Below are 67863 nucleotides of genomic sequence, written 5' to 3'. Positions count from 1 at the left end.
CATTCAACATAATTCATTGTTAAGGAAATGCACATCAAATCCATAATAACATAACATTTCACATTCACTAAAATTATTATAATAAAAAATAGGCCATAACAAGTGCTGAAGAGGATACTGAAAATTTGAAGACCTCAATATGTTGCTGGTGGAAATGTACACGCTACAGTCACTGGAAAATAGTTTGGCAGTTCCTCAAAAAGTTATACAGAGTTACTACATGATTCATTAATCCCACTCATAGTAAACTGAAAATTCCACCCAAGCAAAATGAAAACATACATCCACTTAAAAACCAGTAAATGAATATTTCATAGCAGCATGAGTCTCAATAGCCAAAAGGCAGAAACAACCTAAAGATCTATTAACTGATGAATGGACATACACAACATGGAATAGCCATAAAATGGAGTATAAATTGATCAGGAAAAGGACTGAGAATCTGATATACTGCTACAACATGGTTGAACTTCAATGTTTCACTTGCACTTATGCTCAGTGAAAGAAGCCAGTCATAACAGACCACATACTATACAATTCAATTTTTAGGTAAAGTCCATAATAGGCAAATGCATAGAGACAGAAAGTAAGACTTGAGGGAATGTGACTGCTAATGGCCACAGTATTTCAATACAGGATGATGAAAATATTACAAAATTAGATCGTGGGGATAATTATGTAGCTCTGTGAATATACTAAAAAGTTTGAATTTTATACTACTTGGATGAACTCTGTGGAATGTGAATTGTTTCTCAATAAAAATTATATATATATATACTTATGTGTATAAATGAACAATACATTTATGTTGCACACATACACATTGATATGTAGATATATAAATGGATGCACATTTATATCCATAAATCCTAGTGAAACCAAAATCACATTCAAGAAACATAGTATCACAAACTTCTTAAGAATCAGCCTCTGTGCCACACTTGACACCCTCCGCAATATCCCCAGGGATCAGTTTCTGCTTAAACCTCAGCAAGGGAACTTCCCCAAGCATCTTGGGGATGTAAATGATCCAGACTTACTTGTTCACTTGGAAGCCATACTGAAATCCAAGGAGCAATATATTCCTCTAGATGATAATACTTCTTTTATTTCTTCCTTACTATTAGTCATTATCTCACATAATGGACAGGATCTTAGTGCATCAAGTGGAGCATATTCAATTCAGTTAATCTAACAAATATTTATAGATCACCTATCAGGTTCCTAGATTAGATTAGGAACAGTCATCATCCATTCAGTCCACAAACACTCCCTGAGCACAGATACATAGACTTTGCCCTCAGGGATCTTATAGGCTAATGAGGAAGACACAAAAATAAACAGACAATGGTACTACTGTGTAATAAGATCTTTGGGTGATACAAGTAGAGCGTAGAAGAACAGAAGGAAGCACACAGAGGAAGAAGCATCGGGAATTACAGTCTTGCAAAGACTTTACCTTCTACTCTGGAGGAAAACCACACATGTACACCAGTGAGAGAATGGAACAATGTGCCTCTCAAGAAGAAACTGGATGGCCCATGTAACATAAGGCTGATACCTGGAGTAGAGTTTCCAGATTTAGCAAATAGAAATACAGGATTCCAAGATTAATGTGAATTTTGTAAAGACTACAAATATTTATAGTGTATGTATACCCCATAGTGTTGGAACAGTTAAGAAATACATTTCAGACCAATACAGATTGAAAGGATGATGGTGATAATGGTAATGGTGCTGATTCATTCATCCGTGTGCGTAATAATTATTCAGCAAATATTTATTTGGCAAGCATTTACTATGTAAAAAGCATTGTGCTATGCCCTACAGGTACAGAGGTAATACACGAAAACAAACATGCAGCACAAGCTTTTGGCTGAGTGGACAGATATTAATAGAAAGGCTACAGAGAGAGCCAGCAACAACCTGCATTGGTGTCTAACAGGAGAGATCCAGAGAGCAGTGGAAGAGCTCTAGGGCTGGGGCACAAAGTGGGAAAAAGCCAGTGAGACCAGAAAGAGCTTTTCTGAGGAAGCAAATATGGGACTGAGATCTAAAGGCTAAGCAGAAGGAAAGGAATGCAAAGAACATGCTAGAACAGGGAATAAGGAATGCAAAGGGACAGCAGGTGGGTCTAGAGGGACTGCAGCATGTTCATGGGACTGAAAGCTGTGGCATGAGAGCTGGAGGAAGGAGCCAGTGTGTGCATGGCTGTAAGAAGCCAGGTCTGTGTCCTCGGGAGGCTGGCACTTAACTTAAGTAGAGGCATGAAGTGTTCCAACTCTGGGCGCCCTGGGAGGGAAGCTAGAGCAGAATCAGGGAGACGGGTGGAAACAATGTGTCATAACCCAAGAAGCAGAGCCCTGACCCGTGCTGTGATAGGAACCGCCAAACACAATCAACACTTTCCTATTTGATCTCAAGAACAAATAATAATTAAAAAATAATAAAACAATTAAAATAAAATGTAAGAGCCAATTGCAGGATGGAACTGACACAAAAGAGAGGAAAGAAACAAAGGCTCTTACAATAAATAAATAAACCTTAAAGCCCTGTCTATCTGCTGACCTCACACTTACGTGAGCCAATAAATTCCCTGTGGTGGGAGCTAAAAAAAAAAAAAAAGTAAAAGTCACAGTTAGGGGACTGAGTGCCCCAGGGCAAGGTCTTCCAGGTCGGACACATCTGTGCCATGCTAAGCCTCTCCTTCCAATCAACTGTCGTCGTACAAGTCACTTACTCTCTCTAAGCCTTGGTTAGTTTCATTATATATAGAAAGGTAAATACTACCTGCTTCATAGGTTGCTATAAAAGTTAATAAAAGGTATATGAAGAGTCAAGTCATGCATAGGCCCTCAGTAAAGGCAATTGTTTTATTGGCATCATTATACTATCATCATTATACTTAAAAATTATAACTATTGTTATTGCACTATGATTCAGCTAATGGAAAATAATAATTTCCTTAACATTGGCAATGAGCCAGACTTATTTGGAGTATGAAATCAAAGAAGCTGATCATGTGCCATTAGGTGTTATTGAAAGAGTAACAGACTAGGGCATCACACAAAGGTCTCAGGTCTCAATCATACTCTCCAGGTAACCTCTCTGAATCTTCAGTCCTTCATCTCTCCTTTCTCTTAGTTCTAGTTCTTGCTTACTTTCCAAAGAATGTTATAAAAATAAAATGTGTGATAAATATTCCAACATTCCTTAAATTGATATAAATCATTGTAGACATGGTAGTTGCACCCCTATGCTTATATGGCATTTTTAGTCCCCAACCTGGGACTGACAGAACAGAGGTCGCTGTTCCAGATTAAATGATGAGATCACTGAGTTGCTCTGAGCAGTGGTCCCGGCAGTGGTCTGGACAAAGTGGTGTACTCCCCAGAATGTGTGAAACCATGGGGCCACACTGCCTGGGGGAACACTGATCAGTATTGGGGTGCTGGAAAAGCAGGTATGTGGTGTGTGTGTGTGTGTGTGTGTGTGTGTGTGTGTGTGAGAGAGAGAGAGAGAGAGAGAGAGAGAGAGAGAGAGAGAATATCAAGAGCAAGGAGCCAGAGGCACTGAAAGAAGAAACTTAATTATTTTCCAAGGTGTAATTTAGAATCTGAAGTTCCCATAGAGGAGATTTGCAGGGATAAAGTTTCAGGGGACAAGGCATTTGTGTGGAATATAGGAATGGGCCCTCTGAAAAAAAGTGTATTTTAGCATCTCGAACTCCAAGACTAAAGAAAAACTGAAGGGAGGGAAAGTTCAGAGGAAGGTGGTCAGTGTTTACTTGGGTCCTCCCATATTTACTCCTCTGGAGAAAGGCTCAGGTCAGCAGCAGCTCCCAGAACCATGGTAGCAGCCAGAAGCCTCATACAGCTGACATTTGCAACAGTAGGGACTCTGGTGACACCAGAACCAGGGAAGAATATCATTCTGTGGTGACTCAGGCAGGAGCCACCAACCCCAGAGGTATAGCAGCCACAGCAGCCCAGAGCCTTGGCCACAGCAGGAAATTATACAAGCAAATGGAGCTGGGCACGGGAGAAGGCACTTTTTAGGGCACTTGGGGGACATTTAGGAGTGGGACATTTTTCCAGCACTTGGACAGGGGCTGGCCCTGCTAGTGGTGCTGCTGGTAGTACATGAAGGCAAAGCTTCATCAACTGAGAGAAATAGAAGAAGTAAGTACACAACATCAAGGATTGCTTTTCATTATTTTATTGCTCCTGGATTTCACAGAAACTATCTCCTGTAACTAGCTGGTTCATAGACCAACTTCTACAAAGGGATTTGGAAACAGGTCTGTAGGAAAATAAATCTTAATAATTTCTCTCTTTCTGTCCACTTTGTTTACACAATTATTGTAACCATTTCCCTACATGGACTTGCAACTCAGCTCTACATAAGCCTTCTTGTCCCCCAAAGAAACAGGTAATTCACTCATTTTTTGATCCCTAATTTCAATGATGTCTGATGAGGATATGACACTATTCAAGAATATCCATTTTCTTCTCATTTTACTTTTTTTGGTGTGGTGCTAGAAATTGAGCCCAGGCCCTCGAGCATGCTAAGCAAGTGCTCTACCACTGAGCTACATTCCCAGCCCAAGAACATACATTTTCTAACGAGTAAATTAGAAAGCAGTGGTACTGAAAACTAAAACTCCTACAGGTTGCAGCTTTCCTCCTGTCCCCCTGGCCCCAATGACTTCTTCCTTTTTCTCTGACTTCTTCTGTCAGTTTTCCCACACAGCTCTATTCCCCTGAAGCCTTCTTTACCAAGCATTCACTTGACTCACTGAAGGAAGCAAGAGCCACCACTGACCAGTGACAAGGGATGGGAATTGAAGAGCCCAGTATTGGAGCCTTGTATCCTAAGCCTGCTCTTTCCTGGAGTGAGGCACAGCCTGTGTATGCAGAACAATCACTTTCACATCCTGGGAGGAGAGTGACTCTTACAACCCTGGGGCTCCGGGATTTCCCTGGGCAGGGGCCAAGGGGAATCCCAGAAGCCAGAAATTGCCCAGATATCTGCTCTACAGGCTTCCTGTGGTCAGCCATTCCACTTGAGTGCATTCACTCATTCATTAATTCAATAAATATGTATTATCTGTTTTGATCCTGTGCTTTACAGAAGGCTTTTGCCATAAAGATGAACCAAGTTGCCTTGACGACATATTTGTAAACAATGCACAGTCAAAATTCTACTATGTGTAATAAGAAGGCGCCATGATGCAAGTATGTACTCCTAACAAGTTCTTACATCAGGACAATGTCATGCCTATTTGTGTGCCTTTCTGCTCCTCTGGATAGAGAATCTGGTGAGGGCAGAAATCATTCATCTCCATATGCCTGGGAATACCATCAACACAATGGGTAGCCTTGAAAAGTAAATGAATTAATCGACTAAATGAATAAAAGAATGAACAATTGGGTGCTCTTTAGACCCAGGGACAGAGGCTTGGAATATTATTCTTTGAGCTTCAGAAGCTCCTAAAGCTAGGTTAAGTGTGACATGACCCATGGATGTCATCATCTATCAATGCCTCCATAATATTAGATGAAATGAGAGCACAAACCTGAGGGACTAATGCTCAGGTGGAGAGTGTGGGTGTGTAAGCAGGCCATGAAAAGGGGTGATGCTCAGGTCACCAACAATGGGAAGAGGATTGAAGGAGGGACCAGGAGACAGCCTGAGGAATTATAGGACTGTGTTGGAGACAGTGTTTATGAGCAGTAGTGGGAATTGAAAGGGGCAGGAGACAGTTATAAAGGTGACTTGGTCATGAGAGACTCTGTTGGACTTTGCTTTAAGGTAGGGTTCAAGTGTACAGAATGGTGAGATAAGGTTAAAATCCATATTCTTGTCTTATTGGTAAATTTGAAATCAGAGACAAAGAAGACTTAATTAAGTAAAGAGTTAATTTATGTTCTATCTCTATTAAGTACTCAAAATTTAAGGGTAATCTCTTTCTGAAGAATTCATGGGGTGGGGTGGAAGACAGTTGAGTACACATGTGGTTTCTCTATTAGAGAAGCCTTAGATGCTAATGGAGCTGTGAAGGGCACATAACTCGGAAGGGAGAGCAACACAGGGACATAGCTCATGCCATGAACAAGAAGACGGCCATTGTGGACATCAGGATCAAAGATAACTGGGATTCCAAGTTTTCATATATGAACAGCAGATGATGGGAAAAGGAATGGGCACTGCATAGAAGGGTCAGCATTAGCCTAAGAGGAGAAAAAGATAAGGACGAAGAAAATTTGAATTATTCAAAGGAAGAGATAATTCTAGAAGATGATCACCTTTGTCAAATGTTCCAATAAGCCCATTCCACTTGACTATTTTGACATTGATTGTGACTTCAGAGAGATTGATTTCAGGGGAGAATGAAGAGCAGGAGCCATTATATAATTTCTTCATTAATGAACAGGATTAATGAAGTGGTAAATAATCCAGAGGTGAAAGACAACTTCACGAAGGATTAGAAAGGACAATACCATAAGGTCACCATTTCTTGAGAGTTAAAAAAAACAGAAACTTTAATAGAATATAAAGCAGTATTCAATGGAGTATTAAAAATATGGAATTTACTGAAAGAATTTCAAATATTTACAAAGGAAGTGAATAACGAGGGCTGGGTTAGTTAAAAAGATTGGCTCATATGATTAAGGTCACTGTTGGGAGTGGCCACAATCACAGCGATGATGCTTTTGTTAATGATAATGATGATGTGACTAGGATGGTGATGTCAAAGGAACCATACCCTGTGGAATAAATGCATTTCTGAGGACTTTGAATTATAATGATAGCAAAAACTTACTGTGCTATTGTGTTGTCACACACACAAACACAAATATTGTACTTGGTGTTTATCCCTGGTTTCTGGCACAAAGCTCCAAAAATCCTCAGATTTCCTCAGTAGTGGGAATATCTTTTGTTATTCAAAGGAAATCCTTTTAGAGCATACCTGAGTTTATGCCAATGAGGTGCCTCAGGATGGGGCTGTTGATAGTTCCAAGATTGGGGCTCGTCAACATGGTTAGAGGGATTGAAATCGCAGAGATATGATTTAATCAATTATGCCTACATAAGTAAACCTCTGTAAACTCCCCTAAAGGGTAGGGTTCAGTCAGCTTCTGGGTTGAACATATTAAATTCCTGGGAGAGTGAACTGAAGGAAGAGGGCTTAGAAGCTCCGTACCCCTGCCCTCCACACACGTATGCCCTCATGTATCTGCTATGGTTGGGTAACTGTCTTTCATGGGCCCATGTGTTAAAGGCTCCCCCAATCTAAGGTACTCTTGGGAGGTGGTGGAAACTTTAGAAGGTGGGTCCTAGTCAGGGAATGTTAGGTTATTAGAGGCATGGCCTTGAAGGGAATATTGGAGCCCCAGACTTTCCTTTTCCTCTCTTTTCTTTTACTTTTGGTCATAAGATGAAGATTTCTGACATGTGTTCCTACCATGATGTGCTATCTTGCTGCAGACCCAAATTCAGTAGACCAACTGAGCATGAATTGAAAGCTTCAAAACTGTGAGCCGAAATAAACCTTTTCTCCTTTTAAGTTGATTATCTTGGGTATTTTGTCACAGTCATGGAAAGATGACTAACACAGTGTCTCTTCCATTTGACTGCTATTGAGTTGTATCTTTTATAATAAACCTGTAATCATAAATAAAACATTTTCCTGAGTTCTGTGAGTCATTATAGTGAATTATTGATCTAAGGAGGGGTTCATGGTAACTCCTGGACTTGTAGTAATCTGGGCAGATGTATGGGTAGCCTAGAAACCCCATTTTCAGCCAACAGCTAAAGTAAGAGACACTCTTGAAGAATTGAGCCCTTAACTGTGGGATTTGGTCTCACTCTGGTAGTTAGTGTCAGAATGGTATTGAATTGTTGGACTCTTAGTGAGTGCTGGAGAATTGATGAATTGGTGTAGAAAACCAACATGTCTATGGTGTCAAAATATACTTCTCAGCTGCCCAAAATCATTCACACACATTTACTCATTTAATCTTCACAATAGCCTATGATTTAGGCAACTACACCTAACTCTCCCCGATCCCCTTAAAATAAGTATATTTGAGTACAGGAAAGTTAATAACTTACTTCAAGTTCACATAACCAGAATTTTATTGACTTAATATGTATCTCTAATTCATGTGTATCAACAATGAAAAACCATTTTCATTGATATAATAAAAGGCTCATTTCCTATGTAAATGGAAATAATCATTATTTTGTATAACAGCATTCTGTTAGACAGTGGTCTGAGTATCATTTGGCTTAGTAAAGGTGAAGCCTCTTCTTGGCCAAAACAACCCACAGAGACAGAGGTCTACAGAGAGAGAAGCCCTGAGCTGGGCTGTATGGTGCACACCTGCAATTCCAGCAGCTTGAGATGCTGAGGCAGGAGGATCACAAGTTGGAGGCCAGCGTCAGCAACACAACTTATCCAGACACTGTCTCAAAATACAAACAAACAAACAAAGGTCGGGGGTATAGCTAGGTGGTACAGTGCCCTGGGTTAAATCCACACTACCACAAAAATGAAGCCCTGAGTCCAGGCAGACCTGAGGGGGACTGTATGGGTTCAGATAGAATCATAGCTGTTGTCCTCATTATTTTTTATTATTTTGTATCTCTCTTGCAATGCCAATACAATTATTTTCTTCTGGAAATAATCTGGGGTTATTTTTCTCTTTTTGAAATTCTTACACTGCCTCACCCCATGGGGGAGAAGAGCCTTTTCACCAAGAGTCAAAGAGGTTGTGTTTGCTCAGAATTGCAGTCTGCTGCCTGATGAGAGGCTAGTCACACACAATGTGTATCTCTGGAGATTGTCCCTTCGTTTATTCTCTTGGTGATGTCCAGTGGGGTCCCTAAATCTCTAAGAAAGAACCAACAACACAACAGAGGTAGTGACCAAATTGTGGTCAGCAGGGAGTCCAGTGCTTCCCTAAGACTTTCTTGAGACATGGTGGACTGGATGGACACTGAGCCCTGAATGCTGCACATCAGAAGCAGCAATGTGTTATATGCAAAGAACACCTAGACCTCCTAACCCTTGAACCATGAAAGATTTAAAGCCTGGAGATTGATGGGTTTGAATTGACCTTTTGGAAAGATTATGAGTTGTGGTACAGAGAACAGATTGGAGCAGTGTAAGACCACAGTCAGGAGACCCTCATGGTGCTGTGAGAATAATCTAAGAAAGACATACCATGGACTCCTGTAGCAACAATGGAGATGGAGAGAAGTGAAAAATTTGAGATGCAAGATATGGAATCAGTAGGATTTAGTGTTTGGTGGTTTCAAATGCTGAGAGAGTGGATTACAAGAGACAAAACAATTCAGAATGTGTCTGGTTTCTGGACTAGACCAACAATGATATTATTCATTAAGCTGTAAATCAACACGGGGGAGTCTTGTTGAATGGAGACCAGGTGTTGAGGTTCCTTTTGTAGTTAGAGACTGAAATTCAAATGAAACTCTTGACTGCTGAAGTCTAACAGGCAGCCAGATGTATCAAGCAGGAGCTCAGGAAATGAATTCAGACTTGTCTGTTGACTTGGAAGCTATTCAGTTGAAAATAGCTTTTGCAATCCCAGATAAGCCTGCTCTAGGTGCTAGAAAGACTGCAGTAGGCAGAAGAGCAAGGCCCCTACTCACATGAAATTTACATTAGAGTTGAGAGAGATGGGCAAAAGAAAAACAAATAGATAAGAAAGCATTTATCTGTGATACAGAAATTTAAAAAAAGCAAAACAGAACCAAGGGAGTAGGAGTGACACAGGTGCTAATATTTTAGCCTCTAGGGCCCTGAGGTCTCTCTGAGCCAGGGCCTCTGCTGCCATCAGCATGGTGATGTTCACTGATACCAAGGAATAGGAGAGAATGCTCAGGAAAGAGGAGAATGAGAGTAAGAGGGAGCAGACAGTAAAGGGAAGATACTGACAGGCACTGGGTCTTGCTCTTCCTATGTGAACCTGGACAAATTATTTAATTTATGAATCTCAATTTCCTCATATGTAAAATTAATAGGGGATCAAAATCATATATTTTAAAAGTTGTGAAAATTAGTTGAGAACTTTATATAAGTGAATGCATAGAACACTTTCTGAAAAAAACAGGGCCCTGGATGTGTAGAATTGGAGAAATCAGAATTCTTGGCCCATGACACAGTTGTCACTGTTTCATGCATGGTCCTCTTAATTTTTTAGTTAGTTGATCCTCCCATCTTCTCATTCATTCTTTCATTTGAAAAGAATGGGAACCCACTAAACAAAAGCTAGGATCTTGAGAATAACTTACATGGCACAGCCCACTACCCATCCTCTGCTCCTTCCCACCCAAAGGACTTATTATTCTAAAACAAATTTTCATCCATATTTTCTTTTCCTTTTCATATAGTTTATTTGTATCATATATATATACCAACAAAAAAAGAATATTTTTTTGTTTTAAATGCATCTATCTATATATGTATCTATGTGGCTATCATGCTTTACATATTCTTTTGAAAATAACTTTTTTTGTTTACTCATATATTGTTTTGTGTTGATTCAGTTCATTCATTTTGAATGTTGACTCAATCTATTGAATATATATCTAATAATGAATCATTTATCTTCCATTTATGGGCATTTGGTCTTCCCCCATATATTAATATTGTGTGGAGTGCTAGCAGTTTCTATGTTTTCATTCATATTGGCTGTTAGAAATAATATTGTTGTTATTATAATATAACAATATAATATTGTTGTTATTATAATATAACAATATAATATTGTTGTTATTATAAGAAAAGTAAAGTAGATCAATAGGCCTAAAATCAGAGAAAATTCCGGTACCCAGAAGAGGACGAAATCCTGAATGGGCAACTAGACTGGCCTCTCTGCAGGAATGGTCAACCACAGACTTAACTATGCATGTCTTGTGCAGGGTACCTGATCATCTGACCCACACTCCCAAACCAGGCTTCTGTCCTGACCAGGCTAGGGCAGAGCCCTGGTGGCTAACACTGACCTGTGGGGATGATGCTGGTGAAAATAAGCAAGAGACTGGTGAGGCTCAGTAGGGAAGATTTTATTACTTTGTAACACAAAAGTAGTGGGGAGGGGCTCCGGCCATCTGCAGGGAAATTCAGAAGCTTTTGCAGGAAGATTTCAGCATCTCAGAGCCCAGGACATGGAGAACAGGAAAAGGAGGGAGGAAGAGCTATAGGTTGAGACAGGTCTTCTGCACTTTGGTTCCTCCAGCTCTGCTTGTCTGAGGTCCTCATGGCTCAGGTTAGCAGCAACCCCCAGACTGCTGGCCACTGCTGCCTCCACTGCTGCCACAGCAGCCACTGCTGCCTCCACTGCCGCCACAGCAGCCACTGCTGCCTCCACTGCTGCCTCCACTGCCCCCACAGCAGCCACTGCTGCCTCCACTGCTGCAGCAGCCAGAGCTCTGGTGTCGGCGTCGAAGAGATCTGCGGGGCCTGTGGTGGCTCAGGCAGCAGCCTCCACCCCCAGAGCTGCAGCAGCCCCCAGAGCTGGAGCCACAACAGCCCCCAGAGCTAGAGCTGCAGCAGGAAGAGACTTGAGGGCACTTGGGGGGACATTTGGGGGGGCATTTTGGGGCAGAGCACTTTTGAGGGCACTTGGGGGTGCATTTGGGAGGGGGCTGGCACTGCTGCTGGCTCTGCTGGCAGGACATTTTTGACGGGAAGTCAGTTAACCTAAAGAGAAATTTGAAAAGCCATCAGCACAATATCAAGAAAATATATCCTGTACTCTGGATGTCAATGGATTCTCCAAAATAAGCTTCTTTGTGAACAAGATCTATAGCTAAAATTTGGAAACTGAGATAAAGCATAATAAAAACTGTCTCTCTCTCTTGCATTTCTTCCACCTGTGAAAGATGCTGACCATCTTCCTACATGGGCTCAATATCAGACTCATGTTAGGTTTCCTGAGTTCTGGGGACATAGCCGGCCTTGTGCTCAGAAACCTTCCTTTGGTGACTGGATCATTCTTAGGCATATCAGGTGGGTCCTCACTGAGAACTCACTGGAAGAGGATTAGAGGGAAAGCTACCAAAGGCTCAGCTGTTATCAGTTTACCTCACATGACTCCTGTTGGTCTCTTTCTTACCCCACTGTTCATGAAGCAGTTCTACTCACTCTCCCACCCTAAGCTGGGACATTCACAGTCCCAGGGCCTGCTTCTCACCAGATCCTTACCAGACCAAGAGAAGTCAGGAGAGGATGTCACGATCAAGACTGAACAAGGACAAGCCTGGGTCCTTGTCAACTACAGGTTGAAGAATTCCTCACACTGGCTGCACACACCCCAGGGGACTCCCTCCTCTGCCCCTAACTTCTTCTGCCCTCCCTCCACGCAGTCCCATCTGCCTTCCTTCTAGTTCAAGAACTCACCTAGTCAGTGAAGGAAGAAGAGCTGCCACTGGTAAGGTTGAGGACTGAAGAGCCCAGCACTGGAGCCCTTTTATCTAGGTCCTGCTGACTTTCCGGGAGTGAGGCACAGCCTGTGTATGAAGAACAGTCACTTTCACACCCCTGGATGAGGGTGACTCTTCTCATACTCCCAACCCTGAGGCTCCAGAATCTCCTTGGGCAGGTGCCAAGAGGAATTTCAGAAGCCAGAGATTGCCCAGATATCTGCTCCACAGACCTGCTGCAGTCTCACCATTCCATCTTCATGCATTCACTCATTCATTAATTCAATAAGTATGCATTGTCTGTCTTGGGCCCATAATTTTGCAAGATATCAATGACACAAAGATGACATGTGTTGCTCTGAGGAACTTGTAGTCTTAAGCGTGAATATGTAAGTAATGATTTGTAAGTTTATGTATCATGTGATCTTAATCTTTTTTTAGTTCCCTGTAGTTCTTCCCTTGGGTGGTTTCAGGATCTAAATTATGAACCATTTGAGAGTAGGGTATGTTTTAATTGCCTCTGGATTCCAAGTACTTGGTATACCATCTGACATAATAACTTAAGAAGATTAAACATCAGGAAAGAAGAAGGCAGATGTTTATGAATCACTGAGGCAGAGACTCAGGCTGTAGTGCGGAAGCCTTTTGACTTTCTGAATCCCTTATAGCAAGACAATATTCCCAAAGAGATGGAGTGTTATTTCCACTAACACTGGATATTAACTCCTGAGGGATAAATAATCTGACAGCATAGCCATATATGAATGAGATCAGATGGGCATGAATGTAGGTTGGCTGAGTGAAGACCCAAAGGAATCTAAGGGATGTAGTAGCTAAGACCTTGGGGAGCCAGATGGCCCCTGGAAGGCAGTGGGCAGCACATGAAGGAGTGGTGCTGCCATCACAAGGAGAGGGGACTTGAGATATGGAGGAGTTAGGAACTGACAAATATTATTTTGAAATTAGAAGTTCTAAGAAGGTTTTGCTTCAGGAGTGAAGATGCTTGAGAATTAGAACAACTTCAGCATTGAACTATTATACCTCTTTAGGTAGATGTTCATAGAGAAGTGAAATAAGATATAAGTGGGGTTTTAAAGATGACATTGATTCAACACCTATCAAACAGGGTCACATTTCTGTGAATAAGGAATCATCACTAAGTTTAATGAGCTCATAATAAATTCAGGGTGTTTTTTAAGAGAACAGAACAATTTTCTGAGAGAAGTTTACCAGGGTACAATACGTATATAGGAGGACATCACCTAAAAATATTGAATTTCCTTCTTGATAATTAAATAGTGAACTGAAGAGTTGCAGATGGTTGAGGTCACTAAAGGAGAGCATGCATGCTAAGAGACAAATTGAGAGCTGGAACTTTTAATGGCCAGGTAAATGAGATGTATTAGTCTGCCTTTTGTTACAATAACCTTTGCTGAAATACCTGAGGCAGGTATTTTTTGTTACCATAACAAAATATCTACTCTGTAAGAAGCAGATTTATTTTGGCTCATAATTCTGAAGGTGCAAGGTTTAGGGGCCACATCTGGTGAAGTTCTTTTTGTTGGCAGAGTACCAAGGTAATGCAGGGCATTGCGTAGTAAAATAAGGAAAGCACACATGTGTAGGTGTGATTTCTCTCCATCTTCTCACAGAGTCACCAGGATTTAATCATTGGGTTCTACCCCAATTACATTTTTTTTTTTTTTTGAATTGGGGATTGAACCCAGAGGTGCTTAACCACTGAGTCATTCCCCAGACCTTTTTTAAATATTTTATTTGAAGACAGGGTCTCACTGAGTTGCTAAGTGACTCACTTTTGCTGAGACTGCCTTTGAACTTGTGATCCTTCTGCCTCAGCCTCCCAAGTTCCTGGGACCACAGGTGTGCACCCCTGCACCCAGATACCACAATGACTTTAATCCAAATCACTTTCCAAATGCCTTACCTCTAAACTTCATAGTTGATTAAGTTTCCACCCTCTTAATACCTCACAACATGGATTAATTTTTAACCCATGAAACTTTGCGGGACTCTCAAACTATAAACAAAACATAGGAGGAGATGTAAAACTGAAGGAGTCTAAAAAAGAAAGTTGAGATACTTATCTGAAAAAAATCAGAAGAAAATTATGGCATTGTGGGGAAAAATGGAAAAAGAAATTTCAAGGATAAAAAAGAAAACTCACATTGTCCAATGCTACCGAGACAATTCACTGGGGGACATTGGAAATATTAGCTTAGTGGTGAGGACTGAAACTACTTTATAATAATTTTAGAAAGTAGTAGTATATGCAAAGCAGAGATCATTATTTCAGGAATATATAGAAGAATGGTGAGTGTTTCTTAAAAAATAAAGGAACCACAATTTTTTTTACTATACAACTTTTTGTATTCTAATTTTTATATTATGCAAGATTATGGTGGCAAATTGTCCATTAGATTGTAGTATTGTATAGTAATTAAGAAAGCTTAATTTTTGAGAGAAATATTTTTTAACCTTGATCTTTAAGAGTACAAGGATTTTTAGAAATATTTATTCAAAAGCCAGTGTTAAGTGATGAAAGTGAAGATGATAGCTACCCTGATTATATCTGCAGCCAAAAGAAACTAGAGTTGACATCAGGAAAACTGAAGATTGAAAGAGAGCTGACTGAAACAAATGGGAGATATTTCAGAGTATTACTTAAAAAGGAAAGTTGGAACGCCTGTTTCTCTGAGGGCAAGTTGTACAAAACTAAGCAGGTTACATTTATTTCCTAAGGTACAGGTTTTTTTGTGTACAGAACAGTGATCATAGCTCTCCTTATTGATGGGAATAAAATAGAAGATTACCTACAAAGCACTGAGCACAGTACCACACATGTAGCTGGAACTCTAAATCAGTAGCTACTTCTGCAACTGAGATTACTACTACTCTGCTGATTATTATTTCTTTACATGCTTTGGTATTTAAATGGGCATCATTCTGCCTAACAAGATTTCTTGCCTCAGAGGACAGATGCTACCTGAAGTAATTAGAAGTCTTAATTTTGTCCTGGTTTCCTTGTTGGACTCAACTGAGGCCATAAGTAGATATTTATGAAGATAAAGAAGGCAAAAGAGAGTAGATATTTATGAAGATAAAGAAGGCAAAAGAGAGTTGGGTGTGTCATTATCTATTGACTGTTCTACATGCAAAGCATTATTCTGGATAATCTGGAGGATTTGGAGAGATTTGGACACCACCCTCACTTTCAAAGATAGCTTTATAAGTAAAGTTTAGCATTTAGAAGGCCAAACAAACAGGTACTCCACTTTTACATTAGGCAGACAGTGCCTATTGTAGACAAGGTTATTTTCTGTGAAACCAAGTGGTGACGCCAGAGATAGAGCCCACATAATGAAAATGAACAGAGCTGGATGCAGAGGTGTAGAGATACATACTGATAGTTATGGTGCGCAAGAATGAGACAGAGGGAGGAGTAGATAAAGCATCTTGGGGAAAGATTTTATATAATTATAGCATTAGTTATATGAAAACAATGAAGAGATCTTGATATAAAGTAATATGGGGAAGAGATGCAAAAAACTAAAGTGGCACACTTCACTCTAATTGAATTAATAATTCTGTGTGTTGTACTAATTTAGTGAAGAAAATTATTCTTATGGGCAAGAAAAATTGACTTGTTTTAATGGCTATTATAACTAATAAAAATTACAGTGGAACTGATACTAGGTGGTTACATGTTCTTGAGTCAAGAGACTCCACCATGGACAAGGACCATATCAAATGAATTTATGTTAACCTTACTATTTTCATTATTTCTTGTAATAAGAAGGATTGGCTCCTCTCTAGATTATATATTTGCCAAACTCACAAATTAAAATTAGAATAGTTCTTTAAGAAGGGTGATTTAAAAATACAATTGAGATGAAAACTCTTATTTATTATCAGTGAATTTGGTTTCCCTTGACACAATGAGGCCTAACTTATTCTTCTTAAGATTTTGAGTGTGTTTAAAAGAAGAGTTGAAAATTCCTCTCCTCACTCACTCTGAACCATGAATTCCTCACTCTCTTAAGACACCTGTAGGAAGATGGTCATGGAAGATGTGTTTTCCTTCTACCTTTTCAGATGGAAATGGCTGTTCTCACTGAAGAGATATGCTCAGCTATGTCCTGCCAAAAATAAAGAATACAGAATAATAAAAAATAAAGAATAAAGAATAATGATTCCTTTCCCATAGGCCTCTGCACTCATGAGCAGACACTTCTCAGGAAATAAAAAACACTCTACAATCTGCTAGTGACTTATTAAAGGGGAGAATACAGCTCTATTGACACCAGCTTTGCAGAAGGCCTGGGCCTGAGAGGGAGGTGGATGGAAATAGGATCCATGAGTTACAGGGCAGAGTGTATTCAGTTATTTCTGGGCTTCCCTTCTAATTCTAAATTCACATCTGGATCACTAGAAGGACTTAATTCTGTCTTCTGTGGATCAGGCAACAGTAATTAAACAGAACTCTTTAATCATTTTATATGCTGTCTCATCTAATCCTTACAGCAACCTATATATAATACTAACAATAGTAGTTGTTGTTACTAATATTATTAGTGTTATTATTCAAGTTTTACAGATGTCAACTGAGGCAAAAAGAGGTTAAATAACTTGTCCAAAGTTCCAAAATTAGTGGTGGGCTTGAGATTTAAACCCATGCATTTTAACTTCAGAGCCATTAAGGAGCATTACCACCCCAACTCTTTCTTGCAGTTTCTCTTCCTTTCAAATCTGGCTGTAGGAAAGAAGCCTGGTTTGCTAGACACAACTGTTTCTCCTTTTAAAAAAAATTTTATTTGTTCTTTTTAGATATACATGATAGAATGTATTTTGACATATTATACATACATTGCATATAACTTCCCATTCTTGTGGTTGTCCATGATGTGGAATTACACTGGTTGGATGCTCATCTATGAACATAGGAAGGTTATGTCAGAATCATTCCACTGTCCTTCCTATTCCCATCCTCATTCCCTTCCCCACATTCCCCTTTATCTAATTCAAAGAACTGCTATTCTTCACTCCCCAATTCCTTATTGTGAATCAGCATCCACATATCAGAGAGAACATTTGGCCTTTTTTTTTTTTGGTATTGGCTTATTTTGTTTAGCATGATATTCTCTGGTTCTACCTATTTACTAGAAAATGCCAGAATCTCATTCTTCTTTATGGCTGAGTGATACTTCATTGCATATATATATATATATATATATATATATATATATATATATCACATTTTCTTTATCCATTCATCTGTTGAAGGGCACCTAGGTTGGTTCCATAGATTATCTGTTATGGATCGAACTGCTATAAATATTGATGTGGCTGCGTCACTGCAGTATGCTGATTTTAAGTCCTTTGGGTATATACCTAGGAGTGAGATAGTGAGTCAAATGGTGGCTCCATTCAACGTTTTCTGAAGAATCTCCATATTGTTTTCCAGAGTGGTCGCACCAATTTGCAGTCCTACCAGCAATTTTTGAGTGTACCTTTCCCCAGTATCCTCGTCAACATTTATTGTTCCTTGTATTCTTGATAGTGCCATTCTGAATAGAGTGAGATGGAATCTCAGTGTAGTTTTTACTTGTATTTCTCTAGTTGCTGGAGATGTTCAACACTTTTTTTTTTCATGTCGTGTTTCTTCTTCTGTGAAGTGCCTATTCAGTTCCATTGTCCATTGGGTTGTTTGTTTGTCACAACTGTTTTTCATAAATGCATAGGCCTTTTCATTCTGAAGGAAAATGCAATAATCAAAGAGCTATATAATGCACACAGAAAGGATGAGAATGATGATCCAAGGTATGTCTATGGGAAGAGTCCCTGTTCACCATGAAAGTTACTCCTCCAGCCCCATCCTCAATGCCCATCCCCAGATCCCTTGCACTCTCCCCTTTCTCCTGACCCCACCCACACCTGCTCCATAACCTGTTTTCCTGAATTCAGATTGTAGAGTTAAGCATGCCCACACATACCCTACATACCAAGAGCAGCACCACCCTGGAGGCTCCACCTACAGAGCAGGCATCCTGACCTGAGATGGCCAGGGGATGGCAGGAATGGCATGAATATGAGACCAGAGGTGATGATCCTCACCCCACAGAGCAGTGAGTGGAACCACCCAGCCACTACTCACTTCCAGGGGACTCCTCTCTATTGATCCTGGCGCTCCAAGGAGCTGGGTAACATGAGAACCCTGACAAATCTGCCCAGTCTGCATTTTGGAAAATTCCATACTTCTCTTTAGATTGATGACTCACTTTCAATTTTTAGCAAGGTTAATTGGTGACATTCTCCAACAACACTGAGAGTTTAACAATACAATGCACAAGTTTTGCACATTGTGAAATTCACAACATTTCTGGAACCTTCAGAGATTGCCAAGGAGAATTATCTTTCTTGGCCTTTACTGAGTCACAAATGGAGCTCAGATTGATGTTTGTTCTCGTAGCTCTCTTAAACATTTGATTTCTTAGCTCCTTCTTGTAAATTCCCATACTATTTTTCTCTGTTCTTTTTAGTGGAGGTAAAAATAATGTAGGTCTGGAAATTATATGGTATAGAGTTGAGTTTGATCTAAAATCTGTAGCTAACGTGATTTTGCCTTAGACAGCTAAGCTTTCTCTAAAATGAGGAGTGTAACAGATAGTAAAGACTTCTTCAAAACTAAAATTTTAACCCTTGAATTTCATTTCTTTCAAATGAATTCCTCTTTGCATCTTCCTCAATGCTCAGCCCTCCCTGAAGCCACATCCCCAGAAACCACAGTCCCAGAAGCATGCTCATGTGGTCCGGAGCGTAGGTCCCATCACAAGTTCCCCAGCATGGGACAGCCCTGCAATGGTAGTTCTAATCCCAGAACACATTAGAAGCTCAAAATGGGCCTACACTCTTTTGTTAATCTTCCATGTCAAAATGAGAACAGACGGGATGAATTAAAAATAACACAGTTTTAAAGATAGAGTGACTGTGGAAAGGGAGGGGTTTGAATAATAATATAGAGGAACTGGATGCTCCTATATGATTTTTCTCAGTTTAAAACTTACTTCTCTTAGCCTGGTGATAGAGGCTTCTCTCCATATTTTTGCTTAATCTTCTAATGTGTAGCAGAAGTCATGTTTTTCCCCACACTTAGAAATGTTCTATACATATCCTGGAATTCTATGTGCTGAATAGGCAGAATAGGCAGAAAAAAGGCTTCTGCAGTCTTCCAAACTCTAATTTGCCTGTTAGACTATCTCATCTACAAATGATTGACACCAAGAATAACCATTTACTTAGAGGGAGGATCCACCTGTCACTCACAGGGCCATGGGCAGCTCTTGGCTCTTCCAAGACAGCCACATCAGATATCAGACTACAGTCTCAGTCTGCTCATTTCCTCACACAACAACAAGAACAAGAAGAACAACAACAACTCAGAGCAATAGCCTGTGACCTCATACTTAGCATGGACACCAGTGCTGGTCCTAAAAATCTTTCTTGTACAGATTCCAGGATATATGCTTTCTGCATAGGAAATTGAATAGGAAAGAGTAAGAAGAGATGTGATGAAGGGAAACAAATGACCATCAGAGATGGGAAAGAGAAGAAAACACAGAGGTTCAGTGTCCACAATAGCTTATAAAGTTCACATGTATCATTTTATTTAACACTTACAATAAGACCACAAGGCTGCTAATTATATTTCTATTTTAGAAATGAAGAAATTAAGACTCAAAGAAGCAGACCCATCTTGCCCAAGTTCACTGAACTTGTTGTAGGCGGTAGAAGTAGTTATAATCTTGAGGCATTTGATTTCAAAGTTCATGTTTTTTCCACTGTGCAGAGTGAGCTGCTTTTTCCTAAAGATAAAATCAACAAGTCTTTTATTTTAGGGACCTTTCTTGAAAGTTAGAGTCCAGTCTCTGGACAGGATGGGAAATCTGATAGAAAACCACCCTAAAGTTAGCTGGGCTTATTCTCCAGGTAGGCTGAAACAGAAGAAACCCCTGGCCAGGACTGCTGCTGTGCTCTAGGCACCCCTGCCCATGAGCTCTGCTGAAGGTGGTCCTAGAATGGGAGACCCTCTGGTCTTCAGCAGCAGCCAATACAAATCATCTCCAGAGGGAGACATTTTCATCCAAGGCTTTCAGTGGTTTCCACAAGTACATTTTCAAGTGAGAGGCCCTACTATGCTCTCCCCAACTCTGACTTAAATTTCATAACAGGCTTTTCATGGCCTGACCCAGTCTAAGTTGAGCATCTTCCCGCTAAGTGCCCATAATGCCACATTTATTGTAACTATCATTTTATTTTATTTTTTGTTTGACAAAGGAGAACATGCCTCCTTCATCTTGGAGTTCCCCCACCCAGCATGGAGTACAGAGCATGTGCTCAATGCATGTTCATTCAGTGAATGAATACCATTCCTGAGGGTGTGAGAACTGAGGAGGAGTTTCCAGGCGTGGATCAGGTAAGTAACTCCTAAGATGCGACGTCAAACTCTACCTCTACCTGGGCTTTCTGGAGTCTCCTTGGTGTATGCGCAGGCTAAAGGCCCCTAATTATAGGGGAGATGAAAATCATGCTTTTAGGAGGTCTGTCTTGGAAGGAACAGGCTTATTCTGAAAAACTTTTGTAGTATGAACAGAGGAACATGAGAACCAAAGTAGACAAGAAGCAGAAGGATGAGGTAAAGAAAAAGACAAAGTAGAGGGAACCAAGGAGCAACAGTTGTCCTGAAAAGGAGAATTAGAATGTGACTTATGTGTATGATTCCTGTTCTGGGTCCTGCCCCACCATGTGGATCTGGGTCAGTTCACTTTGCTTCTCTGAATTTCTGTCTTCTCATTGGCAGCTTTGAAGCAATAATGATATTGATATTTCCCTTGCTATTGCATATAGCTGTTTTCTAAACGAGATAATAGATTTAAAATTATTTTGTAATTCAAAAAGGCCATGTAAACTAAATTTAACCTTGCTTCTCCCTGAACTTCAAGGTGCTTCCATCAGCAAAGGAAAAACAAAAAACAAATGAACATGTAACAAAGTACTAGATAGTAAACAGTCCAGGAAGAGCAGCATGTAAGGAAGGGTAAGGAGCAGAGACAGAGCACGCTCTGAGTCAGGGTGATGAGGTGGGCTACGTGGAGTGCTTGGCCCCGTGATGGGTTCATGACAGTAGAGCGGATCTAGCTTGACATTTTCCAGTCTGAGAAAGCCTTAGAAGCTAAACCCATGAGTGTTATCTGGTGTCCCCTGAGTAATCAGAATGGATTCACACAATACAGGGAATCTTCCACAGGATAGACACATAAATGGGGGAAGATTCAGTCCTTTACTTATCAAGAATATATTAAGTGCCACCTCGTGCTTGGTTCTGGAGACAACATAGCAAATAAGACCTAGTTCCCAACGCACAGTGTGCCCAGGCTGGTAGGTTAAGATGAACAGGTCTCCCAACTGCCCTCCATGTGAGCCAAACATAAGACTGGCCATGGGGATGAGAATATTACTCACTGCCTGCCTTCCTCAGCCCTGGTACTGTGCATACTATTCCACTCCCTCTCTTTCTCCCTATGGCCCAGCCCACCCCAACACCCATCTGTCTCACATGGCAGATGTGCTAATCGGGTCATCAGCAGCCTTCAGTGGGTGGAGCTGCTTACAGGAATGATATCTGATTAGGATATTTTCCCCACCAACTTCTGTCTCAGGACCTTGCCACTTCTTGCCAAACATGGACTCCAAGAGAAGGGCTGTTATCTATGTCCCCATAGATGGGGAAGATTACCTGAACTCAGGATACCTGCCCTATCTTTAGTATCTTAGGAAGGTACATCTGAACTTTGGGGAAGAATCAAGGAATTGAAGTGGAGGCTCTAAGAACTGAAAAAGGTCCTGTTGATTGTGTTCCCCAACTCACCCATTTTATAAAGGAAGAAATAGAGGCCTAAAGAGGAAGTGGCTTATTCAATGTGATAAAAGGAATTTGTGGTAGAGCTGGGATAAGAACAGAGGAGGAAAAGTTGGGAGACAATCTGATATGATTGTCTCCTTCTTATTAGGTTGCCTTTCATATTTATTGGCATAACCCTTCCAAATAAGGACAGGAAAAATGTATCACAGCTAAGATGTGCTGGGCAATATTTTAGGTGGTTTTATGAGACACAATTGGCCTGTGTGGAGAGATCATGTTACTTGACTGGAGTCATAGGGTCAGTAAATACATCTGTCTGACTCGAAAGTCCAACTCTTACCACAATGCCAACTGTTTCTTACACTGAACTTGCCAGTTAGTTCAGATCAATTACCGTATTGCTCAGTTAAGAGAATATCATGTAAAATGTCCAGCACACAGCAGGCCCTCAACAACTAAAGGACAATTCTCCCTGTCCTTTTCTTTAGGTTTCAAGAATAGATTCGAGTCACTTTTCTTTAACAGGTATTTCATAACATTGGCTATGTATTTATATACAATCTATTTATAATATGTGTAAAATACAAAAAGTAGATTATATAAATATGCTTTTCTTGATTGATTTGGGGGAAATATGATGTCTATCTGCATGTATTGGCCTTACTTATCAGAAATTTTTGCAGAAGCATCTTCCTGGAAGAGAAAACGTCATAAAAAACCATCCTATCCAGGGAAGGGTCTTAGAATTCTACTCAGCATATTTCTTCTACTTCAGAAAAATTGTGGGGAAGCAGACTCATTCTGAATCCCACATAGCAGTCCCTCAACCTATCCCTGGAAAGTTCTCTCAGTTCCCCAGGGATTTGGTTTCATATTCTGGACTTGCCACTCTTTCTAAATCACTGGCAGTTAAGCCTCAGGTACCTAGTATAGAGGGACCCAGAATTAGGAAGTCTGGATTATTTAATGTAAGAAATGGTCCATCAAGATTTTTTTGAATTATAAAAAAACAGACTTCCCAGGCGCAATGGCACACACTTGTAATCCCAGCAGCTCAGGAAGCTGAGGCAGGAGGATCCTGAGTTCAAAGTCAGCCTCAGCAAAAGTGAGGCCCTAAGCAACTCAGTGAGATCCTGTCTCTAAATAAAATTTAAAAGGGGGGAAATTAAGTTGTGTGATTGATTGGGTTCATTAATGAGTCAGGGTTCACTCCCTGCTTTTTCTCCCACTCATAGTCCTAAACAACGACAACAAAATCATGATTTTGTCTTTAGGCTTTATAATTCCTTCCCTTCCTCCCATACAAAATCAATAGAATTGGCTAGAAAGAGAGAGAATTAGAGCAGCTGGAGGAAAGAGGAGGGGTTTTTGTTCCTGGGTCAATTTCTTAAAACAGAGATGCCAAGATTGGATAAAGAAGAGATAAAATTAAGAGTAAGCTGGAAAGACTCAAACTATCTGCATGACCAGTACCAGACCCTTGGGCAGCAGAGGACAGGAAAGAGGCCAGAAAATAAAGAGATGAAAGAAGTCACATTGCCTGGGATATTAGAGAACACTTACTTGGGGAGTTTAATGAGAAATTATTGAGTAACTGTGGATGTTGAAGAATGAAAAGAATGGATTTTTGAAAGTATGTTACGAGTTACGAAGTGGATTCCCTACAATATTTTGTGATATATCATGCCGGGCTGGGTTTTTTGGATGCCATTCTCTGCAGACTAGACAACAGAGGGCTTCGGGAATTAGCTCATGAGTGTTATGTATAAGCAATACTTAGACAAATGTCTGGACAGATAAAATCCAAACTGAGTAAGTTTATCCCTGGAACAGGAATGGAATTAGAAGTTTTAATTTTGATCTATAACCTTCTGTATTAATAACATTTTAACATAGCTCTTGCTACTTATGTAATTTTAAGTGGTAAGTATAAAAGAGCATCACATGCTCATGTAAGTTGCAGAATAAGCAGTATCCCATCTTCCCACACTGCAGGCACCACTGGGTGGTTCAAGAGGAACACAAGGTCCCCAACAGGGCCATCCTTGACTCTGATGGGGCATCCAGTGACTGGGCTGCAGATTTAAGGTGTTTGGATGGACAGTGGAGCATGATTTGAGCTGCTACATGTTTTTAGATATTCAAAAGCAGCAAACTACTCAAGATGACTTTCTGCTAGTGTCCCAACATACATCAGAGACTGCTTCAGAAACACACTCTTCCTTGCTCTCACTCTTTTATGCATTCACCAAACATGTTTTTTTCCTATGCATCCATTCTTGTGTCATCATCTTAAATAGCAGTGATCCCTCTGCCCAATTTTTAGAATCTCTCGTTATAAAAGTCCACCCAACAAAACCCTCCATAAAAAGACGAAGGAGAAAGAAGTGCTAATGATGATGGGCAACTGGCCCAAGGGCTTGGATGCTCTTCCCACAATGTCCTCCTTCCTCTTGGAGATCTCACACGGACTGCCAGAGTCAACCTGGGCAGTATCTACCCACTTCAGGGGAGTTGTAGACTCTTTATTAGGCCTGGACCCTATGGTCTATAAGATAAGAAAATGCCATCTATTTAAGTCCCCTGTGGGTTCAAGTTACAGCCTCAGCAGAGGGCAACGCTTCAGAGAAGATTTGGTTTCATGATCCCTTCAACATCCAGAAAGATAAACTCAAGAGGTTACATAGCCTGGTCATAGCCAAACCTTCTCCTAAGACTAATCAGAGGTCAGGAAAGAGGCAGTCCTACACCCAAAAATCTTCAGCTTCAGATCCTGCTAACTTGTATGGAGGAATTATTCCCAGACTTCTAGAAGGTATGAATATCCCAGGCTGGCAGTTCACTAGGTTGGTCTGCTTGTTCATGTTCATGAAGATCTTTCTTCTAATTGAAAAACAAGAATAAGAAGAGAGATACCCAGAAAGTTTCTGACAAAAAAGCACAAATGTGAATGAAAGAAATAGACGGGAAATCACTGGTCATTGCATTCACGGTTTTATTCTTGCCAAAGTTTGGGCTTTACACTAACTTTGGCAGGCTGCCTTGATAAAGAAGCAAAGTATGGAGGTGAAGTGATGAGGTTCCACATCACTGAGATATCCAGGGAAGGGACCAGAGGCTGGCTAGTGTTTCAGAAGTCATAGTGGGGCTGTAAATTCTGGAACAGGTCCATCTTTTTGTATTTAACAGCAGCAGTCATCCTCATGGTCACAACATGCAGGGCCTCGGGACCTCATGGGGATGATTCCCAAACAGCAGCACCCAGAGCCACAGCACCCAGAACTGGAACATCCGGAGCTGCAGCACCCAGAATCTCCACAGCAGCCAGAAGATCCTGTGTTGCAGCCCTGAGGATGCTGGATCCAGCGTCTCAGGGGACTTACCCCGAAGGTCCGGGGAGCCAGACAGCAGTAGCTGGTAGAACAGGGAGCAGAGCATGGGTCAGGGGCACAGCCCTGGGAGGACGAGCCACTTGCAGGGCCTTGAGTATAATAGGTCTGGGAAGGAGAAGACTGGACATAATATGTCTGGGTTTGGCAGGGAGCTGGACATTTCACATAAGTCGTCTGACATGGAGCTGGGCACTTCACATATGTCTGGCAGGGGGTTGGACATTTCACATAGGTGGTCTGGCTTGGAGCTGGGCACTTCACATATGTCTGGCAAGGTACTGCATATTTCACGTAGGTGGTCTGGCATGGAACTGGGCACTTCACATACGTCTGGCAGGGAGCTGGGACGTTCACATAGGTTTTCATCTGACTGGGAGCTGGTCCCATCACATAGGTTTGAGCTGGACTTGGAGCTGAGTATTTCACAAAGGCCTGAGCCTGAGAGGAAGCAGGGCCTGTCATAGCGGCACCATTGCCACCTTGCGCAGCCCCCAATCCTGAACCTTTGACACAAGATGGAGCAAACTGTGGCTGCTTCTGCTGGTCACACATCTTGTTGTGGCTTGGTGAAATCTGAAAAGAGAGGTCTCATCAAAACTGTGAAACTTAGAACACTTCCAGAGAAATATGCAGCTTCCCCTTTAGATAGAGTGATGGGTAAGCAGTGACCTTTTTGGAAGATCATGGATACCCAAATGCTGTACAGTACCTGACAGTAGAGAAGATTAAGAGCCAGGGATTCTAGATTCACCTCTTCTCCCTTGATCTGGCTATGTGACTTTGAACAAGTTGACATTCAACACTGGGCTTTGACTTCATTTTATACAGTAGGAAATGAATGTATGGCTTGAAAGAATATCTTCTTTTCTACCCAACTCTCTATACTTCCTTTCTTCTTATTCCAGTATCCACATTGTAACTATCCTTGTGAAATTGCCATTCCCCAACTTATTTTACCCTGCTGTCAATTATCTTCAGGGTATCTTTTCTTCTTCCTTCTGCCCAGCCAGGGTGTACCCAGAGAAGAAAAATTAATGTCAGTGTATCCTGAGCTAACATGAGTCTCAGGCTGAGCCTGACAGGGAGCAAAGAACAAGGACAAAGTTGGCTAAGTTTCTGCCATTTGCTCCTTAGATCAGCTGAACATCATTTTAGTTCATTAGTAAGTGGACCCAAGAGAAAACTACACAAATACATTCAGAGAAGGGATGTGGGGAACGCATATCTCGGAAATCCCTCCCCACACAGAAGTACTTGCTACACCTGTCCCTTTGCTCTTGTTTCCCGGGCTCCGTGCTTCCCATGGGTTGTACCATTATCTTTCTTCATGGAAATCTTAGGTGTCTAATCCTAGCTCATTCTTCATCCTATGGTTGTCCACCCCAACCTCACCCAGTTCTGTTTCTTGACAAGTCCCTATCCCAGGAAGAAAGACTTACCTTCTCTCCTGGAAGAAGCAAGACTGGAAGAAGGCAAGGATCTGAGGAACTGGCAGTTGGGGAGACTTTTTATAGGGCAGTAATGAGGCAATTTAATGGCATCTAATGAAACACCAGACATCACGAGGACCAGGGCTGATGTTGCATTGGCGAGATTCCTCCCCAGTATGCCTGGCTTTTCAGTCAGAGGCAGGGCATGTCTCTGCTTGACTTTGAATTTTCCCAAGCAGATAAATGATTCCTGCTATCTTCTGCATGAAACAAGTCCACCTTCTTTTCCTAGAAGTCATGAGCTATGCCTATGCAATCTGTCCCTAATGAAGCTGTTTCTAGGCTACTTGACTCCAAGGACTTGTTCAAGCTCTGGTTATATCCTCAATTTTCGATACACTGTGCCAAAAAGTACACTGTGGTTTACTACCTGAATCTGAGTGTTCCTTCAGAGGGCTTTCTTGGTGGCTTATGCTGATCTAGTTTGATAGGTATGAAAAATGTAGTCCAGTGGTCTTTGGATCAGCATGGCAGCAAAACCCCCAAGAAATGGTTTATTTCATGGACCATCAAGTTATTCTAAGTTCACTTGGAAAATTGGGTGTGTGTTTGATGATCCAGACTCTATGTACAGACTGTCTCTTCTCAGCCATCTCTGTTCTAGGACCTCCTCCATCCTTGCCTTTCTAGGTCTCACGCCTAGGCTTAGAAAAAACCCAGGGTAGGAGAAATTACAGCCAAATGAACACTGTGTGATCACAATAATAGTAGAATCTAACACCTAGTTCAATGTTTTTTTAAGTGCCAAATAATTTACAGTGGGTACATTTACAGATGGATGTAACTGAAGCCTTGAAGGATTTAGGAGTTACTCTCATCCAAAGTAGGTTAAGTAGGGAAACTAGAATTCACATGCCAGCAATCTGCTTTCAGAGACACGATCTTTATCACTACCATATGTTGTCTTTTATATCTGGGCAGAGCATCATCCTTGAATCCCTGCCACCTTTCCTTTCCCCAAAGCAATAGATATAGAAAGAAAGGTGGGATGATAGCTATTGATCACTTATTTGTACTGAGTGCTATCCTAGCCTTTTTGTCTATGTTTAATCTTTACAGTAACCTTGTGAGAAAGGTTATGTTAACCCTGTTTTTACAAAAGTGGAAACAGATTCCATGGTCTGATTATCTTAGTAGGTAATGGAGTATCACTGAAACCCAAACCTGTCTGGTTGCAGAGTCTGTACTCTTCTTCCTGAGCCATGTGGGGTTGCTCATTGTAGGAGGCTATTTTGAGATCTGAGCCTAACACTCCAATGTCACTTGGGATCAGCCAGAGTCTCTCAGGTAAAATATGCACCTGTATTTGTCCAAAATAGATCCTGGATTCCCCTGACCCATAAGCTCTTAGGCTTTCAAATTTCCTGAACCAAAAATGCAAAGCCACACATTTCACAGAACTTTCCCCACTCCAAGCCAGGACTTGTAAGGTATGCTCCTGAATAATTTGGAGGAAACAAGAAGAGGAGGTTCTGCCCTAGGTTTGGAAAGTGTCCTGCTTCCTCCTGTCATCCCTGCCTGATGGACATATCACACTCCATAACTTCTTTTATGACGCCCACCAGTCCCTCTCCCAAGGGGAGTATTAGTCCAAGTCATTCCATTCCTGTTCCACTAAGCATCTCACCTCAGTTGTTATCCAGGCCTGATGTATTGTATGGGAAAGGGAAAGCAGCAATCTCTTAGTGGGATCAGATCCTTCACATGCATAGCTTTTCAAATTTAGTCTTCACAATAGTATCTCAAACAAACAAATAACTTTCCCAGGTTCACATAGCAAGAAGTGAGAGATCCAAAATTTGAACCAAGGTATAAGGACTTCAAATTTAGTTGTTTTTTTTCCACTATGACGTGATGCCTCTGGCATTAAAATCCATCCTGTTTTGGAACCATACTTTTTCAGTCTCTCAACAGTCATTAAGAAAAGCTCACTAATAGAGTGAAACAGACATTATTACCTCATGTACAAATATGATTGCATGACCGATGTGATCCTACAATATATATACTCAGAAAAATGAGAGATTACACTCCATTTATGTATGATCTATCAAAATGTATAAATGCTTTCTACTGTCATGTACAAGTAGAACAAATAAAATAGAAAAAATTTAAAAAGGAATAGTTTGCTATATTATATATAGGATGGAACTATGCACTTTATAGAAAAGAAAATGCCCCCAAAACCAGCCACTTGAGCTCATGTCCATAAAATAGAAAAGAGACTTCTGGGGGTGCAAATAGGGAGAACCAAGCTCTTCTCCTGATTCTGCCACAGCCCCATTCAGTGACTCCACACTGTCCTGCCTTCTGTAGGCCCTTTTTCTTCTCTAAAGTAGTTAGGTGAAATCCCTTCCAGCTGTGCGATTCTGTGATTGTAGGAGCCTGTCTAAAAAGGAGATGCATACTTCCACAACCTAGCTATCCATAGAGCTATTCCCACTATGATTATCATTTTCAAAATTTGGTAAATGTGGACACATCCACCATCTAGCATCATAAGGCCAGGGAAACATTAACTGAGTGAATGAACGAATGAATGAATGGATGAATGAGGATGCTTTATAGCTTAGACCAACCTCCATTCATGTACTAAGGGTTGTCCTGCTGTTAGCCAATCTGTACTTCTCACATCATCTGTAAGGCTCACTTCCTGCTCTGTGGGGTCAGTTTCTCACTAATGATTTTGACATCTCCAGGCAACGCCAACATCCCTGGTGAGAGATACTGCATCCATGTGCCACCTAAACAGGTGCGTGGGTTGTGCTCCACCCATTTTATAGGCTTTGAAGGCAAAGCATGGAGAAATCAGATGATAGGTGTCAGCTTCAGGATGAGTCATGGGGTTATCTCCAAAAGCCTGTAGAAGTTTCCTCCCATTTATTTCTTTGGACACAAGCTCGTAGAATCACCGACTTGTGAATTCAAGCAATAGTAGTTCAGTAGATTCACAGGATAATAGCTAGAGACTCATCTCTGGAAGGAGAGGGGACTAAAACAGGACATGGGGATCTGATCTCTGCCAGGATACAGGAAAATACCTGTGCCATTTATCCCAATGAGCTGCTCTCCTTAGAAAGATCAACTGTGTTTATAAAGCTCCCTGTAGTCTCCCTGGTTAACTTCTTTCATGATACCCCAACAGAATAGTTAAGAATTATATACTAGGTTATCATTCAGGTACTTTATAGCACCAGCATCCATGAACCCTGACTATCCAGAAGGTAGTCTTGAGACTGAAGCAGGTGGACAGCATGAGGAATAGGGTTCTTCTTTCAATTCAAATGGACTGCATTCCAGAAAGTCTGTGACCTGTCAGACCAGCCCCCAGCCATGGGAGCCATGACCACTACCCTTTCCCCATCCCCATTATATTGTTGTGTGAACTGTGGAACCAGAGTTCCCAATAGTGTTCTGTGAGCCACAACAGGGTTCTATGAGAAGGTGGAGCAAGGAGGATTGTTTGTTTCTAGCATCCTGAGCCGGCACAGTTATTTGGCAGGTCCTAGGACCACAAGAAGAGCTTGGGTGATGCTGCCCTACCCCTGATACTTCCCGATTTCTGAGTAACTCCAAGAATTCCTTTTATATCTTTAGCTCCTCAAAAACCTTGATAATAATTCACTGCATAGAACTCTCTGTATTTCAAAAAGCCAAAGTGGTCTGTTTTCATGGCTAAACACTGATATCCTGAAGCATGTACATTTTGTATAACATACAGGATAGGGTTCACTCTTATCCAGGAAGAAGATGAGAAGCAATTAACAAATGAAAAGAAAAAATATGTAACTTCAGCTGGTGGTGAGTGTAAGAACAGGAGCAGCAACAACAAACCAGGTTTATTTCAATGTTCACTCTGACACCCACCTCAGTTCTTCTGTACTTGCTCTCAGTGAATGCATTTGAGCTTCCTGCATGATCACAGCTTAGTCAGGTCTGAAAGATCTGATCTATCATATCCAATGCTCTAGCCTGGAAGAGAGTCCTAAGTCAGCACAATTCTGTGGTTAGGGGGTTCTTTAACCCTAGGAGAGAGAATAGAGAGAAGGGAAGTGTTTCACTGGATTCCAGTCCTGACTACTGGGTCACTGCAAATAGGTTTTCTTTAAAAATTGGATCTCCATAGTACTTTAACTAAATCATTTATGCACAATACAACCAACGAGAGCAGCTACAAAGATCAGTACGTTTTCCCATTCTATTCTCAAATGGGCATGGGCAGTTCTGCTACTTTAAACTCAGTCTTTTTTTATATATTTATTTTATTATTTTTATTTAGCTTTTTATTTTTTACAGACTGCATTTTGATTCATTGTACACAAATGCGGTACATAATTTCGTTTCTATGGTTGTACACAATGCAGAGTCATACCATTCATGTAATCATACATGTACATAGGGCAATGATGTCTGTCTCATTCCACCATTTTTCATACCCCCCCTCATTTTCTTCTACATATTCTAAAGTTCCCCCATTATTCTCTCATTCCCCACCCCACCCCCATTATATATCATCCTCCACTTATCAAGGAAAACATTTGGCCTTTTAATCTCAGTCTTTTAAGAGGGAAATATTGCCTTAAAAATATAAGTATAAAGTAACAAGTCAACTTTTTACTTAAGTATGTAGCATTTTCTGTCTAAAGAACTTGAGTGGCATGGGTAGTTCATGACCAAAGATATTTTTTAAGTTAAATTTCTGGAATTTCAATCAACCTTCATTTATTAGTTTCACAAATAGTGTAGAACTTTAGATTTTATTGAAGGTATAAACACATTAAGAATATTCCATGTATGCGTGATCATGTCAAAATGAACCCCATTAGTATGTATAACTACAATGCATTTATAAAAGCATTTTTTTTAAAAAAGAAGTAATTTATTAATAGGATGATTTCCCTCCAGTTCAGTAATGAAATAATTTCTATTTTCCTATTCAAGAAGGACTAGAATTCAGATAAAAGGGAAAAAGTGGTATTGAATGAAGTCATATTGAGACTTGAAAGTAAATCTACTATTGTAAAGCACATGCTTTTGAATAGTTTTCTGCAATCTTATGAATGTAAATATTGACAAAGGCAAAAAGAATACAAATTCACAAAATGCAGAGTTGGTGGTTGCTTTTGAGAAGCAAACCTTGCATGTTTATTCAATTGATTATGACATAGAACAGCAGACAAAAGTAAGGAGGAGGTCATCTACTAGACTGAAATATGTCCTTTGCCCTCTAAGTCAACTTGTTCTTCAGTGCATCTCATGACCCAGATCAGCAGCAGCCTCCAGAGCAGCAACTGGAGCCCCCAGACTGCTGGCCACTGCCACTGCCGCCACAGCAGCCACTGCTGCCTCCACTGCCACCACAGCAGCCACTGCTGCCTCCACTGCTGCAGCAGCCAGAGCTCTGGTGTCGGCGTCGAAGAGATCTGCGGGGCCTGTGGTGGCTCAGGCAGCAGCCTCCACCCCCAGAGCTGCAGCAGCCCCCAGAGCTGGAGCCACAGCAGCCCCCAGAGCTAGAGCTGCAGCAGGAAGAGACTGGAGCTGGGCACTTGGGGGGACACTTTGGGGGAGCTGGGCACTTGGGAGGACACTTTGGGAGGCATTTGGGAGTAGGACATTTGGGAGGAGGCTGGCACTGCTGCTGGCTTTGCTGACAGGACATCTTGTTGAGGTTTTGGGAAACCTGAATGGAAAAAAAAAGAAAGAAAGAAAGAAAGAAAGAAAGAAAGAAAGAAAGAAAGAAAGAAAGAAAGAAAGAAAGAAAGAAAGAAAGAAAGAAAGAAAGAAAGAAAGAAAGAAAGAAGGAAAGAAAGAAAAGAAAGATAAATAGAAACTCAATATCTAAAGCTATAAAAAATTCCCATTTTGAATTTCTTCCCCAAGATGATGGGGAAGATGTCTAAAATATGCATATCTATAGAAATCTCTTTGAGAAAGAAGTATGTCTTCTTTGCTTTTGTATCTCCACATTCTTACATGGTTCTTGGCATTTGATAGATGATTGATAGCTGAACTACTAAATCAAGACATTTGAAATACTGGAATGGACATCTCAGTTCATTGCAAAGACATGTTTAGTAGATTGCAATTTTACCCACAGAATCTATTGAGAAATGGAGTTTAGAAATGGATAGAGAAACATATGTATAAAATAAATCTGGGATATGCATAGTCAGAAAGTTTCCCTCAGAACAATGGGCCAGGGAGCAGCAGTTCAGACATGAAGCCAGGGATAAGGCAATTGTAGATCACTTATCACCTCCCTGTAAGACCTCAGAGGCAACCCTTCCCAGATGGGTTCCTGCTTTGTCTAGAGTAAACCATTATTCCTGATCCTCTGTCCTTCACTGTTCAATGTTCCTTCTCCACTACTCCCTCTCAGAGTCTCTCTGCAGCCCCATCTCCATCCTGCTCAGTTCCTCTCCCCAACCTAGATTTCCATAGAAACACTCACCCTGTTCTCAGGCACAGTCACAGATGCTTCCCTGAGGAGGCACAGCAGATGAAGAACCAGCAGCAGGGACACATTTTATATGGGATCCCAGGGCTGGGCTTCAGAGGTGAGCCATGCTTCTGGAAGGAGCAGGATGTGGCTGTTGCATATGTGGAGCATGCACAAAGTTATTCCTAACATTCCCTGCCTCTTTGTTCTTTCTATGAGAATTGGGTGTGGGAATGCCTAGGCTGCTTCTCTGTGACTTGGGGTGGAGTGGGGGATGGTTACTTCCAGTGAATCATACTCTTTTCTCAGGCTGGGGTCTCACAGCACCAAGTTGGAACTTTGACTTCAGGTAGAGGGTCTAATGCTGTGGGTACATTCCTTCCCAACCTCCCTCCTGAAAGACCTTTGCTCAGTCCCTCAGGAAAACCTTTTGGCACCAGGAATTCCAAGACTACCCAGATGTAGCCTCCATCATATTACAGCCAAATTTATGCCACGAGTAGTAAGTTTTTACCAGGTGGGTCAATCCTGAGGAGCTGGTCCATCCAGGTCTCATCTACTCTCTTAGAGAAAGTATTTCTCCATACTTTTAGACCAGATCAAATCTCCATTCCTCCCCAGGAGAGAGACTGCCCTCAGGCAAGTGGCCCTAGTCTTCAGATTTCTCTTCTTAAGAACCATTCAACCTGGAATTGCCATATTTGTCTACTTTTACCTGAGTTGCCAATGATTGTTTATCAAAGGGTCTTTTTGAATGAAAACTTTCAAGTTTTTCTATTGAATGGTGTGTGTGTGTGTGTGTGTGTGAGAGAGAGAGAGAGAGAGAGAGAGAGAGAGAGAGAGAGAGAGAGAGAGAAAGAGTTATACGATTCTGCTCCATTTAAGTAGCTCATAAGGAGAACTCAGGTGACCTTGAGACTTGTGCCAATTTACAAACCCTTTGTAGAAGCATGTCTCTGTGTTCATCTCACACACACACACACACACACAGATGCAGTTATTTTAAAAAAAAAAGATTGATTATTTTGCTCAACACAAAGAGAGATAATTATGAGGAAGAGATCTTTCCCATCAGAGAAATCACTCTTCACTTTTACCCATCAAAATATTTGAAACACACAAGAAACATTTATAAATGTGGTGCAGGTTCCTCTCACTTTCAGAAGGGTCATAAAGGTAACCAACTCTTAATGTAACACAAGATTAATTTCTCTATCTTTTTATATATGTGATAATACGTATTATATACTATTGTGTAGTACATATAATCACAAAGTACTTCAGGAGATACCTAATATGTAAAATAGATGCCTGATGATTGCCAGGTTATATAATGTTAATGCATATGAAGAAGTTCATAATCATGACAAGGAAGATGACTAAATTCCCAGTCTACATTTCCTCTCTAGGAAGACAGAAATTACCTGCTTTTATAGAGACTCGTGCTATGACTGACTCAGAAAATAAACAGTAGGATACAGAGGTAGGGTTGTTGGAAAGGGGGTGTTTTCTGCAGGTCTGTCTGTGGGAATGTCTTTCTATCCTCCATCTCTCTCCCTGTTCAGTGCCCTGTGTCCATGGTGTTTATGACTGGCAAATCACCAGCTATGGAGGATTGTTTAAACAAGAAACAGCCACATCTAAGCCTTTAATCTGTTGCCAGAACTGCCCTAGTTGTGTTAAAAATGAAGCTTAATTAACCCAGGGAAAAATGAATGTATTAGTAACGTCTAAAAAAAGATTTGATAAAATGTAGCATTAGAACTTAATGTGAAGTCTTAGAAAAAATGGGATATAAACATTGTCTATAATATAACCCATGTTATCATTAAAACTGTTTTTTTAAATTTTAAGAACTTTAATAAAGTCTAAAAAGATATGTAATTATTAGAAAGTGGGGCACAAAGTTATCATTATTTTAAATGAACTATACTCAGATAATATAAAATATTTCAATATGAAAACTCTTGGTATTAATGAGAAAATTGTCCTAAAAAGATATCATATACTAGTATAATTTAGATTAAAATTAGGAATGGAAATGCCAATTTTCATACCACAGTTTGAAATTAGAAATCATTGTAATAAAAAGGATCAGAACCTGAATGAATAAAACTACAAAATACTCCACAGAAGAGTTTAATAAATAAAGAAAACATACTATTATCTCGGAAGGAAAGAAATTATTTTTTTCCTAGACTAATTCAGAGATTTCATTTAAAAATCAAAACTCAAATTTTAGTTGAAAACAAAAATTACTAAATATTAAGTATCCTTTAATATTATTCTTATTATTTGGAATTCTGCTGTAGAAAAGATTTTTATCTTGTCCCACATGTGTTAGTTTTTTGTTGCTGTGACAAAATACCTGAGACAAACCAACTAAAGGAGGAAAGGTTTATTTTGACTCACAATTTCAGAGGTTTCAGTCCATGGTCACTTAAACCTCTTGCTTTAGGCACATGGCAGCAAAGTAGATCATATCACAGCAGGAGTAAAGGGTAGAGGAAACGGCTCACCTCATGGTGGCCAGGAAGCAAAGAGAAGGGGCTGGGGTCCCCTATTCCCCTTCAATGGCATAGCCCCAGTGACAAACTTCCTTCCACTAGGCCACACCTGTTAAAGGTTCCACCACCTCTCAGTAGTGCTAAAGTCTGGAGACCAGGCCTTTAACACAATGACCTTTTGAAGGACAATTCATATCCAAATTATAGCACATTTATTTTTCATGCAATCATTTATGTCAGTTTGAACTCATATATATTTATATTATATTTTGGGTTATGACTGAATGCTTCACAATTTTTTTTCTCAAAAATGTTCTGCTTTGGCCCTTGAGAGCTCTTTCAGTTTGACTTCTATGCCCATTTAATAAGCCAAGTAGTTATTTATTTTTCCAATGAGTTCTCACATCTTTTATTGTACAAAAGCATTTTGAAACTAGGATGTGGATGCCATTACTGGGATGTCATTGCTTCCAGGCCCTCTCAGCAGTCAGAATGAGGTTATATATATTTATGTTATATATATATATATATATATATGTTATATATATATATATAACATATATTGTATATATATTTATGTTATATATATATATGTGTGTGTGTGTGTGTGTGTGTGTTTATATCAGTTTGTACAAAATGATAGACTTTCATCCAACAATATCCATACTCACATTAGATGTTATTTTGTTTATCTTGTGATAATATAACAAAAGATATCATAGACTGGATGAACTAAATAACAGGAATTCATTTCTTACATTTCTGGAGTTTGGGAAGTCTAAGGTCAAGGAGCGAGCCAGTTTGGTTCTTGGTGAGTGCCTTTTCTTCCTGGATTGTAGGTGAGGCCTTCTTGTCATATCTTCACACGATCGAGAAAGAGATCTGGTTTTTGCATCCCCATATTGGGGCAAGAATCTGATGAAGAAAGTTTCACTATCATAATCTGACAGAAACCTGATCACTTCCCTAAGGCCCTGCCTCCAAATACCATCACATTGAGAATTAGGACTTTTGGGAGTACACAAGTATTTAGTCCACAACATATGTAAATGAACTAAAAACTTAACAATTAAAAGGAATATTCAGATTGTATTCAATATTATCAATGAATTTTACTTAAGTGGCATTTATAGAATACTTCACACAATAACATCCCAAGAAACTTTAGTGTGAGTATGTATATGTATGTGTATATGTGTGTGTGTGTAGGCTGTGCTCACGTGCATGTGTGGCATGAAGGATAGAACCCAGGTCCTTGGGCATTCTAGGCAAGCCACTACCACTGAGCTACATCCCCAACCAAAACAAATTCTTTTTAAATACATTTGACACATTCATTAACATAGACCACATTTTATGTCTTGACACAAACCATAAAAAATTTAAAAGAATTGAAATTATATAAAATATGCTTTCAAACCATAATGGAATAAAAAAAAATAACTGAAAGATATCTAAGATTTACAAAACATATGCGAGATTAAACATCACACTTCAAATGATCTCTGAATCAAAGGGGAAGTCACAAGATCAGTTAGAAAATCATTTTACTTGAATAAAAATGAACACACAGAAAACCAGAGTTTTTGGGAAGAACAAATGCAGTCCTTAGAGGGTAATTTGTAACATTAAAGGTTTATATTAAAAAAGAAGTTCTCAAATCAATGAAGTAATCTTTCTTAACAAAGAAAAGAATATCAAACTAAGTCAAAAGAAGGAAGATAATAATGGAATTGATGGCATAAGTAAATTATCTTGGGAACAGAAAAACAGTAAAGAAAACTTAATTACTAAAAGCTGTGTCTTTAGGGAAAAAATAAATACAAGTGGTAAACTTCTAACCAGAGTGACCAAGAAAAAAGAGAAGACACATTTACAAATATTATTTATATTAATGCTTTCAGCAAATTGGCTTCTGGCAAATTTTATTTGGCATCTTGATTTTCACAGTGAAAATGTTTTTTTCAATGATGTCTTTTGTTTTGGATTACTATGCCTTCTTTCAAGCACCTTAAATGCTCCTCCGGCAGAGGTTTTTCCTCAGGCCTAATCTGAAATAAAATGTGAACCGAGGCAAGGACTACTAAATTTCTTTAAAGGAAATTTGTTTTTCTGAACTTTTTCTTCCCTGTTTATCAAGAAAACTAAGAATAATTAAGAAAGGAGAGGAGAAAAGGCCCATAATTATCATACTGGAAAGATAGAGGTAAAGCAAAGCAGTAATTGATGGAAGGATAAACCATCTATTAGGAAAACACCAATCACAACAAAATATGATGTCATTTTTCTTGTAAAGTAATTAGACATTTGATAATATCTATAGGCCAGGACAGGAACTTCATTTTAACCACTACTGGAACAACTGTGTGTGTGTATGTGTTTGTGTTTGTGTGTGTGTGTGTGTGTGTGTGTGTGTGTGTGTGTGTTTGTAGACTGCTAGTTAGAGTATAAATTAGTAGCCACTTTAGAAGACAGTTTGTAGTTCTACCACAACTAAAATTTTCATACCATTTCCCCTGTGGTTTGAAATGAACCACCTAAATAATTTCCTTAGGATTTTATTTGTTTTAATTTTGTTTTGCTGTAGAGGAGTACCTGACTCTGAGTAATGTGTAAAGACAAGAGGTTTATTTAACTCACTGTTTTGGCAATCCAAGGGCATGGCATAAACACTGGATTCTGGTAAAGTCAAAGGCAGCATCATATGGTAGGAGTGTGTGTGTGTGTGTGTATGTGTGAGAGACAGACAGACAAAGTAAAAGAATGAGTTGAGAAAGCCAAACTAACAACCTGATCTCATAACCAATCCAATCCCTTGATACCAAATCCACTCCTACAAGATTGTCAAGAATCCCTTTTGAGGGTAGTGCCCCCATGACCTAATTTCCTCTCACTAAACCCTGTCTCTTGAAGTCCCCATCACTTCCCGATACTATTGCATTGGAAACCAACCCTCCAGCAAATGAACGTTTGGCAGCACATGATATGTAAACCTATCCCCGTTACTTCAAAATGTCAACATTATCAGATATTAAACTTAGGCAATATTTATGGGTCTGTTATAATACATTTTGTATCATGGTTTTCTTTTCCAGTATTTATTTCCTATAATTTTTTGTTCTTTTTAGTCATACATGACAGTAGTGTATATCTTGGCATATTTATACATGCATGGAGTACATCTTATTCTAATTAGGACACCAGTCTTGTGGTTGCACATGTTGAGATTCCACTGTGGTGTATTCATATATGTACATAGGAAAGTTGTGTCAGAATCATTCTGCTGTCTTTCCTATTCTTGTCCCCTTTCCCTCCCCTTCATCCCCCTTTGTCTAATCCCTAAACTTCTATTCATCCTTTCCTCTCTCCTTGTTGTGTATTAGCACCCACATATCAGAAGGAACATTTGACCTTTGGTTTTGAGGATTGGTTTATTTCTCTTACCATGATAGTCTCCAGATCCATCCATTTACTGGCAAGTCATAAAGGCATTCTTTTATAAGGCTGAATACTATTCCACTGTATATATATATGTACCATATTTTCTTTATTCATTCATCTGTGGAAGGGCATCTAGGTTGGTTCCATTGCTTAGCTATTGAGAGTTGAGCTGCTGTAAACAGTGGTGTGGCTGTGTCACTATAGTATGCTGATTTTAAGTCCTTCAGGAATATACCTAGGAGTGAGATAGCTGAGTCAAATGGTGGTTCCATTCCAAGTTTTCTGAAGAATCTCCATATTGCTTTCCAGAGTGGTTCCACCAATTTTCAGTCCTACCAGCAATGTATGAGTGTACCTTTTCCTCCACATCCTCATCAACATTTATTGTTACATGTGTTCTTGATAATTGCCATCTGAATACAGTGAGATGTAATCTCAGTGCAGTTTTTATTTGCATTTCTCTAATTGCTGAAGATGTTGAACATTTCTTTTCATATATTTGTTGACCATTTGTGTTTCTTCTGTGAAAAGACTGTTTAGTTCTTTGCCCATTTTTGGATTGGGTTAAATTCTCACATGGGAAACACACTTTCACCTCCGAGTATTTCCTACAACCTTTTAAAACTTGTAACATTATTATTACACAACTCGATATTAGAACCACAAAGTTTTTCCATTTTAAGTTACCTCAAAGTTTTCCTAGCTGTAAGTACTGATCTTTTCAAATAGGTCTAGAAATCAGCTTTGCAAACTCTATTTAAAAAATAGGCTTTGATTAAGAATGATTTGGAATTTTAGATTATTTTTTTATTTAGAAATAAATTTACTGAATAATTAGTATATGTCAGGTGCTACACAGTTTAGAGAATGCAAAAATCACAAAGAAATGACCATAATGTCTAAGTCCTCACAATGTAATAGGAAAACAGAGGCACAAACAGATGACATGATACAATAGCATATATTCTAGAATGGAGTTACATATGCAGGGATTTACAAATAAAGAAAATCCTTTAAGCCATATCCATCAAAACAATTGACACAGTAGGAAGACTCAACCAAAATTTAAAAATAAATAAATAATTTAAAATAAAGAAATGTTTTTGTTTATGAAAACTGATATATCCCGTAGTTGAATAAGATTGAGTCTATATACAACAGTAAAACATAGGGATGCAAATTTTTAAAAAATCAAACAATTAGATTACTTTAGATTCATATTTTTGCATTATCCACTATACAAATGGTATATTTCTTAATGTTCATTCATTTTTCTTTCAAGTTTTGAGTAGTGTCTTTAAACATTCTTTCCAATTCTTCTTGGGTTTATTTCAATGTTCTTTTCAGTAGTTGGTAATTGTATTAATTTTCTGTAGCTGCTGTAACAAATTACCAGAAACTTGGTGACTTAAAACAACAGAAATTCATTCTCATGATTCTGAAGCTAGAAATAGGAAATTATTTAACTGGGCAGAAATCTAGATGTAGCAGAACCACAAGTTCTCCCGAGGCCCTGGGGGAGAATCTTTTCCTTTTCTCCTTCAGTTTCTGGTGTTCTGGTGGTTGCCAGCATTCATCTCTTGAGACCTCCTCAGTCCAATCTCTGTGATTGCTTGCCTTCTCTTCTGTCTGGGTTAAATCTCCCTCTGCCCCCCTTTTACAAAGATACATGTGATGCCATTTAGGGCTCATTCAGATAATTCCAAATAATCTCACTGTTTCAAGATTTTGAATTTGATAACTACTGCAGAGGCTCTTCTTTGCTAAAGAAGGTGACAATCACAGGCTCCAGGATTAGGACGAGGACATATTTGGCAGGCCACTTTCAGCCTAACACAGTATTATTGGAAATGGAATTCTTTGTTTCAATCTTTTTGAATCTTCTAGAAAAGATATTAAAATATCCATTCATTAAAAGATATCCATTAATTTCCATTGATCATTATGTCTGTCCATTTTCCTGAACGTTTTCATTAATTTTCTCATGTTCCCTAGGGGAGAATAATATCAAATTGGTAAAATTTCCAATTTATATAAAAATTTTTTGTGTGTGTGATTGTGTTGCTTAAGAATCTGATACTATGTTGAGTAGCATGGTTAGTAAGAGAAGGTGGCTGTTATTTCAATAGCAGTTTGTTTGCTTTATAAATTGAACACTTCAGCTGACTAACACAGAAAATAAAACATTTATACTACAATTTGGACTAGGATTGTTTGCCATAGGTTTCTTCTACTGGCCTCCTTCTATTCTTTTTTTAAATTTGTTTTTTTTTCAATCCATGACAGTATAATTTATTTTGACATATCATACATACATGGAGTATAACTTCCCATTCTTGTGGTTGTACATGATGTGGAGTTACACTGGTCGTGTGTTCATATATGAAGATGGGAAACATATGTCCAATTCATTCTACTGTGCCTCCTTCTACTTCTAATGAGTATGCTTATTCTGATTGGGTGTCTTCCCAAATACTCCTTTGCTTCCTTCACACTTTGAACAAAATCATATCCTTACTGTGGATTGCAAGAGCCCATCTGTCTCTACTCACTTTTATGACACCATTTCCTAATCCTCTTGTCAGTTCCTAGGCTCTGGCCATTCTGCTCCGCTTGCTAATCCTCAGACATACCAAGAATACTTATTACCCACATCCTTCATGCTTGCTTTTCTAGCTACCTGAAAAATTCTCTTCTTCTTAACAGAAAACTAATAATTCTCTCATCTCATCAAGGTCCCTACTTAACTAGCATTTCTCAAAAAGGCGACCCCTTTTTCTTTACCAACGACATAAAACTAAACATGAACATCATTATATTCCATCTCCACTTTAGTTCAACCCTATCATGCTTATAAATTTATCTATTTCTTTTTTTTTCTACTTGAAGATTCCATGAAAGTAGAGATTAAATCAGTTTTGATCATTGACACATCATTTTAAAATCTAATGTAGAGAATTGTATTTTCTAATGATGAACCAGTCTTGCATTTTTAGATCAGTCAGTAACTGGACACAACATGTTCATTTTTGAACATACTACTGGGCAAATTACTAACATCTGGTTAATGACTGTCATATAGTTGTTTATAATTGGTATGAGTTTAGCATTCTTTTGAGAAATCCTAGTCCAAATTGTAGTATAAATGTTTTATTTTCTGTGTTAGTAAACTGAAGTGTTCAATTTACAAAGCAAAAAGTTTATTTGGACTCACTAGCTTTGGATGCTTTAGTCCATGATCAATGTCAATAATCACTGCTTGGGACTTTGCAACACATCATGATAGGACCATATGGCAAAGCAAACCATTCACTTTATGACTGGGTTAAGGAGACAATAATCATAATTCCCTTAGAGGGTATTCCCCCCAATGACCTAATACCTTCCTCTAGCCCCTCCTCTTAAGAGTTCCATTACCTCTCACCAGTGGCATGCTAGAGATCAAACCTTTACTATAGGCACCTTTAGGGGACATTTAAGGTTCAATTTATATAATCTTCTAAGCATTACTATGATTTATAAGATTTTGTAAGCATGATCATTGTTCTTTGAGGTTATATTTTAAAAGATTCACTTTAGAATCGATGCCTTTCTCTGAAGCCAAGCATCAGCACATTTATTCATCCATTAAGTAATGTCTTATGTACCCTCCATGTTCCAGAATCCAGATGCTACATCACACTGGAGTACGATGGTGACCAAGACAGAGGTGGTCCCTTCACCAGACATTGCTGGCAGTCATCCTGGTTCTGACACACTAGATACTTTTCAGTACTGCCAGGACTGGAAGTCTGAGATGCACAGGCACCAGATATCCTTAGCAGCTGGATTCTGGTTGGCTTCTACTAACACGAGGCACTTGGATGAGACCAGGAGAAGAGAGGACAGTAAAGACCATTTTGCTTCTGAAGAGACCAGTGTTCCTAGGTGCTTCAGCAGCAGCTACAGGGGCCTAGCTCATCACTGTAAGACTAAGGTTCTCTTTTCTGTCAAAGTTAAGCCTGTAGTCTGAGTTTCTTAATATGTAACAAAATGTGTTTGCTGTAATTTATAACCTAAAATTCATAACACTTAGTTAGATGGAGTTATTTTTAAGTTTACAAAGCCATGTGGTTATTGCACAAATATCTACATGTAAACTGTAGACATTTGAGTCATCCCCCTTGCAACATATCTCCCTCCCCAATTTTAAATTAGTCAGTCAAGTAGATTGTAACCCCAAATTCCTCCTTGTCAGAGCAAGGGGGGCAGTGCTGTGTTTAGAGATAAAAACATGGGCAGACTTGCCACCCAGTGTGCTTGCTTGCCAAAATCAAATTTTTGGTAGCCCAGCCTCCAGCAGAAGTAAAGTTAACCTTGTCAAGTAACTCTTGAGCATGTGTCTGGTATCTTGTGGCACCCCAATATTTCTAGCATCACTGAGACCACAGAAAGGGTAGCCCTAGCAGAGGAAGTAATAGCAGCTAACCAGAATCTGTGTAAACATGAGTTGTGGACTCAGGGATGGTGGCTGCTTCCTGATCTCGTGGTGACATCATCTTTGTCACTTTGCTCCTCTAGTTTAGAAAAATAAAGTCTTCTGACTTTGGGGAAATAATTCCTTTCTGATTTTGCTTCTTTACTTCTTTCAACACTCTTGAAATCAATTTCTAATTTAATGCTTCTCTGTCTGAAAGAGTCACAGTGGTTCTGCTTTCTGGACTGGACAATGGCCAGTATAGCCCCTAACTTCACAGAGCTTATGTGATAACTGATAAGAGACACAGTAATTTAGCTAAATGAAAAGCCTTAATATGTAATTTTAAAACAGGTTTCTTTAATTGGAAGTTTTTAATGGATTTATGCCCACCTTAACTCCTCGACAATTTCTTCAGATGATGACATTTAAATTCCTTATAAGAACCAGAAAAATAATGTGAATTTGCAATATCTAATCTACCATAATCAGTGTTTCTGCCTTAGAGAAGGTCACAAACCAGCAGAAGTCAGTTATGAGAGGATCTGTGTCTCTATGACAAAAAGAAAAAAAACAGAAGAAAAAAAGAAAAGGAAAGAAAATGAAAATGAAAATGAAAGAGAGAGAGGAAGAAAGAAAGGGGAGGGGAGAAGGGAGGCAAGGAGAGAAGGAAAGAAAGAGAAAAAGAGAGAAAAGGAAGGAAGGGAGGGAGGGAGAGAAAGAAGGAAGGAAAATAGAAGGAGGGAGGAAGGGAAGGCAGGAAGGCTTCATCTCCTATCAGGGACTGCAGTCTCATTCTTCTGGATTCCAAAGTCTCATGATGTGGTTAATTTCAACCACTAACCATTTCAACTCAGTTCCTTTTAGACATGTTGGTGCTCTTAGAATTGTAAACAATTTGGAGAATGCCTTGTCTCTGCTTCTCACTATTATCTTTCCTGGAATACATGACATTGGTCAGGCACACTAATCAAAGACCTGTGCTCTTCCTATCAACAACCAGTTTGATTTAACTCCTTTCTTGCCCTTTTTATCTATAAAACCAGACTCCTCGGGCACCTTTTCAGAGTACTTATTTGGGCAACTAGAAGCTATATTTTACAGGTAGTCATACTCACTCACTCAAATAAACTCTTCTTTCACAACCTTATGTGTGAATCTGTGTTTTAAATTGATATTTCTGGTGACCATGAAGGGACCTTGGAGCAATCTTCCCCTCAACCTTGGCATCTCACTCCAAACTCCTGGTATATATTGGCCTCAAACCCTTTGTGTTCTCTGACTCTAGGGAAGGGGTTGAAGCAGAGGATTTGTTTCCCCTGAGGTCCAGAACTCCCAGAAATTTTTGGTTAAGGTTGGACTTTATTTGACATGTCATCACGCTCTGTCCTCATGAAGAAGATTGTAGTTCCGATTCCATCTTTAGTAGGGGACTAGAAACTGCCTACCTTTTTTCTTCCCAGAATCAGGTAATTTAATTTTGAGGTTAGGTTTTTTCCTTACTGGTAAGGGTTCTCATGTGCAAGTTTAAGGTAATTAAGATTGCTGCAGTGAGCTGGGTGTGGTTGTGCATGTCTTTCATCCCAGTGACTTGGGAGGCTGAGGCAGTACTATGGCAAGTTCAAGGCCAGCCTCATCAACTGAGTGAGGCCCTAAGCAACTTAGTGAGACTCTGTTTCAAAATAAGAAAGTTTTTAAAGAGGCTGAGGATGTGGCTCAGTGGATAATTGCCCCTGCGTTTCAGTCCCTGGTACAAAAAAAAAAAAAAAAAATTGCTGCAGTGAATTATTTTATTGGACCTCTCCTTAGACAGTGGCCAGTTATACTTCTCGTCAGCACCACATGGCAGGGATAACAGATCCAAAGAGACATTGTTCTTTCCAACCCAAAAGGGCGTTCTAGGCTACAGGCACCTTAGTTGGAAGTGTAGGGACACTGGTCTGTGACATGCAGGAGTCTCAAAGGAACTTCAATCAACACCCCCACCCCCACCCCCACTCCCCCCCCACCCTTACTGTAAGACGATTGGGCTTCTGAGACAAATAAAATGGTGTTACTGACTCAAGGGTGACACCTGCATATCTCTCACCATGCACGAAACTAAACTCAAAATGGATTAAGGACCTCGGAATCAGACCAGAGACCCTGCAGATTATAGAAGAAAAAGTAGGTCCAAATCTTCATCTTGTTGGTCTAGGACCAGACTTCCTTAACAGGACTCCCATAGCACAAGAAATAAAAGCTAGAATCAACCACTGGGATAGATTCAAACTAAAAAGCTTTCTCTCAGCAAAGGAAACTATCAGCAATGCGAAGAAAGAGCCTACAGAGTGGGAGAATATCTTTGCCAATCATACTTCAGATAGAGCACTAATCTCCAGAATCTATAAAGAACTCAAAAAACTCTACTCCAAGAATTCAAACAGTCCAGTCAACAAATGGGCTAAGGAAATGAATAGACACTTCACAGAAGAAGATCTACAAGCAATCAACAAACATATGGAAAAATGTTCAACATCTCTAGTAATAAGAGAAATGCAAATCAAAACCACCCTAAGGTTCCATCTCACCCCAATTAGAATGGCGATTATCAAGAATACGAGCAACAACAGGTGTTGGCGAGGATGTGGGGAGAAAGGTACACTCATACACTGCTGGTGGGGCTGCAAATTAGTGCAGCCACTATGGAAAGCAGTGTGGAGATTCCTTAGAAAACTTGGAATGGAACCACCATTTGACCCAGCTATCCCACTCCTTGGCCTATACCCAAAGGACTTAAAATCTGCATACTACAGAAATACAGCCACATCAATGTTCATAGCTGCTCAATTCACAATAGCCAGACTGTGGAACCAACCTAGATGCCCTTCAATTGATGAGTGGATAAAGAAACTGTGGTATATATATACTATGGAATATTACTCAGCCATAAAGAATGATAAAATTATGACATTTGCAGGCAAATGGATGAAATTGGAGAATATCATGCTAAGTGAGATAAGCCAATCTCAAAAAGCCAAAGGATGAATGATATCGCTAATAAGTGGAGGTTGACACATAATGGGGGGGAGGGAAGGGTTAGAGTTAGGGTTAGGGAGGGGGGCAAGTATGGAGGAAGGAAGTACTGTATAGAGGGTAAAGAGGGGTGGGAGGGGTGGGGGGAAGGGAAAAAAATAACAGAATGAATCAAACAACATTGCTCTATGTAAATTTATGATTACACAAATGGTATGCCTTTACGCCATGTACAAACAGAGAAACAACATGTATCCCATTTGTTTACAATAAAAAAAAAAAAAAAAAAAAAAAAAAAAAAAAGGGTGACACCTGGAGGTGCTATACTCATTAGCAACACATTGACCTGACACACTTCCAGGAAACTAAAACATGGAAAACCAGTCTTCCAAACCCAATTTCCTTTCTGATGGACTGTCACCAAGGGGTACTCCAGCTTTATGTTTTCTCCATTCATGTATTTATTCATTTATTTTTAACTGGGGCTTTGTAGACAGACATAAAGGTGGACTTCTCCATGATATATTTATACATGCTCCCAGTGTAATTTTGTCAGATTCATCCCACAATTCCTTCCTTTTACCTCAATCCCCCTCTTCTACTCCACTGATTTTCCCTCTATCTTTATGATATGCCCAATCCCCACCATTTATTCCCCTTATTTTGCTCTAGCTTCTGCATATGAGAGAAAACATTCAACGCTTGATCTTTTGAGTCTCGCTTATTTCACGTAACTTGTGCCCCAGTTCCCATCCATTTACCAGCAAATACTATAATTTCATTTCTTACGGCAGAGTAAAACTCTTAATCCATTCATCTATTGGTGGGCACCTGGGTTTTCTTCATATCTTGGCTATTTGTAGTTGTGTTGCTATAAATAGTGATGCTGTGGTTTCACTATAGTATGTTGATTTTGATTCTTTTGGGTAAAATCCAAGGTGTGGAATAGCTGGATCATACAGTGGTCCCATTCCTAATATTTTGAGGAATCTCCATACTGTCTCCAGAGTGATCACACTAATTTGCAGTCCCACTATCAATGGATGAGTGTATCTTGTTTCCACATCCTTTCCAAATTTTATTATTATTCATATTCTTGGAAATTACCCTTCTGATTAGAGTGAGATAAAATATCAATATAGTATTGATTTGCATTTCCCTGATTGCTAGAGATCCTGAACATATTTTCATTTATTTGTTGACCCATTTGCATTATTTGTTTTAAGAAATGTCTGTTTAGTTCTTTTGCTCACATATTGAGTAGGTTATTTGACGTTTGATGCTACACTTTTTGACTTCTTCATATATTCTGGATATCATCCCCTGTCAAAGGAGTAGCTGGCAAAGATTTTCTTCTATTCTGTAGACTCTTCACACTCTTTAGAAATTCCTTTGCTGTGCAGAAACTTTTCAATTTGATGCCATCCCACTTATTGATTCCAGATTCTATTTCTCAAGTTTTTAGGGTCTTGTTAAGGAAGTTGGTGCCTATACCAATTTGTTGGAGTGTTGAATCTATGATTTTTGCCTAACATTTGTAACGTTTCTGGTAATTTGTAAGTCTGATCAACATTGATTGGACTTTTTTGCAGGTTGAGAGAGAGGGATCCAGTTTTATTCTTCTACATATACATAACCAGTTTCCCCATTTGTTGAAAGGCTATCTTTTATCCAACATAGAGTTTTGGAATTTTGTCAAACATTGTATTTATATGAGTTTGTCTTTGTGTCTTCTATTCTGTTCCATTGTTCTTCATGTATATTTTGATGCTAATATCATGCCATTTTGTTACTATAGCTCTATAGTATAAATCAAAATTAGGTCTTGTGATACCTCAGCTTTGTTCTCTTTTCTCAGAACTTCTTTGGTTATTCTGGGTCTTTTGTGCTTTCATATAAATTTTAGGTTTGTTTTCCTAGTTCTATGAAGAATGTTGGGCATGGCACGGAACTGTATATTGGCATTGATATTTTGATGGGCATGGCACTGAACTATTGTTATGGTGATATGGCCATGTTGACAATATTAATTCTGCCTGTCCAGAAATATGGGGGATCTTTCCATCATCTAAGGTCTTCTTCAATTTCTGTCTTCAGTGTTCTATAATTTCCATTTTAAAATTCTTTTACTTCCTTGGTAAAACTAATTCTTTCTCAGCAGAATCACTATTGGAGTATAGGAAAGCTACTGGTTTATGAATGTTGATCTTGAATCCTTCTACATTTTTGAATTTATTATTAGCTCTAGAAGTCTTCTGGTGGTGTGTGTGTGTGTGTGTGTGTGTGTGTGTGTGTGTGTATTTCCTGCATAGGATCATGTCATCAAACAGAGATAATTTGCTTTCTTTTCCTATTTGTATTCCTTGAATTTCCTTCTCTTGCCTGATTACTCTGGCTAGAGCTTCAAGAACTATATTGAATACAGTGGTGAGAAGGGACTTCTTTATCTTGTTTCTGATTTTGGAGAAAATCCTTTCAGGTTTTATCCATTCAGTGTGATGTTGGCTTTGATTTTGTCATAAAAGCCTGGTATTGTTTAGGTAAGCTCCTTTAATCCCTAATGTCTCCAAGTTTTTTATATGAATGGGTACTAGATTTTCTCAAAGGGTTTTTCTAAATCTATTGAGAAGATCACATGATTTTTTTTCTTTAATTCTACTTATGTGGTGAATTACAGTTATTGATTTGCATTTATCAAACCAACCTTGGATCTCTGGGATAAACCCCTTGATCATAGTGTACTATCTTCTGTGTGTGTTTTTGAATGTGGTTTGCTAATACTTTATAAAGAATTTTTGCATTTATTTTCATCAGGATACTGATCTGTAGTTTTCTTTCCTTGATAAGTCTTTGTCTGGTTTTAGTATTAGGGTTATAGCACATTCATAGATTGTACTTGGGAGTTTTCTCTCCCTTTCAACTTTATGAAATAACTTGAAGAGAAAAGGTTTTAGTTCTTTAAAATGTTTAGCAGAACTGAGCTGAGAAATCATCTACTCCTGGACTTTTCTTTTATGGAAAACTTTTAATTGCTGTTTCAATTTCATTACTTGATATTAGGTCTTTTCAGGTTTTCTATATTTTCCTGGTTCAATTTGGGTAGGTTGTATGTGCCTAGAAATTTGTCAATATATTCTAGATTTTCCAGTTCATTGAAGAACAAATTTTCAAAATAATTTAAATGATCCTGTGGATTTAGAAATGTCTATGCTGATATCTGCTTTTTTTTAATCCCTAATTTTGTTAATTTGGGTCTTCCCTCTCTTTCTCTTTCTTTTGGCTGGTTTGGCTAAGGGTTTATCCATTTTTCTTATCTTTTCAAAGAATCAACTCTTCATTGCATTGATCCCATGTATCTCTTTCATTCTCAATTTTATTATTTTCAGCTCTGATCTTATTTCATGCCTTCTACTGATTTTTTATGTAGTTTGTTTTTCATTTTCTAAGGCCTTGAGATGTATGTTACTGAAGTTCTTCCTATTTTTTAATGTTGGCACCCACTGCTTATAAACTTGCCTCTTAGAATTGTCCCGGAGATTTTCATATATTATATCTCTGTTATTTGTTTCTAAGAACTCTTTGGTTTCTTCTCTCATTTCTTCTATGATTTATTTCTCATTTGAAATAGTATTGTTCAATCTCCATGTGTTTATGCGGTTTCTGTAATTTTTCTTGCCATTGATTCTTTTTTTTGTAATTTTTTATTTGTTCTAATTTGTTGTTTGTCAAATGCATTTATACATTTTGATAGCTCATACATAAATGGACTGTAATCTCTCATTTTTCTAATTATACATATTGCAGGATCACATCAGTCATGCAGTCATATATGTGCATGAGGTAATAATGTCTGTTTCACTGGGAATTTTTTTTTATTCATTGTACACAAATGGGGTACAACTATTGTTTCTCTGGTTGTACACAAAGTAGAGTCGCACCATTTGCGAAATCATACATGTAATTAGGGTAATGATGTTTGTCTCATTCTACTATTTTTCCTACCCCCCATCCCCACCCCACCCCTCATTTTCTTCTATACAATCCATTCTTCCTCCCTCCCACCTTACCTCCCTCCCACCCCCCATTATTATTATTTCCACTTATCAGAGAAATCCTTTGGACTTTAGCTTTTTGGGATTGGCTTATCTCAACTAGCATGATGTTCTCCAACTGCATCCATTTACCTGCAAATGCCATAATTTTATTCTTATTTATTACTAAGTAATATTCCATTGTGTATATATACCACAGTTTCTTTATTCATTCATCTGTTAAATGGCATCTAGGTTGGTTCCACAATCTAGTTATTGTGAATTGAGCTGCTATAAACATTGATGTGACTACATTACTGCAGTATGCTGATTTTAAGTCCTTTGGGTATAGGCCAAGCAGTGGGATAGCTGGGTCAGATGGTGGTTCCATTGCAAGTTTTCTAAGAAATCTCCACACTGCTTTCCAGAGTGGCTGCACCAATTTGCAACGCCCCCAGCAATGTATGAATGAACCTTTTTCCACACATCCTCGCCAACACCTATTGTTGCTTATATTCTTAATAACAGACATTCTAACTGGGGTAAGATGAAATCTTAGGATAGCTTTTATTTGCTTTTCTCTTATTACTAGAGGTTTTGAATATTTTTTCATATATCTGCTTATTGCTTGTAGATCTTCTTCTGTGAAGTGTCTGTTCATTTCCTTAGCCCATTTGTTGGCTGGGTTATTTGTATTCTTGGTGTAAAATTTTTTGAGTTCTTTATAGATTCTGGAGATTAGTGTGCTATATGAAGTGTGTGTGGCAAAGATTTTCTTCCACTCTTCACATTGTTGTTTCCTTTGCTGAGAAAAAGCTCCCTGGCTGAGTTATAAATGTTATTCAGCTGCAGAGTTTCTATTCTGTGAACTTGAAATGTCCCAATCACTTCCCAGCCCTCTTAGAAAAGGGGGGTACAAGGAAGAATAATAGTTAGCAACAAATAATAGTTAGCAAATATTAGCGACCAATGTACAGTCTTGAAGTTTTGACCCAAGGAACTTCTGAAGGTTGCACTCTCTTCTAATCCACCATTGGTATTGGCTTTATAAGAAACAGGTATGGTGCTATCTTGCCAGGATCTGGAAAAATGGTCTAATCTGACTAGGGATGATCCTGAACTCCAAAGTCCAAAATGGTATATTTAAAAATCCCAAAATTAGTGTTTTCATGCACTCAATTAGAAAAGTCAGGATCTGAAGCTAAACAGAATGAATGGGAAGCTACATTCAAAGGTACATAGAGGCTTCATAAGGAGGTATAGATAGACTGTCATCCCTTCAAGAGGCAGACAAGGAGTTGCCAGAGACTGCCCATCAACAGAAGAAGGATGTTTTGTTTCAGAAGGCTGTACTGTTTCTTCTTCTCCTTCAATTCCTCCATCTCTATAGTCTCTTCTGTCTAAGCTTCCATTTCTTGGTTTCACTTCCCTTCTTCTGTCACTTCCTTCTGGAAACACTAAGTCTGCAGAAACTCCTACAGTGACAGCTCTTTTTAAGGATAAATCTGTCACTGAAAGAGGGGAGCCAGTTGAACCAGTCTGTCAACCTTGGACCAAATCCAAGTTTAAAAGTATTGTCAAGGAATCCCCTGATCTGGATCAGGATCTTTTTGGATTTGCTAGGGAATTTGATCTCCGTATTTGCACTTATAATCCTGGTTTCACTGACCTTCATCAAATGGTTCATATGCTAGTGTTAGAAACAAGAGATGAGGAATAGATAAAAAAGATAAATGAGGACAATGGGTTAGAGTTTTTGGCAAGATAAGAGAACCAAATTGAGAACAAGATCACCATATAGCAAAGGCTCTTCTTGATTCCATACCCCAGGTCTTTCAAAAAGTTTTGTACTGGAATAAAATCCAGCAATGTAAACAGAATCCAATTGAGTGCACGATATTTTACTATGAATTATTTAAAAGAAAAGAAACTAAACCACATTCTGGTAGAGGCTAGCTTCCAAAATGACACTCTCTTAAATTCTAACTCTTTAAACAGATGGGATGACAACTTGGTTATGTTGATCAAAAGACACCAGCCAAGCTGTTCAACTACTCAGACCCATAATGTCATCCATCTTTTAGGGAATCTCCAAGAAAAACAAAGTACGTCTTTCAGAATAATAAATTTACAACTTAAGCACTTGAGTTGCCAGACCAGACATTTTGGAAAACCCAGGTCACTTGGCAAAAAGACAGTTTTCACCCAAGGAAGGATCAAAAGGAAGTCTGTTGCAACTGTTAAATGTCACAGCATCTTAAAAAGGATTGCAAAAAGTTCCAACAATGCCAAGAAAAATAAAAAGAGGCATAGGGTTATTCTGAGAAAACAAAAGGGAGTTTCCTCACTTATTTTTATTACAAATACTTTGGAGAAATAAAAGGTTTATAAATGGAGAACATACAAGTACATTAATAGGTACTGAAGATATTTTTTTGTTCTCATTCCTACTGTATTAAACTCCCCATTCCTCAGATTAATAAAACAGTACAAATAATGTGAATTTCTAATCAACCTAAGATTTTACACACATCTCAACCTTTAAAACTCCAACTGGGATTATGATGGTTTGCATTCTTTCCTATTTGTTCTTTCAGTCCTTGTATACCTTCTCAGCAGAGATGTCTTAAAACCTACAACACACCTATTTACTTCTCTCAAAAAAGATGAATGTTTTTGGAAACAGAACCAAAGAAGCAGAAGCAAGACAATTGGACAGGATGAAAGTGAAATATACAAATCCAAATCTAAAAAGGGTTTTTCTGAGTTTGAGCTGATAAATGATACTCATAATATATTACAAACTCTGCCAGACCCTTTGTGGTCTAAATAATTCAGTTATTGGAAAAGTTTCATTCAGATACCCCTATCAAAGTTGTATTACCTAACATAATACTACCTAAATGTAGAAGCTATTATATTACTGACGTATGCAGTGCTTTCTTTAGCATTCCAACAGATCCAAGAGGTCAATATTTGCTCAATCTGATCTGAAACAACCTTCAGTACAAAGCATATTATTCAGCTTTGCATCATTGTGACAAACTACCAATAAGAAAATAACTTCAGGGAGGAAAAATTCATTTTGGCTTACAGTTTCAGAAGTTTTTGTCCATGGAAGTTTAAACTGGTTGTTTTAAGCCTATAGAAAGCCAAACATTATGGTGGACACATGGCAGAGAACACTTATACCATGGTGGCAAAAAAGCTGAGAGAGGAAGGAGCAGGTACAAAATAAACCCTTCAAGTTCATGCCCCCAATGACCTACTTTCTCCAAGCGAGGTCCCAACTTTTACAGTTTCTACTGTCTCCCAATAGCCCATTAAATTATAAATCCATAAATGGATTAATCCATTCATGATATGGTCACCTCCTAAATGCCACAGTTCAAAACACTGCTGCAAACATTTGACTCAGCTATCCCACTCCTTGGCCTATACCCAAAGGACTTAAAATCAGCATACTACAGAGATACAGCCACATCAATGTTCATAGCTGCTCAATTCACCATAGCCAGATTGTGGAACCAACCTAGATGCCCTTCAGTTGATAAATGGATAAAGAAACTGTGGCATATATATACAATGGAATATTATTCCACCATGAAGAATGATAAAATTATGGCATTTGCAGGCAAATGGATGAAATTGGAGAATATCATGCTAAGTGAGATAAGCCAATCTCAAACAACTAAAGGACGAATGATCTCACTGATAAGCAGATGAGGACATATAAGGGGGTATAGGAGGGGTTAGTGTTAGGGTTAGGGTTAGGTTTAGGGTTAGGGATAAGGAGGGTGGTAAGAATGGAGGAAGGAAGGACTGTATAGAGGGAAAAGAGGGGTGGGAGGGGTGGGGGGAAGGGAAAAAATAACAGAATGAATCAAACAACATTGCCCTATGTAAATTTATGATTTTTAATAAAAAAATGGAAAAAAAAATTAAAAAAAAAAGAATACAAATAATCCATTCAACAAATGGGCTAAGGAAATGAACAGACACTTCACAGAAGATCTACAAGCAATCAACAAACATATGAAAAAATGTTCAACATCTCTAGTAATAAGAGAAATGCAAATCAAAACTACCCTAAGATTTCATCTCACCCCAATTAGAATGGTGATTATCAAGAACACAAGCAACAATAGGTGTTGGCGAGGATGTGGGGAAAAAGGTACACTCATACATTGCTGGTGGGGTTACAAATTAGTGCAGCCACTCTGGAAAGCAGTATGGAGATTCAGAAAGCTTGGAATCGAACCACCATTTGACCCAGCTATCCCACTCCTTGGCCTATACCCAAAGGACTTAAAATCAGCATACTACAGAGATACAGCCACATCAATGTTCATAGCTGCTCAATTCACCATAGCCAGATTGTGGAACCAACCTAGATGCCCTTCAGTTGATGAATGGATAAAGAAACTGTGGCATATATATACAATGGAATATTATTCCACCATGAAGAATGATAAAATTATGGCATTTGCAGGCAAATGGATGAAATTGGAGAATATCATGCTAAGTGAGATAAGCCAATCTCAAACAACTAAAGGACGAATGATCTCGCTGAGAAGCGGATGAGGACATATAATGGGGGGTAGGAGGGGTTAGCGTCAGGTTTAGGGTTAGGTTTAGGGTTAGGGATAAGGAGGGTGGTAAGAATGGAGGAAGGAAGGACTGTATAGAGGGAAAAGAGGGGTGGGAGGGGTGGGGGGAAGGGAAAAAATAACAGAATGAATCAAACAATATTGCCCTATGTAAATTTATGATTTTTAATTAAAAAAATGTATAAATGCAAAAAAAATAGCAAAAAAAATAAATAAAAGCACATTTCCTCTCCACTCTCTACGGTTTAGAAATGATGAACCCAGTGCTTATGAAACAAAGATTTAAATGTTATCAGGCAAGCTTAGGAATCTCATCTCAGAAGAAACATACCACATTATCACTAACAATTTCAGGACCCCAGGGTTTGTCCCTTGCTAACCTCCCAGAGCTTTGGTTTCCTTATATTTAGTTTGAGGAGTTTGGATTAGAGGGATGAATTCAAAGATCACTCCCAGCTGTAAAATTGTAACCTAGTCATGAAGAATTACATATACACTTCAAAATAATAAAATAAAGAAACAAGACACTTGGTTAGAAAACTCTCACAGCAGATATGATTTTATTAACAATCAATGAAGTATTTAAACAGGAAATCAAACTCTGGGTTCTGGGATCCTCATAGAATCCATTGGCTCTCGATATCAAGCCTCTTGAAAGTTAGACTTTTGATTTCAGATGAAATTACTTTTTGGTTTATATATTCTACTGCTTAAATACTTTTCTGTCACAATGCTTTGCATGACATTCAAAATGCTTAATGAACAAAAGCAAACATTGTGGTGGCCTATTGAGATGGGATAAGCAAACTAAGGAGCAAAAGCTGGTATAAATGCAATGACTCACATAATTTATACTTGTGGTTGAAAGAAGGGGAAACATCTCTAAAATACTTGTTATAATTTAACATCAGGACAATCAAAATGTGGCTGGAAATGAGTGGTCCATAATCCTCGTGAAGAGGAAGAAGAGAAGCTGGCTGAGAAAGGCTGGACAGGTTTAAATACTGTAGAAAATTCTTGTTTATTTGCTCCAAGAGGCAGTCCAAGCCCTCTGCAGCCAGCACCCTTGGATAAGCCTATAAATATTTACTGGGCAAGTGACTAAAAATTGTTCACTTCAATTTGACTGGAGCTTGGACCATACATCTGATATTTGCAGACCACTCTGAATAACTGATCATTTCATAAAGAGCTATTTTTAAGGAAAAATGAATGTTGCAGTTTGCAGATCAAATCATTGGTTACCCTATGTACATGTAATACTACACAAATGATGTGAATCTACATCATGTACAGCCACAGAAAAGAAAAGTCGTACCCCATTTGTGTACAATGGATCAAAATGCAGTCTATAAAAATAAAAAAAAAAATCATTGGTAAATAAAAAAAAAAAACACACTGCTGCATTAGGGACAAAGTCTTCAACATGTGAGTTTTTGGTGGACATTTAAGATCCAAATGATAACACTAGGAGTATAATATTCCAGGACTACATAAAAAGTCCCACTTTCTTTTCTTGAACATTGAAATCTGTTTAAACACACCTAAACTTCCAAATGTGATTCACATTAATCCAATATGTAGATGATCTCCACATATGTTCTCCAAATTTGTAGGTCTCCAAAACTGATAGCACTTTGCTTCAAAGGGACACAAGGCTTCCAAAGATAAACTTGAATTTTGCCAAACTCAAATAGTACTTAGGATACCTAGTTTCAGAATAAAAAGTACTAATAAACCCAGAGTAAATTTCAAAGGTGCTTTGGTCTTCCCTGAACCCTCTACAAAAAAAGTCAACTTCTTGGATTTCTAGGATTAGTCATATACTGCCTTAATGGGATACCAAACTTTTCTCTAATGACTCAATCTTTAAACATCCTCTTCAGCGAATCATTCAGACTAGAGTCTTACTGCCTGGTCTTCAAAAGCACAGTTGACTATAAATATCATAAAGGGACATGTTGTTAATGCTCTAGCATAATAGTACCCCAAATATAACATCATACTGTGCATGAAAATAAAGGAAATGCTTTAGGAAGTTCTTACTCAAAAAGTGTAGTAAACAAAACAGGCCTATAAGATATTACAGCCGATAATTAGGTGGAGTAGCCAAACAGTGCGCCCTGAATAGAGCTGTATCACCCACGTGGGCTCTCCCTCTAACTCTTTATACTCTTCATTCTGTTGAAACAGTTTTGAACTTTGATGATACACAATACTACTCTATTAGTGACATGTGTCCTATAAAGTTCTCCTCTTAATCTCACCTCATGTCATATTTCTCATTGTAATATTAGCCCAGCTACTCTTCTACCACTACCTTCCAACAAGACTCCTCCTGACTGTTACTTTACTCAGTTTCTCACTCCCCAACCAGAACTATAGGAAACGCCACTGGACAATGCAGACATCATGAGATTCATGGACAGATCTGATTTAAGAAGTGACTCAGAGAAATACAGTGCAGGAAATGCAAGTGTCTCTTTTGTGGAAATCATATAAAATAACCACTTCTAGACACAAAATCAGGCTAACAAACTAAACTGATTGCCTTAGACAGGGCATGGCAACTGGCAAAAGATAAAATGACTAATATCTACATGTAACATAGATATGCACTTGGAGTAGTCAGAGATTTTCAGATGCCCTGGAAGCCACACAGTTTTCTGACCTCTTCAAGACAACAAATTAATATTAAAAATGGCCAAACATTTCAGATATCTTAAAGGCAATTCAAGAAACTAAACCATTGGGTTTAAAAATCCCTGGACATTCAAAAATAGATACCACTGAAAGCAAAGCCAATCACTTCATGAATGCTGTATCTAAAAATTGAGCTATAAAATCCACCTCAGATTCAAGGAAAAGTTTCTTGAACTGACCTTACATGTACAGATCTCATTCCAAAGAGGTTAAAGAGAGACCCCTCAGATAGAATGATATACATAGAAAAGTAGATGAGGAATATTCTCTCCCAAAACTGATGTATGGTATGGATCAAAGGACAGACCAATTTTCCCCAAGGAACTTCTGTTATTTTTCTTACACTATCAGTTGTCCCACTGGTCCCCATAAAATAATAGCCTGGGAAAGATACTATTGAAAACCATCTCCTACAGTTTCTCCAAATGTGTAATCCCAGTGCACATCTGACCCAAATGTAAATCTGCAAAGTCCCTTATGGATGGCAGGGATATTTCAATTTTTTTGCCCTTGGAGACCTTTTGAGATATGACAATTAGTCATAGTCTAGTTGCCATCATCTCAGAAATGCAAATACATTTTAAGAAGGGATTTTGTGTTTCTTCATTGTTAAAGCATTCAATGGTAGGGAACTGGTAGGGAAAACCATATTAGAAAAAATTACTCCCTTCTGGGGAGTTCCTTCTAAATTCTACAACAACTGGGAAACACATTTCACTGGTCAAATGATTTGGTCTTTTTGTAATATATCACCAGTGTCCAATACTGTTACTGCGCCTATCATCCTCACTCCTGTGAATTAGTGTAATGTACAAGTAGAAATAAAGACCCACCTGACAAAACTGACAGTTTTTTAACCTTCCAGTGGTTTTGCACAAACTTTCTTCCACCCCATTTGGAAAACATCATCCTTTTCCCTTTGAAATATCAACAGGAAGCTCTGTGTGTCCAGATGAAGGAAGCTATGAATCATCCCTCTTTAAGGGAGATGTTCTCCACTATTGTCCAGGTCTTATTAAAATTCTTTTAAAAATCACAATTAATTAAGAACTCTTTTAATAATGATCTCCTGGGAGACGAAGATATCAATAATTATGGCTTTCAACCTGGAAATCATGTTTACTGGAAATGAAATCAAATGAAGGACTTCCTTCGACCTCGTTGAAAGGAATCCTATCAGGTATTATTAACTGATCCTTGTGCAACAAAATTAAAATACAACAAGTATTCATGTTTCTCATCTTAGAAGGGGATCTCTTATTGTGTGAACCTCCACATCTATTCGGAGACCTTTAACTAAAATTGACTTACAACCCAGTTGTACATCTTCAATATCAGGACAAGAAGCAGTGAAAATCTGCATGGTCAACTATTACCAAAATATAGGACCAGGACAGTGCATATTTTATGATGTTTTTGTTTGGGTGACTTAAAATATGTATGTATCTTTCCTTCCATGAGGAAATGTCATATGCCTTTAAAAAAAAAACATGTTTTTAGTTGTTGACAGACCTGCTATTTTTATTTATATATATGTGGTGCTGAGAATCAAACCTAGTGCCTCACATACTAGGTGAGTGCTCTGCCACTGAGCCATATGCCATATGCCTCCTAATCCCTCCTGTCTCCCATCCCCCACCACACATGACCTTAGACACTTGACTGGCAACCTATAAATCTGAATAATATCTCTTTAGGAGAAACTCCTATTTGGATAGATCTGATTAATAGTAACTAAGTAGAATGACGCTAATGTACTCATTTCTTTCAATTTTTATTTTTTAGGAGATTTTTATTACAAAGATCCTAACTTAGGAACAAACTTTCAAGAAATTTGCCCTGTGAGAACTTCTAACTTCATGGTATATAATTCTTTTCAGCCAGATCATGAGTTGCCATTAATGCTTTGTGCTTAGCAAAACCCCAATGCTGAGGAAAATCCCTGGGTATGACAGACAGAACATTGTCACAGCATGCTTGACATGCCATAGCATTCTTTGCCCCCAAACTGACCAACCTTGCTTTTGTGGATGGGAAAATATTACATAAGAAAAAAGGAAATAATGAGTATCCAAGAAGACAGTTGAAATCGCCTGGTAGACTACATTCTCACAATTACTCAGTAATTAAAACAGTTACTTGAGGTCATTAAGATTTCCCCTCAGTTCACAGCTGAACTTGAAATCAATCTCATATCCTAATATTCTGAAAGCCATGGGGAAATGGAAATATTGCCTATAAAGTACACTTATGAAGTAAATTTTTACTTAAATAGAATGTTCAGTCCTATGTATTTCAGAGTTCTACCTGGTAATATTTTCCTGAAAGTTAGAATAGTCTTGGAATTCTAATGCAATCCTTATGTATATTTAAATTTAGTTCATTAACATCCACTGGGTATATTCTTCTCCAGGTAGTGTAAACTGAAAACTTGTTCTCCTACCAAGGAGAAAGGTTAAGATAGTCACAAAAGGAGTGAAAACAAATCAAATGATGACTTGAAAGTAAATTTATAGTTGTGAATCACACTCTTAGAATGCTTTCCAGCAGCCTGCTGAAAACAAATATTGATATGAGTCCTCAAGAAACCAGATCCAGCACATACCATTGGAATGGCTTCAGGGAAGCTAACCTGGTGTATTTGTTCAATTGATTGGGGTAAGAAAGAGGAGATGACACAATGGGGTTAAACACCAGGCTGCAATATGTCTTTTGTCCTTCAATTCTTCAATTCTGCCCTTCAGAGCTTCTCCTGGTCCAGATCCTCAGCAACCTCCAGAGCAGCAGCCAGAGCCCCCAGATTGCTGACCACTGCCTCTACGACAGCTGCAGTCACTGCCACAAGTACAGTTACTGCCACAGGTACAGCTGCCACCGCTGCCGCCACAGCAGCCACTGCTGCCTCCACTGCTGCAGCAGCCAGAGCTCTGGTGTCGGCGTCGAAGAGATCTGCGGGGCCTGTGGTGGCTCAGGCAGCAGCCTCCACCCCCAGAACTGCAGCAGCCCCCAGAGCTGGAGCCACAGCAGCCCCCAGAGCTAGAGCTGCAGCAGGAAGAGACTGGAGCTGGGCACGGGGCTGGGCACTTGGGAGGACACTTAGCGGGACACTTAGGAGGAGGCTGGCACTGCTGCTGGTTCTGCTGGAAGGACATCTTAGTGAACGTTCAGCCGACCTGAATGCTAAAATAGAAACTTATTAGATATTCAATATCCAGAGACATTAAAATTTTTCCCATTTTGAAATCCTTTCCCAGGGTGATGGGTCAAGATATTTTTTAAAAACAATGTGACATCATTACCCTATGTACATGTATGATTACATGAATGGTAAGAATCTACATCATGTACAACCATAGAAACAAATGATGTATCCCATTTGTGTACAATGAATCAAAATGCAGACTGTAGAAAATTTAAAAATAAATAAATAATTAAATTTAAAAAAAAAAAACAATGTGGATCTACAGAAACCTACTTCAAGCAAAGAGTATGTCTTTACTTTTGTACTTCTGGAATATTCTTAGCATGTAATGAGCTGATAAATCAAATGATATTCAAGATATTGGAATTGATGTGCTATTTTAAGGATAATTAAGTCCACTAATGATATGTGTATACCATAGGCATAAAATTCAAAAATTAGCAGAACCATCATCTTCTGATGTGTATAAATGTTTATTTGGGTGTACACAGCTGTGACAAGCTTCCTTCCTAGTGTTGAGCTCAGTCACTGGAAGGAGTAGAGAGCACCTGATCCTTATCTCTTAGACTGCAGTGACAGTCCTTCCAAGTTTGGTTCCTGCTTTGTCCAGAGCAAACCATTATTCCGGATCTTTTGTCCTTGTCCATCATTTTATCTTCATCCTCCACTCTCCCCTACTCCTTTTCCCAGAGTCTCTCACCAACACCATCTCCATCCTGTTCAGCACCCCCTTTGAATCCTCATCTAAACACTCACCGTGGTCCAGACACAGCAACAGATGCTTCCCTGAGGACACAGAGCAAATCAGGAGCCAGCAGCAGGAGCACATTTTATATGGTATCCCAAGGCTGGGCCTCAGAGATGAGTCATGCTTCTGGAAGAAGCAGGATATGACTGCTGCATAAGTAGAGCATATGTAGAGTTACTCTTGACATTCTTCTGACTCATGTGAGGCAGACTGTAAATCATACATTTTTTTCTCAGCTGAGACCTAAGTTTGGGAAAACCCAAATCTTCTAGATAGACTATTGTAGTACCATGGCCATTGACATTTGTTTTTCTTGGAAAGTTGTGGGTTCCTTTGTTTCTAATCTCTCTCCTGAACCAGTTCTTTTTCTACCTCGGGAAAGAGACTTTGGGCCACATGGGGTCCAGCAGGTTCAGGAAAGATTTAACAGAATGCTCTGAGTGCCTTCTTCCCAACATCTCCAAACATGTTTGGTCTATGGTGAGCTGGAGTGGTGATATGTGTACATATCTTCTCAAGTGTGCACTCAGCACTGTTAATTTAAGTCACTTGTTGGGGGGGACATTTATACCGGTGAAACTGAAAGCATCATGTCCTTTTCCAGCAGAAATCCCACTGTTAAACATTTATCAATATGCTATTTTCCAGGTTTCAGTCCATGCTCTTGAACTAAATACATCCCTTACTTTTAATTAGGTGAATCTCTCTGCCTGTCCATGGGAATAGGCCCTTTAGTCAGTATATCAGTTTCTTACATAGCCACCTAAGAATCCCTCAGATTGGCCAGGTACAGTGGCACAAGCTTATAATTCCAGCAGTTTAAGAGGTTGAGGCAGGAGGATTGCATGTTCAAAGCCAGCCTCAGCAACTTAGTGAGACACTGTTTTAAAATAAAAAATAAAAAGGGTTGTGAATGTGGCTCAGTGGTTAAGCACCTCTGGGTTTAATCAATCCCTGGTACCAAAAAAAGAGAAGAAACCCTCAGTTTCTTCCCTCATAAGGGCTAGCAGATTATATGAGGATATCAAACACTCTCACGCATGGGAGCACCCTGGTTTTCATTGACTGGTGTGCTGTGACTCTACTGTATCTACTGGAGTTCACAGTGAGAAGCCCGGTAGCCCTGTCTATATTTTTACCATTCTTAGGAAGTCTCTCTCCCACTCTTTTCTCCAAACTATTGCTCCCACCCCCTCTTTTCCTCCCTCACTCCACCTCTCTGTCCCTCACCTCCTCACACATAAATGTGTACACACACACACACACACATACACAAATATGCACACTCAAACATAGACACATGCATATGTTAGCTAGCTACGGTAATTGTATTTACCATATAAAATATCAATTATTTTCTTAACATAGGAAAGAATGAGTGTAGAGGGAATCCAAAAAAACCAAAGGTTGACTGTTCTCTTTAATATGTTAATTCTAACATATAATAAGGTGGCGGGGGAAGAATAGAAGTTCATTGGATTAGACAAAAGGGAATGAAGGGAAGGGAGAGGGATGGACAAGACAATAGAATGAATCTGACGTAACTGTCCTATGTTCACATATTAACAAACCACCAGTGAAACTCCACATCATGTACAACCACAAGAATGGGATCTTAATTAGAATAAGTTATATTCCATAAAATTTAAATATATATATATTTAATGTATATATAAAACATGTCAAAATACACTCTACTATCATGTATATCTAAAAAAAACAAATAAAAATAAAATTTGATTATAAGAATAAAAAAACAAAACAAAAACAAAAACAAAACTTTCCTTCTACTTCAGACCATAGATAACTACAATGAGAAAATTAGCGTTGGATATTCTCATACTTAGAACATTCCTTTTGGTAGCCAACTCTTTCCATAATTTTCATAAGACATGTTTATTTATCTTCTAACAAGTTCCTTCTAGAAACGTCTACTATGGAAAATAGACACCAAATGATGACACTGTTGATGCCAGTGTTGAGACATGTGTAACTATGATAAGCATTATGACTAAATTCCCTGCCTACATCTCCTTCCTTGACAAACCAGGAACTAACTGCCATTCTACTAACTTCTTCTGCTACCAAGTCTGAAAGTATGTCTTGGAGAAATAGTTCCTTAACAGGTGTATCTCTAGGGATAGTCACTGTCACCCCTCTCCCCCCCAAATCATGCAATTCCCCAATCTCATGGCATTCAAAACTCAGATGACAGTTTCATGGAATTAGGGATGAAAAAAGGCTTCAGGAATTAGTCATCATAAAAAAACAAGTTCATGCCAACATCTGTTATTGTTTGTGTTCTTGATAATAGCCGTTCTAATTGGAGTAAGATGAAATCTTAGAGTTGTTTCAATTTGCATTTATCTAATTACTAGAGATGTTGAACACTTTTTCATATATATGTTAGTCGCCTGTATATCTTCTTCTGTAAAGTGTCTGTCCAGTTCTTTGGCCTTTATCGATTGGGTTCTTTGTATTTTTGGTGTGAAATTTTGTAAGTTCTTTTTTTAAATAATTTATTTATTTTGATTGATTACACACAATGGGGTAAAACTTATTTCTCTGGTTGTACATGAATTAGAGTCATACCATTTGTGTAATCATACATGTACATAGGGAAATGGTGTTTATCTCATTCTGTTATTCTTCCTTCCTCACCCCTCCCACCCCTCTTTCCTCTGTACAATCCATCTTTCCTCCATTCTTGCCTCCCTCCCACCCCCCATTATATATCATCATCCACTTATCAGAGAAATCCTTTGGACTTTAGCTTTTTGGGATTGGCTTATCTCAACTAGTATGATATTCTCCAACTGCATCCATTTACCTGCAAATGCCATAATTTTATTCTTATTTATTACTGAGTAATATTCCATTGTGTATATATACCACAGTTTCTTTATCCATTCATCTGTTGAATGGCATCTAGGTTGGTTCCACAATCTAGCTATTGTGAATTGAGCTGCTATAAACACTGATGTGACTGCTTTACAGTAGTATGCTGACTTTAAGTCCTTTGGATATAGGCCAAGCAGTGGGATAGCTGGGTCAAATGGTGGGTCCATTCCAAGTTTTCTAAGGAATCTTCATACTGCTTTCCAGAGTGGCTGCACTAATCTGCAACCCCACCAGCAATGTATGAATGTACCTTTTTCCCCACATCCTCACCAAAACCTATTGTTGCTTGCTTTTTGATGATCACCATTCTAATTGGCATGAGGTGAAATCTTAGGGTAGTTTTGATTTGCATTTCTCTTATTACTAGAGATGTTGAACATTTTTTCATATATCTGTTGATTGCTTGTAGATCTTCTTCTGTGAAGTGTCTGTTCATTTCCTTAGCCCATTTGTTGATTGGGTTATTTGTATTCTTGGTGTAGAGTTTTTTGAGTTGTTTATAGTTCTGGAGATTAGTGCTCTATCTGAAGTAAGTTCTTTATAAATTTTGGAGATTAGTGCTCTATCTGAAGTGCATGTGGAAAAGATTTTCTCTCACTTTGTAGGCTCTCCTTTCACATTATTGATTGTATCCTTTGCTGAGAAAAAGCTTTTTAGTTTGAATCCGTCCCATTTATTGGTTCTTGCTTTGATTTCTTGTGCTTTGGGAGTCTTGTTAATGAAGTCTGATCCTAAGTCAACATGATGACGATTTGGGCCTACTTTGTCTTCTATTTGGTACAGGGTCTCAGGTCTAATTCCTAAGTGCTTGATCCATTTTGAGTTGAGTTTTGTGCAGGGTGAGAGATAGAGGTTTAATTTTATTTTACTTCATATGGATTTCCAGTTTTCCCAACACCATTTGTTGAAGAAGCTATCTTTTCTCCATTGTATGTTTTTGGATCCTTTGTCAGTATGAGGTAACTGTATTTATGTGGGTTTGTCTCTGTGTCTTCTATTCTGTACCATTGGTCTTCCTGTCTCTTTTGGTGGCACTATCATGCCATTTTTGTTACTTTTTCTCTACAGTAAAATTTAAGTTCTGGTATTGTGATACCTCCTGCAATAATAGATGTTGGTGTGGATGTGGGGAAAAAGACACACTCATACATTGCTGGTGGAGTTGCAAATTGGTGCAGCCACTCTGGAAAGCAGTGTGAGAGAATCCTCAGAACACTTGGAATGGACCCATCTTTTAACCCAGTTATCCCACTTCTCGGTTTATACCCGAAGGACTTAAAGTTAGCATACTACAGTAATGCAGCCACATCAATGGTTACAGTGGCTCAATTCACAATAGCTAGATTGTGGAACCAACCTAGATGCTGTTTAACAGATGAATGGATAAAGAAACTGTGGTATATATACACAATGGAATATTATTCAGCCATAAAGAATAATAATGATGGCATTTGCAAATAAATGGATGGAATTGGAGAATATCGTGCTAAGTGAAATAAGCCAATCCCAAAAAACCAAAGGCCAAATGTTTTTCCTGATAAGTGGATGATAACATATAATGGAGGTGGGGGAGTTGGGGGTGAGAGAAGAATAGAGAAACTTTACATAGAGGAAAATGAGAGGGGGGAGTATGAAAATGGTGGAATGAGACAGACATCATTACCCTACATACACGTATGATTACATAGATGGTATGAATCTACATCGTGCATAACCATAGAAAGGAAAAGATGTACCCCATTTGTTACAATGAATCAAAATGCAGTCTGTAAAAATATAATTAAAAAAGAAAAAAGAAAAACAAACAAACAACAAAGAAAACCAACTTCAACCACATCTTGGCCCTTAATCTGTGACCAACACTACTCCAATCCTGTGAAAAATATAGACAAATAAACGTTAGCTCCTATCCTCCTTAATTTCACAATCAAATGGAAGAGAGAAGCAGAGATACCCAAGAAGTCTGATAGTATTGTTGAATTTCAGTGTGAGAGAATCAGTGGGTAAGGCATGAGCAGAAACAAACTCAAGGGTCCACATTAGGGATTCTCAGTAAGTAGTCTTTAAAAATAGTGCCAAGATCCCTCAGTAGAGCATTTGATTTAGAATTTCTGGGAAAAGGGTCCCACACTGATATTCTTTTGACAAGATAATCAGTTGATTATAATATGCATCCTGAGATGAAAAGTCTTTGATCAATTTAAACACAAAGGAAGAGACCCGTGTTAGATGAAGACATCCATTAAGGCTTCCTGAGGAGGCAAGCAATGGATCCTGAAGGGTACACAGGAATGAGAACAATGGTGGCACACCGTCTTCCTGTAGGAGTCTACCATCAGAGATGCATAAAGAGGCATTGTTTCATTTAATTTTTTAAATGAACATACAACAATCTTATTTTTTCAATTCACACAAAAATAATGCTCAACACGTTTTCAACTGTACATTACATACATTTTAATTTAAACCTTTAGCATTCACTAGTGCCTCTACAAACAGGCATTGTAAACATAGTAACAAATAAAAGGAAAAAAC

At 38.9% G+C, this 67863-nt stretch overlaps 2 protein-coding genes across 13 annotated transcripts; both read right to left on the bottom strand.

Moving 5' to 3' along the window:
- Nucleotides 1–11076: 11076 nt before the first annotated feature.
- Nucleotides 11077–62472, bottom strand: LOC306670711 (late cornified envelope protein 2A-like). Of its 12 annotated transcripts, none has more exons than XM_079155609.1 (4): nt 62436–62472; nt 61353–61657; nt 32607–32651; nt 11077–11438 (listed from the first exon to the last, which is right to left on the bottom strand). In XM_079155609.1, the coding sequence occupies exons 2-4, from the start codon at nt 61627–61629 to the stop codon at nt 11302–11304; spliced, it is 459 nt and encodes a 152-aa protein (XP_079011735.1). In that variant the 5' UTR covers nt 61630–61657; nt 62436–62472; the 3' UTR covers nt 11077–11301. The 12 variants fall into 12 exon arrangements, with proteins under 12 accessions (XP_079011735.1, XP_079011741.1, XP_079011734.1 ...); XM_079155615.1 differs by having other exon boundaries at nt 11077–11408; nt 32634–32651; XM_079155608.1 differs by lacking the exons at nt 61353–61657; nt 62436–62472 and adding an exon at nt 33727–33772 and having other exon boundaries at nt 11077–11336; nt 32592–32955.
- Nucleotides 25372–27360, bottom strand: KPLCE (KPRP N-terminal and LCE C-terminal like protein). Its single transcript, XM_079155554.1, has 2 exons — nt 27225–27360; nt 25372–26358 (listed from the first exon to the last, which is right to left on the bottom strand). The coding sequence occupies exon 2, from the start codon at nt 26335–26337 to the stop codon at nt 25576–25578; it is 762 nt and encodes a 253-aa protein (XP_079011680.1). The 5' UTR covers nt 26338–26358; nt 27225–27360; the 3' UTR covers nt 25372–25575.
- Nucleotides 62473–67863: the final 5391 nt, after the last annotated feature.

The sequence above is a fragment of the Sciurus vulgaris genome, assembly GCF_902686455.1.
Source record: "Sciurus vulgaris genome assembly, chromosome: 1".
In the NCBI taxonomy this organism is placed as follows: domain Eukaryota; kingdom Metazoa; phylum Chordata; class Mammalia; order Rodentia; family Sciuridae; genus Sciurus; species Sciurus vulgaris.
Note: the sequence above shows the minus strand (reverse complement) of the source record. Positions and strands in the feature narration are given on the sequence as shown.

Bases quoted from the DNA above. Each gene is read 5' to 3' on its own strand.
- KPLCE (XM_079155554.1), bottom strand. From the start codon at position 26,337: ATGTGTGACCAGCAGAAGCAGCCACAGTTTGCTCCATCTTGTGTCAAA.
- LOC306670711 (XM_079155605.1), bottom strand. From the start codon at position 32,934: ATGTCCTGTCAGCAAAGCCAGCAGCAGTGCCAGCCTCCTCCCAAATGT. The intron at 11,439-32,606 runs GTGGCGGCAGTG...GCAGCAGTGGAG, and splicing joins TGGAGGCAGCAGTGGCTGCT to GCAGCAGTGGCTGCTGTGGG.